The 52,029-nt window shown below is 41.7% G+C and overlaps 2 protein-coding genes across 2 annotated transcripts in view; both read right to left on the reverse strand.

Moving 5' to 3' along the window:
* LOC139664305 (vacuolar protein sorting-associated protein 26B-like) overlaps positions 1-4,646 on the reverse strand; it is a 7,629-nt gene extending 2,983 nt beyond the window's left edge. The window contains exons 1-5 of the mRNA XM_071543094.1: positions 4,280-4,646; positions 2,669-2,825; positions 1,594-1,758; positions 1,301-1,476; positions 960-1,102 (exon numbers count right to left, since the gene is read on the reverse strand). Of these exons, the coding sequence (XP_071399195.1) occupies positions 960-1,102; positions 1,301-1,476; positions 1,594-1,758; positions 2,669-2,825; positions 4,280-4,502 (864 nt within the window). The 5' untranslated portion in view covers positions 4,503-4,646. The remainder of the gene's footprint in view (positions 1-959; positions 1,103-1,300; positions 1,477-1,593; positions 1,759-2,668; positions 2,826-4,279) is intronic.
* A 4,979-nt stretch (positions 4,647-9,625) lies between these two features.
* LOC139664306 (junctional adhesion molecule 3B-like) lies at positions 9,626-45,728 on the reverse strand. Its single transcript, XM_071543095.1, has 9 exons — positions 45,631-45,728; positions 17,392-17,460; positions 17,081-17,194; positions 16,811-16,963; positions 16,051-16,253; positions 14,528-14,627; positions 14,153-14,282; positions 13,970-14,024; positions 9,626-13,318 (listed from the first exon to the last, which is right to left on the reverse strand). Exons 1-9 carry the CDS (start codon positions 45,677-45,679, stop codon positions 13,283-13,285), a joined length of 909 nt encoding a protein of 302 aa, XP_071399196.1. The 5' UTR covers positions 45,680-45,728; the 3' UTR covers positions 9,626-13,282.
* Positions 45,729-52,029: the final 6,301 nt, after the last annotated feature.

Genomic DNA, 52,029 nt, shown 5'->3' on the forward strand with positions numbered 1-52,029 from the left:
TCTACTTCCTGGTGTAAGTGACACTACGTTCACCCATATTTGAATGAAATGACCTAATTGGTCGACAGTATGCATAGTTAATAAGGTGCAGTAGTCTGCCAGCTGCTTACTGAACTAGCCAAAAGCACCATGCCCCCAGAATAAATTGTTGATGGGTGCTGAGGTTCCAGCGCTGGATATTATTTTGTTCCCCAAAGATAAAAGTATTGCTCTGCAGCGGATGGCACAATTAGAGGGAAGGAGGAGGCTCTCACTCTGTCCTGCAAGCTTTTGTCTGCACTGCCCAATTTCAGGAGGAGGACTGCCATTTTGATAATTAGACTTATGTGACGTTCAGGCAGCGGAGCGGTGCGTGTGGACCGTGTGAAAGAGAAAGAAGAGAAAGGCAGACAGAATGCCTTGGTGGTTGGCAACAGCAGTGTAGGCTGGTGTAAAATGACAATAATACAGCTATTTGCAGTTTCACACTTCTCTCCTTGAACACGCATATTTTTTACCAGACAAATAAAGAAAAGTGTGAGGGACAGAGAGAGAGAGAGAGAGAGAGAGAGAGACAGAGACAGAGACAGAGGGAGACAGACACAGACAGAGACAGAGAGAGAGAGAGAGAGCCCTGTGTTGACAACCCTTGGCTTGTAGTTTCTACTTGGCATGGAATTTGCATGTGGCATTGAAAATATTTCCTGATTTTCATAGTAGGCATTTTTTCCCCCCAAAAAGAATTTACTTAGGAACCGGTTGTACCATGAATGTTTAAATGCCTCCACATCAGATATGATGGCCAACAAGAACCGGGTGATGCTGAGCGTGTGGGTGAGGCCCAGCCACCTCAGCCTGCTGAGAATTGACTGCGCGTCTAAAGAGCAAAGCACTTTGGATGAACCACCAAAAGCTGAAATCCACAGGAATGTGACTGGGTGACCGAAAGCTAATTTTTGTGTGTGCGTGTGTGTGTGTACCTGCTGTTTGAAATAGCGCCTTTCCTCCTCGTCTATGAGCACCAGGTTGAGGTAGTAGCGCACCGAGAACTTCTTGTTAATGTCCCTCATGGTGGGCGTCATCTCATAGCCTGCCAGAAACAGCCTGATGGGGATGGACTCTCCTGCAGCATACACACACACACAAAAAAACCCCACAGCTTATCAAAGGAGGAAGGGAACCAGGGAAGCATGGGTCCAGCAAAAATAAGTTGGTCTGCTACAAGTGTAAAAACCAACTACTACAGGAATAGAGAGCAAGGGTCAGAATAAGGGTCACAGTCCGATACCCCGCAACGTCAAATAAAAACCACTATCATCACCTCTGACTGGTGCTCCGTCCATGATCTCGTACTTGGCTATGGTGTCGTTCTCGTGGTAGATGTTGGGCCCCGTGCCCGTCGTCTCCCGCTTGATAATGTCGATCTCCATGTGCCTGATCTTGATCCTCACCAGCAGAAAGTAAATCTTCCCTACGATCACGTCTTTCAGGTGATACCTGCAAGCAAATGGCGCGGTTTGGCAAAACTAAATACTCTTTGCTTTTGGTCAGTAAAAAGCAAGCGTTCATAAATTCTGATTCATTGTAGCGGATCGTGTGTAATCGATGTCATACTTTGACTTGTTGTACTCAAACTCTATGTGCAGACAGTCCTCGATCCCCACTTCCATCTTGATGGAGGAGTTGAGCTCGGGGTAGGTACTGAGCGTGTGCACCACGATGTCCAGCTCTTTGCTGACGTCGTTCAGTCGCCGGCTCACCGTCGCCCTCAGGAAGTAGCTGGAATCATACGGAAAACCAGGTTATACGCTTATAGTGTATATATGGCTGTGAATACATGAAGGGACAATCCAGAAAACTCTTAACTGTGATGGGAGTCACATTCCTCTAATGAAAATAGCTGTGTAATGAGTACAAACCATGTGACAAACAAAATGTCTTATGATATGTGTAGGTCTATTATACTACACTCAAACAGATGGATAATAAGTTGGAGACTACAATGACATGTGCTTCAATTCAACAGTTTCTTTGTGTGTGTGTGTGTGTGTGTGTATGCAGGGTTTTTCTTAGCTTAAAGGTGCCTGCAATTTCAAGTTAAATCTAAGACTTTTTAAGACCTTTATTTATGACAATGTTAAACTGGACTTAGGTAATTAAGGTAATCTAATTCAAGTCATTCCAAGGCTTTCTCAGGACCTGAAAACATCCTAAATTTGTTGTCAAATGCTATGGGATTCAACATATGAACATGTTTACTGGTGGTCTGAGAAGTAGCTAGATTTGTCACTAGTCTCTTTTGAGCAATAAAGAAACAACAATAACAAAAAACCCTATATCTAGTGACAAAGCTGCCAAACAAGCAGCAAAGTGGCACAGCCAACGAGGAGATAGTGAATTACCAAGTTGTGTCACTGAACTGGCACACACACCATCCAGTGGTTTGGATGGTTGCACTGTGCCAAAAGTCACATGGTTCAAAATGACTTATTTTCAGGTTTTTTTCAGTTCCTTATTTTCTTTTCCCTTTGGCGCTAGCAGAAAAGGCTTTGGCTGCCACAAAAAATGTTGCTCTGCATGAAAAACCGTGTGTGTGTGTGTCTCTACAGAATTTCCTCCCAAATTTGGAGTGCAAATAATTCATGCACACCATGCACAAATTCTTCTCTTTTGCCGAAGTGGTGCTTACCGTAATTTGACGTTCTGACCGGTGTAAGACTCGTAGGGCTTCTCCACGTGCGTGAACTCAAAGTCAAACGTTTGCGACTGCGTGAGCTCCCCAGGTCGAGCCAAGTCTTTCACAAGAGACACAAACTCGTGGTGGTTCCCTCTGTCGTAGTACAGCTCTGGAAACAGAACATAAATAGGATCAGACAACTGCAGTGGAGCGGTTTGGTGTATTCCGTAAACCATATCTGCACTGATGACAGCTGACAATACTCATGACTATTACTGATGACAGATGGCAACTATCTTTGCTTTGTCTTGAATGACATTCAAATCGCTGAGTCAAATCTCTTTGAATTGTTTACCTGTACCATTCAGATAATGATCTGTTATCTCCACAGCTCAGTGACTGGGTCCTCATAGTCAATCCAAACTGTAGCTTGAAAACAATCTGATCTAATGCAGCAGTTGTGTTAACGCAACACTGTATAATAATGTTTACTTTTTTGACACAGCCGCTTTTCATGCCGCCATTTTGGGTCACAGTTGCCCCCCTCTTGACTCTTAGGGGTGCCCCAACTCGAAATCAACAGTCCTCCATTCCTTCACTACCCCCTCCTCTCCTCCATGAGCCCAAAACCATGTTTATGCTGCTGTGCTGCTCGTCCAAAACGGGAAGAAAATGAAATAAGCTACTTAAAAGAGCTTCTGAAGCCTCCTTCTGTGAAGGAATCTCAAGTGTTACCTCTCCAACTGCATGTCAGTTGGCAGCTGCCCAGCATAGCCGATCAAATACCACAGGACTGGACAATTTAGGAAAAATGAAAGAGGGTAAAAACAACTAGAATGATGTAATATTGATGAAAAATATCTTAAAATCGAAAATAACTTTACCTTAACTGACTGGCAAGATGCTTTTAGATGACACCTAATGGCATGAGGTCATAACTTACTGTCTGATTTACGGAAAGCAGCGTTAATGAAAAGTTTCAAGATGCATTCAAGGTACAAGTCAGTGGCTGGCAAGGAGCAAGTAAGAGGAACCTGCTCCCACTGCTGCAACACTTGTGTTTTAACCAAATTTGCATTTGAATAAACTGTGATATGATGGAAAAGTTATATAGCCGTAATATAGTAGTAATATAGCCGTATCGAATCAGGTGCTATCATGAGTTACCAAGTGAGCCCTTAGCTTTTTAATTTAGCCTACTTAGACTGTGAAAATTTTGACTTTTAGTTCTGGAACTAGTCGACGGTATGAAAATCATTGTAAAACTATGCGAACCTAACAGCACCTCTCAAAGGTCAACAGTTAGAAAAGATAAACTAATGGGTGAAGACTTCCTGCCCCCCCCCTTCCTCCCCTAATGTGTCAGACTTGCATGGACGTCTGTCACGAGACCTGACACTTCAAACTGACACTTTGTTACGACAATGCAGTCGGTTGTTATGAACCAGTGTAAAGTTAACATAGATGATAAGTCAATTATTAACTTAACATAGTTATTGTGGGTCGTTAGCAGTAGAGTCAGCGCTTCTAGCTAGCTCTCCAAACTGTCATGTTATACTTCAGCGGTGGTTACTTCTTCTCACAGCGGGCTGAGTCAGTGTGAAACGCAGGCCTGCTACTCACCTATCTGGCCGATAAACTCGATTTTGATGCCGTTGTGCTCCAGCCTCTTGCCCGGGTTCTTCAGCGTAACGTTGACTTTCCCCGACACCGTTTCCCCGTCGTAGAACAGAAAATACTTCTCTTTCCTTCCATCTTCGCTTTTATGCTCCGCTTTCTTTCTCGTTTCGGCGTCATTCAAAACTATATCGATGTCCGCACTTTGACCAAAACCGAAGAAGCTCATCGCTGCTCGTCAGCCAAGCTCTGTCGCTGGATCCTGCTGAGAAAAGCACCTCCTGTACTGTAAGGCAATATTACTGTAGCCTGAGTAACAAGTAATTTCTTATCGGTTTGCAGTGTGATGTCCAATGCAAACCGACTGCCAGATTATTGAATATTTCGAGTTACAACTGTCGCCGATTTACTGCGCATGCGTTGGCGGTCATGTGCAAGTGAAAACCGTATTTATTAGATTAAGTTATTTTTGTTACTTTTGATATGATTTGACTCTCAAGGCTAAACTGTGATACAGTTACTTTTACGTGACAATCTAAAATATCACCATCGCTAACAGTGCAGTTATCGTGTCGTGTTATAATCATTCTGCGCTTTTTTGGCGCAGTATCAACAGGCGTGAGCAAGCGACAGACCGCGCACCTGCTTGCTCGGGCAAAGATTGTCTATTTAGCAGATAAATCACTCATCAGTGAAAAGGCGGCCCATGTTCCGGTTTACAAAAGAGGGCGTAAACCCTTGCGCATGCGGTCTCCTCCTCCTACTTAGCCTCAGGTACACAAAACATAAGCGCAGATGTTACCAGCGACGTGAAACAAAGTTGTTTTTCACAAAAACGTATTTTTTTTTTTAGCTCTGGATGTTAACAATATGTTAGTGTGTAATGTGGTCCAAATAAGATGTGTTTGTGTTTCTCACAGCGATGACATTTGCGGTACCCGGAAATCATGGCAGAGTGAGACCTCTTTCCTTCCTCCTCCTCTCTGGAACCACCTAAAAGTTTTCACTACTGCCCTTTTCCTGCCAAGAAGCTAGATCTCTGACTAGAGAGTGTTTGGTCATTTTGTCAGCTTGGTGTCCGCGAATGAGTTTCCTACTGGGGTGCTCATAAATATTCAAGTTGGTGAAGGGGATAGCGGCATGATGGCCATAAATATGAATGATGGAGCATGGGGGGGATTCTCAAGTCAAATGAAGGATCAACTTGACCATAAATAGGCCGAGGCTACATAGGCTATATGAAGGTGTTTTCTAGAGACATTTTCCAAATGCAAGTCCCTTCACCAAGAGAGAATCGTTTCTGTTGGCTGTGGTGGATCCAATTAACTCCGACGCGGCTCTGAAATAAATGAGTGAAAAGAAATCAAATTAATTTCCGCCATTTCTTATTTATCAGGGCCATTATTCAGTGCCCACAGCCCGGCATGAAAAGAAGTCGTGCCACTCTGCCCCGTGCCTCTGATAAGAGCATTCAGTTCAAAAGTCTGACTAATATCCCTCTGGAAGACGAGCTTGTCCAGCCTGAGTGCTTTCTGCATCTCCCGACTGATACGATCCATCACTCTGACCTCTGCAGCGTGGCTTTTGCATTGAAAAATGTGACCCAGCATGGAAAAACATGCACATTGTTTTGTCTCTCATAGATTATTATTTGCATTCAGAGCTTTAAAATAGTATATTAGCCTACACAATACAGGTCAATATATTGCTTTGTTTGGATGATTCATTATTGAATCAAAAATACTTTTTAACCAAACCTTTTCTGATGTAAAAAGGGTCTCCTTAATGATAACTTTACAGATTACCATATTGTTGTTGTATTTACTTATTTACTTACGTATTTATTTACTTATTTATTTGTTTACTTATTTGTTTGTTTTGAAGCTGCTGACATTATACATCATCAGCACATGACCTGCTCTTAAATGATACACCAGTAGTAAATTTGGCTACTGATAATGTTTCATACTAGCCTGCAAGCTGTTCACCAGTATGAACCAACAACAAACTCTACCATAAACTGATCAGTATAAAGCTAAATCATAATCTTATGTTTTATCATTTAAAAAAAATCAGATTAAAGCAGCATGAAGCTAAATTAAAGTTAGATTCAGTCAGATTAAAGTCATGAAACAGGCAACAATAGATGTAAATTCACTTTTACTCAGCAAATACATTCTGGCTGACATTCTCTAATTTGAGCAAAAATAGTTGTTCACCTGATTGATTGGAAAATGCTGAATATACTAACACATGTGTGATGCCAGTGTTTCACCACTAGAGGGCAGAGTTTAATCACATGAGTGCACTGACTCATCTCTGTTCCCTCTAGTTAACAACTTCTTAGTTAAAGAGCAAATCGACACTAAATCACATAAGGCAAAATCACATAAGAGCTGTTGTTGTTGAAACTTTAAAGCGTGTTTCACTCGTGGCCACGCCCCAATCTGTGATGTCAAAGCAGCTATTTTGCCTTCGACAGCTGATGGAAAACACCTGCTTTGGCATCACTGATTGGCCAGAAGCTCAGCATGCTTGAAAGTTTCAATCCATACAGAGCAGTGCAATAACACGTCTCTGCCCTATGTGATTGAGTGTTGATTTGCCCTTACCATACTGATATTTTTGGATTTTGGATTTTGTGCCAATAGTATTCAGTGTTTCAGTGTATTTATTCTTGTCAGGGTGTTAAAGCTTCTCAAACAACATTTAGACCACGGGACACTAAAACTCCCCATTGAAACCCAGGATAAAAACAAAACATATGACTGTATACTTGTGTGAGATGAAAGGGCCTTCCATAGACAAGCAGTGTAGTATTACTCAATTATACAATTAATAAAAAAATCTGCATAATTTCCATTGTATGAGGGATGAACCACACCAACTGGCTAATATCTGATTTTGAATGAAAAGCCAGAATCAGCCAAATATACTGGTATAGAGCAAGAAACTTTGATTACAAATGGTGTATGTGTTTACTAGAACCTGTGTGTGTGTGTGTGTGTGTGTGTTACTTCAGCTCATTAGGAGGCTCCCTTGGGATCAGATTCTCTTAACTGCTTCATTAGTTCTGGTGACGTATAAGAGAATGATTCTAATGTTCCTCCTTTAGTTTTATGATCAAACTAGATAACAGGCTGAATGACGCTCCTGGGGCTTTTATTTTGGAGAACCGTGACGTAACAAAGCTCTTTCATATCATCGACTCATTTTGGAGGGAAAAAAAAAGAATCAAAATGTCCCACAACAGTGTATTGGGACATCTGAAAGTGTCATGTGGTTTAATAGAAAGACTCGATCTCCTATTAAAACAAATAATTTAAACTCGACTTGGTAAAAGTTTTTTGTCCGGCAGATTGTCCTGAAATGGCTGAAGCCAATTTTCTGTGTACATCTGTGTACAGTGCATTAGGTGCAGCTGTAACCCCATTCTGTTACACACAAGCACACCATTCTCTGTGAAAGACGACTCTCAATATTATTTTGTCTTCAGACTATCTGCCAACATGTCAGTGCATCACATCATGCTGTGATATTTTTTAAATGGGCTACATCCTTGTGTCAAGTAGGATTTCCTCCCGTCTCTGTCCCGGCCCGTTCTGTCCCGGCCTGTTCAGAGCGCCCTGTAGGAAAACTGCAATATATAGGTTACAACTTCTGAGTGGAAACTGGGCAGTATAGAGGGAGAGTTTGAATGAAAATAGCAAAATGTGCACTCTTTAGAGCATGTGGCGTTTTCAATACATCCGTGTGTCTGTTTGGTCAGTCGGTGTCTTCCTGACCACAGCTACGTGAAAAATTAAATTTTATTTTCTTTGCACATTGTGTTTATTCATTTTAATTCTTCAATTTTCCTGCTAACCCTAACAAAAAAAATTGATTAGTGTGAGTTTCAATGGAGAGATTTGTCCTACATGATTTTGTTTCAGAGGCTTATCCAACCTGACAAGAATGAAACTGTGGGAAACACTGAATCATTCTAAACTTTTGGATTTTTTGGGGGCGTGAAAATGGTCTAATTTGCAATATCAGCACAAAATATCAGCTATCGGCAGCTTTAATGCAAAAATATTCAGTAGGAATCAGTATCGGTATCAAATCATATCGGTCAAACCATATTTGATACAACACATTTAAAAGTGACACCAGTGTGTCGTCCCAAAGCAGACACACACGTGATGAAAATGACACACCCCTGACAAGATTGTATATATAGTGAACTAAATATAAATGATGACTTGCTTTCATCAAATATAATCTCCATATGTCTTTTAAAGGTATATGTGCTGCTACACATAAATAGCTCCATGCTCCTTCAGTCTCATTAGTGGCTCTGTTGAATATCTCCTTATTAGTCTGTAATTGTGTCTGTCACTGGTTTAGGCTAGAAGACAAATATATTGATGTGCCCCAAGAGTGTCTTTAAGTGTTGTTATTCTAGAAAATCATTATTGAGGCTCTTTGGTATCAAACTTAGGTCACATATCGCTGTTGTCATGTGACAACCTTGTAACTGACTGATGGTTTTCATGTTTTCACATCAGTTGAAGAATCACATGGTTCCTCTATGGGCCTATGAAACCTTTTAAAATTCCATAGGATAAACACAAAAAAATGCATTGTCATCAAGCTACAAACAAGGCTGTTTTTCTTAGGTGCTGAAAAGTTGACATTTTGGCAATATAAGTTTTTCACCCAACATGGATGATATATTACTTAACTTACAGATAGGGACTGTGCAGCTTTATCTGCCTGCAAAGCCTTGAGGTCAGAGCAGCCAGGCTGATGTCAACACCTGAACGTCCAACAGTCTTCTTACTCTTAATGGTAATGAGACTGAGTCGGGTCAAAAGTGTTGAGTCATGCTTAGCAAAATCCCAAACGTAAGGCCTTTTTTTTTACATCATGATGAACCGACTGCGTTATCCATGCTTTTATTGATTTCTCTATGTATTAAATAAAAGTTCACAACAGTTCCGCTGCCAACTATATTATCCCCGCTGAGCTCATTGATTGTAATGCTTCTTACCCAGAAAACTTGCTGCCAGTTGGCAAACTTGCTGCCAGAAAGGAACAAGAAAGCTGTTTCACTGTAGAAAGTGGAAACAGCTTAATTCTCAATAATGGATTATAGCTTTGGATTGACAAAGATGCCTGTCAGTGAGACATTCGATGGACTTTCAGACTGAATAGGATTTCTGTGAGCGGCAAAGAGACTCTGAAGTCGACGTGGGTCTGAAGTAGCAGAGAGATGATGAAATGAACAAAAAAATCTCCATAACACTAGTAGTTCATATGTCCCCCTCTCTCCCCCACATGAAAAACAGCAAACACACATTTCTCCAGTAATATTAGAAGTGAGTTTTATTAACCACAAACAGAATGGTTCAAAAATTAACAAAAAGAAAACCCCAGCAGGCCCTAGATGGACATTCTACTGTGTGAGTTTGGTTCAGAAAATCAGGTTCTCCAGACTGTGTGAAGCTCTTACACGATTACAAACCGGTCAACCGATCAAAGACAGATTACCGATGCTAGCTCAATGGAACTTTGCCATCCTTGAGTTGGAAGACATCGCTGTGTTTGGCAGTTATCATTTGGCTTAGCTTGCCCCCCCAACACAGAACACACACTGGAAACAATCTCTCGCACTGCTTATCTGTGTTTACACTGCAGGTTTAAAAGGTGGCCTGGCCTCTTCAGGACTGTCTGTGGGGTGAGTGCAGGCCTAGCTACTGTACATGACGTCCTGTTTGTCAGTTTTCTTAGTCTGTTAACAAACATGGCGGCAAACACTTTGCATGAACTCCGGTTTATAACACATTCATAACACCTGAACACCCTGAATACTGACTCAATCCTTATGTCAGCCTCTATATGGTGTCCATGTGATGCTTATGAGCTCAGAGGAGCAGTGTGTCGGGTTGTTGGGGCAAACTTTTCAAAATAAAAGTCCCCTTGGCAAACAGAAAATGTGTTATAAACGTGTCATGTAAAGTGTTGCCGCTTTGGGTATATATCTCTTCTTTTGCCTAATAGTGCTATGTGTCTTTACCAAAAATAATTCCCACTATATTTAGGCACTAATATATTTCTATGTCTACTTCAACATATCTACGCCTTCAAATCTATGAAAAAAAACAAAACAAAAAGCTATTTACAAATTTGCAGATATGTAAAGAAGGGAAATCGTACAATACTCTTGGCTTTACAATTTGCGGTGTCATCATTCCTCTCAAACGCCATGCTTGTAGTTTTACTGGATGCAAAATATGAAGCCAATAACTTGGGTTTCATCTCCTCCAAGATTAACACAGAAATGTACAAGTGTGAAGTTAGTGTGGTTGTAGAGAAGCGGATCTCTTTTAATGGCAGAAGGCACTTAAGAGGAATGAAATTTGAACAAATGGAAACCGTTAATACCTGTTTGGTGGGAATATTTATGGCTGCATCTGTGTGCTGCGTGATTTGTATCTCTTCAGACCTCGTACCTGTGAAATTTGTGTACTTGTGTTAATAATACACTTTACATTTTTAGAATACTTCTCTTGGCTCCTTAACGCACCGTGTTAACTTGGGGGAAAAAGACTGAGCAGTGTCGACAACTTCCTACGTGCAAACATTGGGCAGATCGTCTCTACCATTACCTTCAGTAACACTTCACACCGCCTCCAGATTCTAACGCGTTCGTAACACCTGAACAAGAGATTCACAGCAGCTGCACGGCACACTCATATACTGATTTGATCCCAACGTCAGGCTTCATTGGGTGATTATCTGTGACAGTGTGGTGGAGCAGAGTGTCGTTTTACTGAGTGAAACAATGTTACACGAGCACCTGATGAAAGCTGACACGAGGGCTGAATCAGTATTTCTGAATTTCCCACGAGGCTACAAAGAAACTCTTCTTCAAGTGTTTCAGATGCATAATAAAATGGAGCGCATGTTAAGTGTTACCTGATCTTTTCAGTCTTACAAATGGAAAGAGTTTCATATTGCCTCAAATAGGAAGTTTGACATTTTTCACCACTTTACATAATATTGAGAGAAAAAAACAAAACAATTTTCTATATACAATCAGTACACTTGTTAACCCTCTAGACCCCGTAGCAGCTGTGTTTTACCGTATCGCTCTCATGTGGTGGCACTTTCTGTAGGTCCTTCAAAATAAAAAGACACAAAAATAATGTCCACTTAAACATGAGATTCTCTGTGAGACTGCACTAATTTAACTGCATGTTGCCCTTTTTGAAGTTTTAGGTTTAACTAAATGAAAACAAGACAACAGCGCAACAAATCAAATCATTTTTTCCCCAATCAAAACATTTAGTCAATTATACCTGAAAGTTAGCGATGTTAGATGGAATCTACTCTCGTAACTAAATAGCATAATATTTGCCAAAAAATATTTCTAAATGCACTGGACATCAGCAAATATTAACCAGAATTCACGCCAAAGATAGCTGTAAATTGTGAATAATGTATTCTCCCTTTTAGTGGATGAGTAAATTCAATAATACATGTACAGTATGTATATCCAGAGGAGGTGGGGAATTTTCACTGATATAATAAAATTGGATGCTAACCAGCTATAAAGCTGTCACTGAAGTGCTGCCAGGTTGGGTTGCTGAGTAACAAATTTGTCTCACTTAGAAGTTATGGCTTGAAAACAGGTGAATCGATAAAGTAAAAACAGCCAATTCCTTCTAAAGGGCTTTTACTGTCATCATCAGCAGCAAATAGGTCTATGTGTTCTGTATGACGTTATCCAATTTGCCTGTGTTTATAATTCAAATAGAGGCTTGGTCTTATTTCAAGCCTTTACATAGGGGAAACTGATAAACAGGATGAAGTGCGGTATCTAGTTTTTCAAAGTATTAAAACCTGTAACAGACACTTTCCTAGAGTTTTCTTCATATCTCCATTGGAATAAAAATAAATGTATGAGAAAAGCAAAAATTCCAGTAAGCTGCGTTCGGGTCTAGAGGGTTAACTAACAAACCCTGTATTATTATAGTGTAATATTGAACGTACTTATGACAGCAAAAAACCCCATCCTGGACAGTATATTCAATATATACAAGATTAACAGCAAGCATAGAAGGACACTTAAAATCAAGAAAACGCAGCACTGATTGTGTACAGTGTTTCACAGCATTTGACTGGCACTCTTCAAAGCCTCTCACTGTCTAAGACTATCTACAAACATTAACATGGAAGTCTCTCGCAACGTGAACTGGGCAATCCCAGCCGAAAATTAAATATGTAAGACCGCTGATCAAGAACCAGATCTTGATATGCTAATACATGTCATTTATCATTTGTCAAAACTCCTTCTTTCTTTCATTTGCAAAGGTGTAAATGCTTACAGCTTGATGCGAAGTGGTTAAAGTGTTAAATATTTTTTTTTATCCACAACCAAATAAAAAAAAAACGAAAAAAAAAAACACATGTTAGTATTTTACAAATATTTAAAAAAGTAAACCTTTATCTATAGGCATTTTAAAATATATTCCATCAAAAATAGTCTGACAAATTTCAACAGTAGAAAAGAAATGTTATACAAATGACAAAAGGTTTGAAGCAAAATGTTTACAGTAGAAATGTGTCATGATAGATTGACTTGGGAGCAGAAAGACTCCTCCTTTTGTACCTGGCGGAACGTCTGGCGTAAATGTTGGTTTTCCTGTTATCTCAATTAGTGTTTGACTTTTAAAACCATGCAATAACTGTAAAGTAAGAACTCCGAAATTTAGCAAAGTAAGTCAGTTGGTGGTGATAAGGTCAACAAATGAATTCCAGTCCCTATCTGTGTCATCTATTTTTTACATACTGTTGTCCTGTGAAAACTTGTCACCTTTGGCAAACTTGAATTGTTTGATTTCAGTCATGCCGAGAGCTCAAGGCACGAACTGTGGCAGCTCCCTGGTCAAACAGCGCGGAGTGCAGTCCTAATGTCATGCCTCTGACTCCTGAGCACCTCGCTCCTCATCCTCCTCTTCCTCCTCAGATCACAAATGAGGATTTGTGTCGGAAATCACCCTGCGAAGAACAAAGAGACTACATGAGCAAAACCTGAAGAAAACATCAGATTGCATTCATATTTCAAATGTAACTACATGCTAACATGCTACTTTTTCCCAGTTGAAAGTCGGTAAGGAAAGGCATCGCTATTACAGATGTCTCAAACTCCTGAGATTAACGTGCATATACATGATCATTTTGTATTTTTGCAGAAATTCAGAGATAGTTGCTCCCTCTAGTGGTTCAAATCTCCCTTATGTTTGCTCCACGCTTTAAAGGGGAATCCCACCCTATTTAAGAATTCATATTATTCCTATGGTCTAAGCCAATCCAAACAATATTCATCGAAATGTAAAATCTGGAACAGCTCCATTTGAGCAAATTGGTAAAGCTGGTAAAAGTGACTGTTTTTTCTGTGAACAAGGATACGTTTACAGTTTAGAAACATCCTGCCATTCATTTTCTATGGAGCAGCTGTAGCTTTTACAGCTTGATTATATCACAGGGTTGAAATGTAATTCTCTGGTTTCTTTCTTCAGAGGAGAGCCGTTCCTGTTCACAAATATTGATCGGACCGTCCTTCACCGTGAGTTTTTAAATTGAGCTGTATTCCCCTTTAATACTATCACTTACAGACTCTTTTTACAGATTCCACTATTGTCTACTGACCTCATCCTCCGTCCTGACGTAGTCCACTCCGTCTCCTTTAGCCGGAACTTTGTAACTGAAAGACGCAGAGCACATGATTAAGGTTTTTCGGATGCTAGGTCCAGTTAGTGCCGGTTAGGAATGGATAATGAATGCAAGTATTTGTTGATCGTTTTTGCGTAGGCACATTTCGAGAAGTCTTACTTGTTCCCCGTTTGCTTTTGACTGGCGAAGTAGCCTCGCTTGTATGCGCAGCAGATCCCCACTGTTATACATAAGAGCACCACCACCACCACCAGCACTCCCAGTATGATCCCCGCAATGTTAATGTCATCTGTGGAGTGACGAGACGAAGAAGTCAAAACTGGATTAGTCGCATTGGAATTTGGCGAATCTGATCTTAAAAGACAGGCTGAAATAGTGATTTAAAGTATTTGATGGTTAATTGAATGACACAATATCAAAGATACCATTGGTACAAATTGGCCCTTTCTATCATTTACATTTAGCAGCTGTTGTATACAGATGATCATTTTGCTTGTGCCTTAGCAGTATATCTTCACTGACTGACACACTTACAGACTTCCATCATTTGGGGTCCACACTCTGAGTGTCCTGCGTCGTTCTTCGCTCGGCAGTAGTACTCCCCTGCATCCTCTTTTCTGACGGCGCTGAACTTCTGCATGGGAGAAAACACACACCAGCTCTGATTAATACGAAACCCTGCCCTGTAACTGATATTGTTAATACGCACTGGAGCGTTTCCAGACAAATGTGATGTTTTGTATCGTCTCATCTTTTCTTTTTGTGATCATTTTTTTTTCATTTTACTGTTCATTATAACAGATGCAGTCGGTGTGCAGCCACAGAGGCGAGACGTGGGTGGAGTCAGCGTGGGGGAAAACAAACCGTGTCTGACAGTCACTGTCCAAAAGGGAAAGAACGCTACCCCGGACCAAATTTGCATAATTTCTGATCACGACAGACAAATAAAAAAGACATTAAATTACACCGAGTGTTTGCTCCCAACCGACAGGCGACGTCAAAGAGAAAAATGAGAACTGGACTTGACTGCTGTCCATATTTAATGACAGAGCGGAGGAACAATCCGACTCAGTGGCCAGAGGTGTCATTTCTTCTGTCATCTGACTGAATCCCCTGGTATGGAGGCACTCCATACCATAGCTTGTTGTCAGGCTATAAGGCAACATACCAAATAGGCTTGTGGTGTTGAATTAGATTTGCCTTTTAAAAACAACATAAATCATAAAATAGTGTGATCAAAAGTCTCTCCAATGACTCACAGCTCACTCACCATTAGGTTTTCACAGGGATGTACATAAAGGAAAACATGAAAAACTCCCTGGAGCTAGTCTCTGGAGGCACACTATCAATTCTCCAGTGGTTGTGCAGGGGCGGTTTTCCACCATGAAATGATCTAGTCGGCATCTTTTCCTTCCAAAACAAATCCAAGCTAGTATAAAACGCTAAAATGTTTTACAAATTGCAGTCGTTTTATATATCAAACTATGGTCGCCTAGGATTGTTTTCCCCAATGAAGGGAGCAGATATGATACTTTTGTGTGCATTCCCTGTCTTGTAAATGTTATCAAACTGTATAACTGTGTTTCTTTTATAAACAATATACACATAACAGAGCAAAAAAGCTGAAACGTCCTCTCATCTTCTTTCTTTTACAGCTATGAGTGCAAACTGTCTAGACATATTACTCCGTAGGTGGGAATCTGCGGTGGCTGAACTTGCACTAGAGCTTCATGTGACAGCGGACACTGTAGTATGTCGTAATGGTGTGACTGCCTGGCCAACGTCTTAAGAGGCCAGCATGCAGGCTGACAGAAGAGCCCAGTGGCCCTCGAGTCGATCTGGCCGCGCTGGGAAGCGAGGGAGAATTGAGGAATGTGCAAACGAGGACAGCAGATTCCCCTCGTGGCTCAAGCCCTCTCGCACCATCAACTGTCTCCCCAAAATATCTGCCCCCATCTGCCCCCCACCCCTGGGCGTCAGGCCACCATCCCCGCCGCCCCGCCCTTCAAACATGTCCTTGTCCAAACACACGCACACACACACGCACACATACTAACCAGAGTTCCTGTTTCGGAGTTGAGCATGTACGAGGAGTTGAAGAACTTGGGGCTGGTCTTTGGGTCGTCGGGGATCTCCTCCCGGTTCCTGAACCACTGGTACTGAGACTTGGGGAAGCCCTCTTCCTCCACGCAGCGAAGCTCAGCTGACTTCCCAAAAGGCACCGATTTCGGGACGCTGCATTTTGGCACCACCGGCTTTACTGCGGTGACACGAAACATATGAGCGTAGTCACTATACTGAATCCTCACGGGGAGCTTTATGCTCCGGAACTGTGTCCAGCAAGCATCTCGGTGTCAGAAAGCGATACCGCGCTCACGATGCTGCTCTGGCTGACTTTGAAAAGGAAAAACAAGTGTTAAAAAACAATGTCGCTCTGGCTTCTGCACTGATAAATGTTGACATGACCTAGACGGGTACATGATTTTTGGCCCGTGCCAAACGCTGCCATCAAAACACGCAGCGCTTGCTTTCTTTAGCACTGCAATTTAGAGCAGATGCAGTTTCAGAGGTTTCCCCTTATAGCCCAGAACACGCCTTTGCAGCTGGGCAGGTCTGGTCACAACGCATCCTCGAATGTATGCCAAAGGGTTGGCGCGACCTACAACGCGGTTTCAGCTTACAGCATCCACAGCGTGAATCACCGAGCGAGCTTTCTCTTTTAAGGACACAATGATGGCTTGGAATTTTGTATTTTGCATTCGAAGCAAAGGGAAATTACAATCAAAGACTTCTTCGGGGATATTAGAGCAGGGGTACCTCTTACGACGAGGCTGATCAAAATCTCGTCGAAGGACTTCTGGTCGTCGGGGGCGGTGACTTCACAACGATATTTTGCTGTATCTGATCTTGTGGCATTAGTTATCACTAATGTTGCAGGCTCTCTGATCCTTGCTCTATTCTCCAAATCACCTGCAGGAGGAAAAGCATGTTCAGAAATGCCATTAATACAAGTACAAGAGCATGTGATTTCATTTCATTCAAAAAACAACTTTGAAATTGGAGTGGTTTGCGTATTTTATACATTACCCGAGACTTTCTTGTCAAAGAACACATAACTAGGTCCCCCATCCTGTATCTTCTTCCATTCAATTCTGGGGTTGGTAGTGGAGATGGACTCAATCAAACACGATAATTCAATTGCTGCGAGAGAGAGAGAGAGAGAGAGAGAGAGAGAGAGAGAGAGGGAGAGAGAGGGAGGGAGGAAGTGATATCATGGCAGGAAATTAATTCCGGATGGATGTGAGAGACACAGGCCGGTTCTCAAGGCTGTCACGGCTGTGCTAAGAAAGTCTAAATGTTGCGTGTGTTAGCGGGGACGTTTGCCCGTCGGCTCTTACATTCAAACTCGTTGGTCCATGGTGAGTCGTCGTTTGTTTTCAGCACCACCGCTAACACGGTGAAGTAGCCTGCAAAACGAGAGAGGAGAAGAGGCGACGGGAACATGAGACTCTCTAGAGCATGAATTTTCACGATACAGCGATGATCTCATGCTACACGCGCAGTACCAGCTGACATCGGCTGAGACGGCCTCCTTCGGCGATGTTTCTGACCCGCTCGCTCGTCCACAAACTCAATTAAAAAGAACTTTAACTTCACTTTTAACGTCAAACCCATTCACTGTCTCCCCATCTCACATCAGTGTAATTATCACTCTTTGCATCCCGGCATACTTTGGCCTTGTTCTGCTACCTTCCATTTTTAGTCTTGTTGGTCAAACTAGTGTGTGTGTGTGTGTGTGTGTGTGTGTGATAAGGGGTGGGGGTGCTGTTTCTATGCACAGTGGATAATTGTGCAGGGAGGCATGTGCCCTTTTCAGGGCAAGCTCACCATGCCAGTGGCTCAGCCGCCTGCCTAGCCCTTTTCTCTCTCTCTCTCTCTCACTCTCTCTCTCTCTCTCCCTCTCTCTCTCTGGGCCTGATGCCGCTGCCCATGTGGGACTAATGGCGCGAGAGCACCCTGGAATGATCCGTGTTGGTCCGTGGTAGAGGGATAGGGCCTTGGGAGGGGGGGCACTGCTGAATCATCCTGACAGCCTGTGGTCCACACACGAACCCACTCAAAGTCACACAAACATGAATGTAAACCAAGCGACGCGCTCATGAACAGTTTCTGAGACACAAATGATGCTCTGGCTCTTGGATGCAGGGTCACTTCTCCAGATTGTAATGTCACTATAAATCTGCGGAGTGCCTCATCTCCATTTGTGCAGCCTGTCCTGCTGCCAACTCCTAACTCAGATGTTCCTCTCTGTTGGATTTTCTACTCTTGCTGTTACTCTTGTCTCATCGATATCTGAAGTCTGGTTTTAAGTGGTGCATGTGGGTGTAGCCTACTAATTAGTAGTAGTGGTAGTAGTGGGCCCCTCATTCATACCCTGCTAAATGAAGGTTAGCTTTGGCCTCCACCAACTGTCATCTCTACATACAGCAGTGTCTAGGGTCACCTGCTAAAGCAGACAGGCTAAGCTGATTAGCCCACGGTCTTTCTTCAGATCATTCTTAAGACGACAGCTTGTTTTTACCCGGTGTTGACGGTAGTAATGCCGCATGTAGGTCAAAAGTAGGTCATACGTTGGTTTGACAATAAAAGACCTGCCTTCAAGAAGCTTATTGGAAAAGTTGAACATTTTACACAGACATTTTGGTTTAGAACCTCCAACTCATTCTTTAGGCCTTGTCTGTTCCTGTATCTGCACACATATAAACAAATTCAACATGATTTGCACAGGCTTTGCTCACATCTACAGTGTTTAATTTTACATGAAAGCAGAGATGCCGAGGTTTCTGATGACAACAAACATGTTTATGACAAGGGATAAGTAGGAAGGCCGACCTTCAACTGGAAGAGCCGGGTTCAAGCCCCTGTGTCAACAAGCATCCTCCCTGCTTAAGTGTCTTTGAGCAAAACACTGAATCCCTATCAGCTCCAAGGCTGCTGCTCTATAACTGAGCCTGACCTCTGACCTCTCTGTGGATGAAGGGAGAAAATAGGATTTCCCTACAGGGCCAGAAGAATTGCATTATCACATTATTGTTATTAGTAGAACTAGTAGTAGTAGTAGTAGTAGTTGTTGTTGTTGTAGAAGTATTAAAGAAAGGTGGATAATAAGAGGCTTAAGACAACTCAAGTCTTGATAGGGATATAATGGCACTGCATAGCAAAATACAGTATGTGCAAAATACAGAACAATACAATACAATACAGTGCACAATACACTGTTTTTTTATATTTGAAGCTACTTCAGGGGAAATGTAGTTCAACAATACACCGGTTGAGGACAAGTTTTTAAGGACACTGAAACTAATAAATAAATAAAAAAATAAATACTTGATAACGCATATTGGGCTTTGCCTCTCCAGATGTGATTCATTTTTTTTTACTGTGCTGCCACAACAAAGACAACAAACTTAGGCCCCAAGTGGAATAAGTTTTACTGCACCGAATGAAAAAAGTCCTAGTCAAACTAAAGAGAAGCAGTCTAACACACGACTGAAGCGGTGGAGAGAAGTTTTTCCAGAGAAATAAGGACGGGGATCAGCACTTCTTTTCAGCAATGTGACAGTCAAAACACCTTCCACCCAGTCAAAGCCCGCTACCTATTCAGATATCGCTCCACGCTATCATGCAGAAGAGCAGACGGGGCTCCGGCAGAATTAATAGCTCTGTGGAGCGGAAACACCGCTCGTCAACTCATTCATGTCTCTGACAGCGCCTCGTCGCCGCGTCGGTGAGACGAGAGTTTCTTGTTCAAATGTAAACCCGCTTTTGATGACGAATGACTGAAAAGTAATCTTCATGTTACGCTGAAACGTAGGGGCGGGAAGGAATACATGTTCACACAATGGTGGAGAAACACACTAGTCAACAATGAAATTACTTGTCAGTTATACTTAAATCATCTGTTTGCTTGCACAGCTCTGATATTTGTGCTATTTTTGACAAAAGCTTGGCGTGTGTTTGGTGTTTGTGAGCCACGTCAAAGCTTTCCTTCTAGGTTTTAGTTATGAATGCGCTGCAAGTACTGTGTAAGTTAATACCGAATCTATGTAGGCCAAGTATGCTATGGGTCCAAAATATCAGAACGTGCCATGTTGTAATAGAATCCAAAGTTGACAATAAATTACGCCTAGAGATTAATTTAGCAGTACGGCTACCCATTAAAACCAGCATTTAATTTCATCTTTGGTCTGAAACGGCTAATGGAGTGATTTATCCCCTGTCCCTGTCCTCCTCCTTAATTCGGAGGGTATTAGTGCAGATTAGGTGCCTAAGTGAGCTTGACGTAGAGATAAAAAGCTTGAGAGGTCGGCCCTGGAAACAGCTGTCCAGGAAAGCACATAAAACCCCCACTCAAAAAGATTGGTCACTAAAGTTCATCTACATCCAGACCTGCACTATCTAAAGCCAGTAAACAGGAAAACTAGACTAGTAATGACTCAAAGTCTGGCTGAAATAACATTTTCATGGCCAATATTCTTGTGTAGAACATATACACAAGTTAGTAACGCATGCACTTTATCATTAGCAAATTAATTATAGAAAATGTTTTATTCATTTTTCTATTTATTCCAGAAGGCCTTTAATTTGAAAAGCAGCATTCACTTCATGCATGAATATTTTTTTATCAATGAGGAATAATAGTGGTTTGAGCTACTATGCACTATCACTGGTGACAGTTGATTGGCTGAATTTATATGATGCTGCATAATGTTACATCAATGACATTCTGTACATGGATATGCTTTCCACAAAAACAGGGGACACACTTTGTTTTCCTACAGGCTTTAAGTGATATAGATGAATTGAGCATTACACAGAATTTTGTCAAGATGCCTTTTAACGAAACCATGCTTGCTTTGACTTCTGTCTTCACTTAAAGATGAGGAAGGCACAGTGAAAGAGGAGGCTTTTTAAATGACACTGAATAATCCAGTAGAAACCATACAGTCCATAACTAGCACACAGCCTTAAGTAATTTGCACACTAAAAAGTCTCCCAGGCAGGAGGGCTGAATTCCTAATCATTTCCTAGGGATGGCAGAGTACATGGGTGAACAAATCAGGAGACGGTGCCTCAAATGCTAAATGTACATCCTCTAAAGGGATAGATCAGTTTTTTTTTAAAGACCAGACTCATCTTGAACTTCTAATCCTTTCAATCCATCCAAAAACCATTTAGCGTTTTTGTTGGTTGAGATGCCAAAACACAGGTGCAATTGCTTTTGGGATGGACCGAAAACACTGCCCAGTTCATGATAAATCCGATAGGCTCCTAAATATCTGACCAATCCATTTATCATCTTCATCCTTCTGGGCCTTCCCGCAGCCAGAGACACAGCTTTCCTGACTGGGCGACAGAAAGAAACAGCTGTAACGGCCAGTAAAGGGTTTGGGCCTGATGGAAGCTCAGGAAGTGCTGAGTGTGTGCTTTGAGAGCGGAGTTTCCCCCGTCACTCCTCCAGTCTGTCTGACACATCCTTCCCTGATCATGTTATACCTATCCTGTCTCTTTTGTCCTCTCTTCTGACCCCTTGGATAGTGTCTAAGGTCTTGCCCTCATCTCTGGCGCCAGTGACGCCGAAGACAACTGTGTTTCCACGGATGAAGACCGATACATTCCGCCTATTGTGGAAATGTGGCGCATCTCTCGCCCTTCAACACTCGCAAACCAGCCGCTGCATGGCCGGGTCTGTGTGTAATGTGTGTGATGTAGTTTATTAGCTCTCAAACCGTGCAGGTGTTCAGTGACCTACATATGCCACGAATTTCTTTTCTCTGTTTGCCTTCTCTCTTTTCGCCTTCTTGGCAGGACACAGCTGTGTGAGATCTGGCAATCTGGAAATCTGCATCAATTTTTTTTTTTTTTTAATCTTCCTTGGCCTCCTCATGATGGGCGCTGGGTTTTCTCGGTAATCTTAGTGTAATGCCCTGATAAACCCCCCCCAGGTTTTACATCGCTGAATAATACAATAGGCGCACAAGAGTGGGATATTTCTTGATGCCTGCACTATGTAATGATTCCCCTGTTTTTTTCTGTTGTTCCTCTTGGGAAATTCAACTCGCTTTCCCGTGCTGGCGCTCTGTGAATCCGGAGAGGTGATGCCGGTATCATAAATAGAAAGGTTCAATTAACCAACCTGGTGATATTCCCCATGGAGCATCTCCGCCTCGTGCCTATGCAGGATATTCCCACGCCCCTTTGGAAGCTACAGACATCAAAGTACACGCACCCAGTTTTGCTAACTATCTACCAGTTGCTGTTTTGAAACTCTTTTCCGGCACAGACTCTTCCAGCCATCACAAAGGAAGCATGGCTCTCCGCCAGCGAACGAAAAACACACTGTTCATTCGGCCGCCCGGGAAGCTGTTAATATTCTTCATTCTTTTTGAACTGCTGCATTGATTTGATTCCCCGAGGAAGGGGGCTATCCGTTCGCTGACCAAGTGGTGCCAATGGAGCAATTAATTTTCCTCCGCTGTTCAGCAGCTATGATTGGATGGGGAAGTCTAAATGTGCTCTGCAGCTCCCACCTTGTGTTGACAGTGTCAGACTGGACTCAGTCCCAGTCATTCCAGTAAAACACTTGCTGCAGCTCAAGTGCTCTTGCTCCCTGACAACCCGGGCGTATCAACCATCGACGACTCCAAGGTCGCGTCCTCGGAATGATATATCTTTTCATAGCTTATAAAAATGACAACACTGCAGAATATCTGTCAGATTTTCTATGCTGTATTAAAGATGCGCAGGAGCAGCAGTGGCTTACACACCTTTCCATAAGCGAGGCAGCAACACGGAGCGAGCATGTGCATCCAAACACACGTGCAAGAGTGAGGACTTATACATATTCACCGCGTGTAGCTAATGTTACATGAAGAACATGGCCTAGATAGCAGTAATATTCATCCAGCTTACATCCCATCGTCATGTTCCCACTTTAAACATAGCTTAACAAACAAACCAAGAAAGCAGGCAACACTATGGCTGGTGAGGAGTAAAACATATTTGTGAAATCGTGGTCTGGCACTGTAGCCATGATAGCAAGAAAGTGAAAAATGTAATTCTAGCAAGCCAACAATTAATGTTTGACACTGAATGAGCTTCCGATCCAAATGGGCTGCCAATGTAAATTCTACCTAGACTTAATTGAGCGCACTGGTTCATCATTTTCCAATTAGCCTACAAGCATAAATGCATCACTCTCTACTGTTCACTCTCAGTCCGTCCAAAGACCAGACCTGGTTGGGTCAGATTTTATTCAATATAGGATCCACTTGTCCCATTCAAATGGGTGTCTTGAGTCTCCCTGACTGAACTACCACACTAGCAAAAAACTAAAATCAAAAGCTTGTTCATCATCACATCAAACGCTACCAAAGTCAACAAGAAAACACCGCCAAACAAACAAACAGGGTAATTTGCAATGTAAATCTATGCGTTCTAGTGTCTTATGAGATATGAACACCTAATCAAATTAAAAGTATTCACAAAACAGCAAGTCCATAACAAGGTCAACCTCAGCATCAAAAGTGAACCTGCATTTTTCCAAATAGAAGCAATATGGTCTCAAATATAGTTTCAAATATATACCCTATTTTAACCATTTCATTCACAAAGTATATATTTTTTCAAAATGTATAAAATTTGGGGTTTAAGGACACCAAGGGACTTTTTTGAAGTCCTTTCTTATGACTTGTCCCACATAATTATCAGTCTTACATCTTTTTAAATAAAGCCTATTTCGTATTAGTTTTAGATTTCCATAAATTGAACTGAATTCCACAGCCATCCAGAAAAACAAGATGGATTGTGCTGTGAAATTTCACATTCATAACATTTTTAATGATTTTTTTTTTAAAAACACATCTATAATGCTGGAATTGCCCAGAATAATCTGTAGCTAACAAATAAGCCTATTTAATAATTTTAGATTATTAGATTAGATTACGCATCCACCCCTCCTCCAAGGCCCCTAAGAAAGACTAAATGACGTCAGTCCTTTAGAAAGACCTCAATACGGTTCTGCCCATTTCAAAGGCCTGCTGCCCCTTGCAATTCATGCTGTTAAGTGGCTGCCAAGCCTCCTGCGGGGTTTCACTTGTACATCCCTTTAAGGAGTTTCTGCTGGAGTTTCTCTGCTGAAAGCACCCAGAACATCTTTTAAGGCGTGTAAATGTTTATCTTCTCAAGTAAACTAGGTTACAGTTTTTGGCACTGCACACTTGACCGCCAAGTTTCTGGTCACAATGCACAAAGTTCAGTGTGAGCCCCGAGCGGAATATGACCAACGCTAGGAAAGTGTGTAAGCGTGTTTCAAGGGAAAAGTGTTTAAGAAAGGGGAAAAAACAACAAAACTAGAGACAGCCTTGCCCAATTTAAACAGTTATTGAGAGTTTTTGAGAATGACGTCAGAATGATATCACCCAGAGGACACTTGTAAATTGAAATTATGTAAAAAAAAAAAAAAAAATGATGGAAAATAAGCATGGCCCAAAGCCTCAGTGATAGTTTGAAAAATATTATTTCCCAGACAAGACGTGAAAAGTAAAAATGCTTTTATAGTACTTCAAATCAAAACAAATGTATTACAAGCAAGTATCTAGTGAAGATAGGGCCACATCTAAAATCTTTAGGGAGGGAATCACATTACAGCCAAGTTATGAGCAAAATTCTATTACTGTGAACTATCAGTGGAATGGCCCTTTTAATTTAGATATTTAAACCATGCGTTGCAACAATTGGGCACAGACCGGAGGCAAGCAGAAATAGACAAGAAGCTGCACAGCGTATTTCTTGCTGAAGCACTCTCATGTCTTGCATGCTTTACCCTGAGGAGATGCTAATTTCCATTTGATAAAAGTCTATGATGTCAGTTGGGACACAAAGCCTGACAAATTAATTCATAAGAGCATCCCATATTACCATAAGCTTCTTTCTGAGAGACGATTACAGCTAGATCCTAGACAAAGCATGCTCTGGTGCTCCAGTTCCCATAGCAATAATATTTCCATAGTAACTGGATTCTCCTACTGTCTTACTTGCTGTTTCCCTGCCCCCCCCCCCTCCGGTGACCGCAACTAGATGGGATCCCACCTGTTTTCCTAGCTGTGGGAGAAAGTGGCCAAACAGACCTTCTTCCATGAAAATAGTAACCCCACAACATGGTGACAATGAGGGAGCGGTTTTAGGGCCGAGTTGGCAGGGAGAGTGACCCCAGGTTGTATTGTCACAGCTGTGGTCATCCAACAGTGTCGGACTCCCTCCTGTCCCTTGCTGTACGATACTCTCCGCCGGTCAACTTTCTTATCCCCGCTCACCTCTATTTTTACCTCTCTGGAGTTGTACTTTGTGGGTGAATGTATGGTGGCGAGGGCTCTTTCAGATTACCGCTGTGGGACCATTCCCGATATAAAACCATATTAAGATTTCTGGTCGAGTAATCTCTTTGTTTGATCGACTGGGGAAATCACCTTCCACTGGCTTGAGAAAAGCAATTTTTTTTTTTTTTCATTACATACTGACCCTTTCAATCATAGACTTTTTTGTTTTCCTAAGCTTGAGTTGTACTGAAAAAACACAAGTTGTAAGGCACAAACAAAACCTAAGGTGAAAGAATGAAAGGAGTACGAAAAAGGAAGTCTAATAAGCAATTCATGGCAATTGAACATATTTGGGTTTGTAAAGTGTGATATTGCTTTACACATTTCACTATTTACATTTTTGATCTTCCACATTTTCTCCATTTTCCTATTCTCCTCTCGTCATGTTAATGGATACCACAGTGGTACACATGTCAACATTTAACAGATTTATCTATTATATGATTTATCTATTATATGACTAAAGAAGCCTCTGGGTGGATTGTCAATCTGTGTGTGAAACATGAAGCAGATCTGAAAGCCCAAATCAAAAAGACCACGTTTTGGAGAATCCACAGGAGCACCTTTATAGTCCATCCTGCTGGTATGACTATATATAGAGCGGTTAAAGTAAAGATAAGGCAAGCTGCACAAAGTAAATACCTCAGACACTCCCTCAGCTGCTAAGCAAATGTCACCACATTTGATCTCAGAAATGGACGGAGCCAGAGTAGCTTGTGACCGTGCAGGAGCAGCAAACTTCAAGCGTATGTAGAACACGCAGCTATATTAAACCTACATATAAACGCATCACATACTGTACAGTACTGCCACTGTATATATACTACGGGTGGAGTGGATCACAAAAGTCAGGGTTCAGTACGTGTGTCACTATTTGGGTCATAGTTTGGTATGTTTTCTGTAAAGCATTTGTCTTTTAATGTGTTTGCACGTTTTTGAACGTTAACGAACCAACCATGTTAAGAAGCACGTACAGTAACCAATTCATTATTTTTTACATTTAAATTAGAGAGAAGATGTTGTGAAATCATGGTTTCCATTATGGAGAAAATAAATTATGGATGTAACAAAACCTCATGCTATAAATCTCATCATCTGAAAAACTTACAGGTAATTTTGTGAATGCTACCTTGGATGCAATTATTCAAATGAGAAGAAAGTTCATAGCAAGATACCAGTAATCTTCTTCCTCTTTACACCAGTAGCCCACTCAATAGGAGGTTAGCAAATGTTACTGCTTGTTCTTTTCTCATTGTGGGCAGTAATTATCCTATGAAAGAACAATTAATCTTTTGATACAACTGCTAGTTTAACTAAAAGCGTAACTTCCACCAAGGTGGATGCACTGACTCAGGGAACCTACTTCATGTGGCTGAGTAGCAGACAACCTGCAAAATCATAATCTTCAGATATGATGTGGTTAGGCTCACATTGTGATCAGAATGCTAAGTAGTCTGGACACAATCCAGCCATAATATGCACATGAGTAATGTAAAGAGATGGAGAGGAAGAGCAGGACGAAGTAAAGTGGACAGATTTAATTTAAATACAGCCGTGGAGATGCTGCATAATGGAAGTTTTCAGACCAAGTGTGGAGGCAAAGTGATCTGAACTCATAAAAATCCAATCTTTACGATCAGATCTCAAAAACCGCACTCAAATTAAGTGTTAAACTGCTACTAGGAGCTACTCAGATCACTAGCCACAATTACACCAGAAGTCATCCTGTTCACATGTGTGTCCTGAACTGAAGGTGATGTCCCGGAAAGGCTGCTTGTTTTTTACACCTACCATTCCACCCCTGGTGCATACTCTAATTCTGCCTGACTAGAAGTTGTGGCTTGGTATCAGGAATTAGTTCATTTGCATCCTGACTTCTCCAGGTGTACTCAAACACAGTTCAGCGTTCCCCGGAAGGGCTCCTTGCGTATTCATTTATTCTGCATTTCCATATGAGGCTGCTGCGGGCCTTGATCCGTGAGCCCGGCAAGGCCAGGCCAAACCCATGTGCCTTACTGCTGGTGAGCCCTCTGATCTAGCAGGGTCAAAGACTAGGCCCGGTCTGAGCCAATGAGAGGCTGAGGGGGGTAGGGGAGGAGCCGATGGTGTCACCGAATGCCTGGGAACCTGTCACTTTGCGTCAGCGTTAGTGTCTACATCTGGCCCGCTCTCACTTTGTCCTCAAGCGAAGTACAACTAGCTCACAGGACTGGACCACAGAGTAGGAAATGCAACTTTCACTCTTCCACCTTACACACACTGTGCCTTTATCCTGCCACACTGCCAGGCACTGCGTTGGACCATCAGTTCAGATCTGGGGCCTCGTGTACTCTACTCTGAGCAGTTTCCACACAAAATTTTGTACAAATGAGGAAATCTGCATATGTTTAAAAATGTTCTGATGTCTGAAAACTTGCGCACAAATCACCCTTAATAAATCCCAATCAACTTCGAAATTGTATGCACAAGCCTCACATCTCATCTCATTAATTCCTACATCTAGCCATAAATTGCTGCTGAAACTATTTTGAAACTATTTTAGTTCACATTTATGCCATTTATTCCTGATAAAACAGGCAAAATAAATAATAAATAAAAGCAGGCATTAACAAACACATATTTGTTACCAGCAAATATAGCAAAACGTGTGTCCTGATAGCATTAATACTATGCTGTGCTGCTGCTTGTGTACTGTTTTGTTGAAATGATGTTTATTTTTACATAATGTATAAACCCTGCAAGCACGTTAATTTCAGATGGTAATAAAACAACTGGATGAGAGTTGTCCAGCTCTACTGTATGGTAGAGACTGACTGCTATACTGTATGGTAAATGAAGTTAATGGACACCTTTCAGCCTCAGAATGGAGTATTTTCCCTTGCCGTGGCAGTAAGTGTAAATCCCTCACGGTAAATATAAACCTTTTGGTGCACTGTACCACTTTTATTGCATTCCATGTTGCTATATAATCAGTCATTATTATATCACGTGCCACAACATCACTGACATCATACTATGCGTACAGCCTGCCTGGTGATATTGTTGATTGTTTGTAAACTTTCATGCCACTAAAGCAAATTGAATTGAATTGAATTGATAGAAACACATTCTAAATTAAATTTGTACTTTTCCAAATCCCAAATTCCATGTGGAAAGTGGCACCTGCAAACTGTTTGTGTGTGATCACCCGTTAAACATGAGGCCCCTGTTCTTTTATGCTCTCTGCTCATCAGTTAGGCATAGTCAAAGTTAGGCATAGTCAGACTCTCGAGCTGCCAAAAGTTGTTCTTGACAATCAAGCATTTAGAAAACACTGATATTCTCTGAATGATCTTTAAAGAGAATATTACTCATTCACAAAGTCATGTGAAACATCTTGGCACTGAGATAATCAGATCCTGGTCACTGGATAAAAATAGTACTGTTGTTTGGCGTCACACTGCCTCTTCACATGGTCCTAACAGTCAATGCATGCCAATGGAGACCTTTGTTGTGTGACACAGTTTCAGGCTGTAGGAGTGAATGAATGCTTAATTAAACAGAACAATGGTTGATGGTCATTGTGTCTCAGGAATAAAGACATTCCACATACAGAGCGGGAATGCAGACCTAAATCTAACGGATACAAAACAGGCAAGAGGTCTTCATGGAAAACATGACGGGCCAAAGAGATAGGTTTATACATTTGAGACAAAGACCAGGTCTGTCATTCCAGTACAGCACCAAACATTACTCCTGCCTCTGTTTACACAGTGATTTACTGGAAATGTGTCACCCTTGCCATGGTATTTCATATTTTCTGTTTGTTAAAGTATAAAATTAATAATCAAAATACCGTTGGATACCCTTTTATGCAGGATGTACCTCCTGTGTCAGTTTAGAGGGTTTTTATCGTTTAACTTAAAAAATGTTACATATTGTGTGAGTCAATGTCAATGGCAACAGGAAATTTAAAACGAGTGTGAGACGTGATAATATTAACAAACCTTTGATGGGTGAAATAATAACAGATGAATAATAGGAGTTCATGGCCTGTATCTAAACATTTATTTAACAATGTCCAATAGCCTGTGCAGCTATTGGGCATACAGCTAAGTAGGTGAGGGTGTCCAGGTTTTGACGTCAGTGAAGTTTAGTGATGGTGTAGCGGACAATCGCAGGTATGACATCCATGACTTATTCCTCACTAGGGTGAGAACAGGTTAGCATCCAAAAAGCCCGGACACTATTTATAGTGGCTGTCAGCACCGGCCTGAGCCCCCGCAGCCTGCTAATTGGGAACCCTCCCAGGTAAGAAGTGTAAGCAGCGGTAGCTCTCCCTGCCTTTCACAGCCATCCAGGGGAACCTTGACCATCGTCCATGATGAAATAATTGCTGGCTCATTTTTCTTGCCCAGGTCAGCCTCTTGAGAGAAACACTGAGAACGCCTTGTCAAAACAGATCGAGGCATAAAGCCAAGAGGGTGAGCAGGCCTCCCCTGGCGCAGCATCTCTGATATGCGAACAATCTGACATGCCACACATGTTGGACGTCCAAATGAATTGGGGAGCTCCATGGCGTCAGCTTAAAGGAGATCTAACGTGGGAGGGGGCGGGGGCTAATTCAACTCATTGCAACCGTTTTTTTGGCCGTGGTCAAAGTCAAATCCCATGCTTCAGTTGGAGCTGCTACCATGGAAATCTGTGTTAAATCGCGCCACACTCAGTGCCAGAATTAGCTCCTCACCACGCTCTGCACAGATGGCATCAGCCGCGCTCATTGCAAATGCCTCACATTCTAGTCCAGGCGGGCTGACCCCTTCCTTAATCCTAATTAGGAATGCAATTCCCACCCTAGCCTTTTCCAAGTCTGATGAAAATAAATGTTTGTACGGCTATGGCATTGGCTTATGGGAAACATCATCTAGTGACTGAGTCCACTGATTGTGAGGGCATTTTAAACTGATCACTAGAGCTGGGGTTTATAAATGACTATTGCTAGTGTCTACTAACCTATATCCCCCCCTGCAAGTCAACAATGAACTGGTCAGATAATAATACATGGTGGTAAATCCCCGGATAACAACATTCCACTGCCTGTCCCCTCTTCCACAGTAAAACCTCCCCCACCCAGTGCATTCACCCACCCAGATGGACCCACCCATCCACCCACACCCAGCAACACACTCCTTATCCTTCACAGGAATATTAACTCTTTCCTAAAGCTTTCCATGAGCACGCCACAAACGATAATAAATAATTCCTCTACAACATAAAGACATGGGAACAGTCACATCTCCAGATGTCAGGCTGATCTGGATGTCGGGATATTAACATGGGCCTTTTTTGACCAGCCAGCGGTTCCTTTACCTAATAATGCCCTATTTGGCCGGCGCACTGACAGAGACATAGGGGGAGGCTGAACCACACTGGCATAGCCTGGAGAGATAAGCGGTCATTGTTGAGTATGTGGACGGTGAGTGTAGCCGACTACGATGAGCTAACGCTCGTCTGACAGCTGAACAATAACGCAACACCGCAGAGCAGAGACATGTTGACTTAGCAGGTCCAAAAGGTTTAATCTGCCTCACTTCCTGCATGCTCCAAGGATGCCGCTGTGGGCTGAAAAGAGCTGAGCTGAAAGGGTGCTTTTTGTGATGCAGCCTTTAGGGACACACAAACTGTTTCACTTTTTATTCAACTTGGCTGACTTTTTAAAAAAATACTGTTTTCACAAGTTTTGCTTTACCCCAACAACCTGGATATCCGCAGCATAAGCAGGAGTTTAGTTTTATCAAGCGGCTGCACTTGGAGTCATCTCATCTCAGCTCAGTGTGACCAAATGACGCTAACCAACTAAGTGTGAACGCCAACAGACAAATGTAGCACTGCCTTAAACACACACAAGAGTGGAGCCAGATACAGTCACGTCTTCAACTGTGTAGCCGCACAATTGTGGCACTCAGGAGCACAATGTGCGAGACGGCAGCAGGAAGCTCATAAACTCTTCATAATAGGGCCTCCCAGCAGCATTCAGCTCAGTCATCGAGATGCTATCGGCCCTGAAACAGCAGGCCCAGGACAAACCCCAGTGTTTCTAAAGTCTACTCTTCCAGCAGTGGCTCCCCATAGCACAACTCATTAATTGGCCCTTGTTTGCACCCTTGAACAAAAGCCATCTTGTGTAGTGAGGCAGGAACGCTGCAAACCGTGGCAGTTAGGCCAGTTGAATGTATAAATGTCCTCCCCTTTTGAACTCTCTGTTGTGTGGACAATATAACCCCAATGGGCTAGTTCCATTTTTCCTTCTGTACACTTTCTGACTGGTGAAATAGTTGACATGATGAATGTCTAATTACAGATTGAGACACTGATTTCAGAAAAGTTTTCTTTCCCATGTCTACTAGCGAAAAGAAAAATATGCAGACTTGGATCTTCAATATATTTCGAAACACTTGGGCTGATTTTGTGTATGGTTTTCATTACCAGTGCCCACAATAGCTGACTCATATCTGTACCCTTAACAACCTGTTTATTCCTAAGAACCCATCCACATGCCATTCCATTTAATTGTTTTGCATGCAGGCATGCAAACCCAAGGCAGTATAGAAATGAATAACATCCACCAGCCTATGTGCTTTCACTGTGGTTCACAAGCATTGATGTATGACTATAGGGTTAGGCCTCTAAATCAAGCCTGTCAATCCCCATAACTTAGAATAGGCCCCAGAAAATGCAACCCTTAATTCAGGAAATATAATGTAAAAGAGAAGTTTTGGGAGATGTACACTCAGGATGTGCTTGTTGCTTCCATTTCATATCTTACATAACCAGAAAGAAAAGAGTGACTGCAGACTGTGTGAGCATAGGAAAGCTGCACTCAATCACTACTGTCAAGCAGAGAGTCAGGGGTCAAACAAGTTACTGCTGCTCAAGATTTACACTTTTACAAAAGATTTCCTTTAAACCAGCCCCTCACAAACTATGGCAACTGGCCTGCGTTTTGTATAATGCTGTGGGAGGCAATTCTGGCTGTTTCATTGTTCCTTAGTAAGCATTAGTGTGGAGTACATGAAGAGGAGTGTAGAATGTGAGGTCACCCAAAGTGTGTGACTGCGTGGGGACGACTGGTCACAGGTGAAATGAGCTTTGACAGGCGTGGTTGAGGGGACTGGGTCGCTTTCACATGCCCCCACATTTTTAACACAAGGAGACTTTGAATGGAGAAAGTAGCCCAAGGGCAAGATCATCTAAAAAGAGCTACAACTTTCTCCCCTCTGTATTTGTTCAGAAGCCCCTTAAAAAGTGGTTTCTGGTTGATGTGCAAACTTGTTGGAATATATTCATGATACGTAACAAGCACAGATTCAGTACAATCCAACAGCACATTTGTGGTGATGAGGTGTAGCTCTTTCTGAACGCAAGAAGACTGTGGGAGTTGTGTGAAAATTCAGCTAAGTTATGAACATTCATAGTTAAATTTACGCTACATTTTTATAATAATGCAACTACTTCCTTTAATTAATTAGGTGCTGCTCAATAAAGAACAGACATGATTTGTAGAAAATGATTTTCACAAGTGTTTTAACCATGATGAAGTTTGAATCTAATAGAGAATCTGATGGTTATAATTGTATTAGTTTATATATAGCTTATACCAACATTCATTAAAACTGCACTGCTTCACAAAATGCAGAGAATTGAAACGACATGGATTGTGTTATGATGTTTGTTTACGCCAGCCTGACAAAATAACTTATGGTTAGAAGGGCGGAGGCGCTCGCTCTCATAAGCCACATAATGAACTTGTGAGACTTGCAAATTCCAAATTGCAAAACACATAACTGGAAATAAATCATGACTATTTGTTAATCATTTCAAGAGGCAGCTAAATATGAACACAACGTACCTACTATGTCAAAAAACACAAAACAAACCAAAAAATAATATATTGAGACATCAAAGTGTGCAATTTCCGGGGCAAGCATTACCCAGTGAGCAGCCCCCTCAGACAACAAATGTGCACAAAGACATACTCTAGACTCAAATAGTTTGCATAGGCCGCCTGAGTTGTTGGACAGGGAATGTGGCTTGAACAACAGCTGGGGAGGGATGGGGAAACCATCTGAGGCTCCTGGTACTGCTGACCTCCCCGCTGGAGCCTCACTTCCATCACCTGCTCAGGGAGGAATCCTCCATGGGTTTCCGTGGGAAATGCCGGCCAAATGCGTCAGACGGGCCGAACGACCGAGCGCTCTGTGCCACCCGTTCTGTTTCCAGGCTGTAACGTGAGCTATACCACCGTGCTCATACAGCCACACAGGAAGTAAAGGTGTGCTGTACAAAGTTACAGCGCAACCTATTGGTCCGGGAAACAATGGCCAAGTTCCAAAGTGCTTTCATGGTAAGAATAGAGGACAGCTGGTGACCTTAGTCACCTGCTGTCTTTGCTTGCGTCAAATATAAGTGCTCTGTGGCATTCTGTCTGGTATGGCTGAGTAGGGGAAAACCGCCATACATCTGCTCTTCTTGTCAATATTTTCTCCTTTTTACAACAATTATGTCCTCAGGGTGAAAATCAATATTCAAAATCAGATGCCAACACAATGACATAGTGTGATAGACCGTTCTTAAATGTAATCTTTTCTTTCACTATAGCTAAGAATACAGGAATGTGTTACTAAGCAGATTATAATGCACTTGTCTGGTGTTTACATGCCGATAGGAAAGCAGAGACCTGCCCGCATCTGGACCTTGATCCAGCAAGGAAATCCAAACCCCATGGATTTTATTTCAGCGCTCCCTTTCAACTGTCTAAATGGTACAGATTTGACTACAGTACATTAGTACAAGCAATGTAACTGCGGAATGACTCAGCTGCGTGTAGGAAAAAATAACCCGTTAATAGGCGGTGATTACAACTGAACATTAGTCACAGTGAGCAGAATATTCCATCAATTAGAGACTAGAGTCACTAGTCTGCCTGTTGCCCTCGGTAAGGAAGATCCAGACTGTACTGAAATCTCTGGAGCTGCGCTCTGCAAGCCCGGCCCTGATAAGCGATGACTACCACTGATTGGCAAAAGGCCAGGCTCGATCTGCTTAAATGCATCCCACTCAACACTGAAGGGAAAACAGTATAATGGAGCAGACGTAAGTGGTTTAGTCCCATACATAATCGCTGTTTTATTCACATGTGGGACCTTTAGGTTGGATACCAGCGCTTCATGGCAGGCCTTCTGAGCCCCCTCCTTCTCAGCAGAACTGCGTGTCTCGCTGATAGCCACACACTAACGCTTGCCCTGAAGGAGGCCGCCCACAGACGTGAGCAGTGATGATCTTGAGTGTTGATGATCTGAGATAAAACTGTACGGTCGGTCAGTTCTGCATGAATGACCCGCGCGGAGGGAAGGGCGGGGAGGGGGGGGAGAGCGGGGGATTCATTACACCGGGCATCGGCTGGACGGAGGCCGTTTAGAGACAACTCGTCAGCCCAGAGATACAGATTCCCTCTGAAAGTGTGTGTGGAAAGCTCATGAAACCATAAGATCATTGTGCTAGCTCAAACCAGATCAAGCCAGAATGGATGGCTCTGGGGGAGTTCTGGGTTCAACTTTGGCGTGGAGTCGGGTGGGTGGGTGGTTGTTTTCCCTCGTGTTCTCCACCCACAACAGGCGCACACATTTTCTGAGGCCTTGTGCGAGCGCCGTAAACTTTACCCTTGCTGACTAAATGGCTTTTGTTCTTGTGTTTCCTACTGTTCTCCTGTATTTTCTCAATAAATTATTTGTTGGCTCTTTGCTTTTGTATGTTGAATATTTTAGGAGCCACACATCTGTGCTCTCTGTATTCTTGGGTTCCAGAGAATAACTATGAGACGTGGCTTTGTTTTAAGGTAAGAGCTAAGCAAGCATATCCGACACTAGTCGAGCACCTTACAAACAGCGTGCAGTTTCACTCCTACAGCTATCACCTTTGTGTTTTAACTATCTAAGCGTAAAAAATCTCCTGTTGCTGCTCCCTGGCAAGATTGCTCCACCGGGGTCATTCCAAGTTTATGCAATTCTAGAGGTTATACTTTATGTGGCCAAAGTAAGCATGATTACTAACAGAAAGACACAAATCCCTATTACGGCGTGACTTGCTGTGTTTGTTCTTGTTTGAGCTGAAAATACAGTTGTTGACTCCTGACCGTTGAACATCTTTAACTGCATTAACGGCTTGACTTTTTTTCCCTTTGTTGTGGTATCTTTCAACGTTATGACAATCCTTTTCAAGTCTTACAAAATCCCTGGTAATAATGCTCCGTGATTATTGAGGCTGTGTGCGGAATCTGCATGTTCCTGATGGGTCCATTTAAGGTCATCTTGTAAGCTCTGATAAAAACCATTGTATAAATATGTTAATCTGACTTTGGAAGTGGGACAGTCTTGAGAAAGGAAATGGCAGAGGAGATAAAGTGGTCAATTTGGGGATGTCTCTGCTGTATTACATGGCAGGATATGAGGCTTAATGTTGAGAAGCTGACAATTTAGTTTAATTATAACCTTTACGGGCATAAACGTCAGGAAATCCCTTAGCACAGATGGGATGTGGAACATTCACTGGCTGATCCTCCATTTCTGCTTCATTTCTTCTCCATCTCTTTAGTTTTCCAGCACTGAGCCCAGGCTAATATAGAGTACAGTAGCTGAAAATGCATTTAAAAGACTATGCTCCTCCAAGCGCTGCTCGTTTCTGGACAGTCCTGTTGATCTCACCAGTCCCCCACTAGGCTCTGTAGCTTAAATTATAAGGCAGTCTCATCTTAACGCTTTAGTCTCTCATCAGCTTTGAGGCTGCAGCCTGGCCATTTTGAGTGACCTGTTACAAGGATGACAAATGCCTGACAAACCACTGAGTCATGATGAAAATCACCCAAATTGCTTTCTTCTCTCTTTCCCACTCTCTCACTCGACCGCTTGCCACGACACAAAAACCAAGGAGAACCACAGGCAACGCTCCGTCTATTGGAGCTCAGATGAGGGCCACCATGTTCCAAACTCGCCACCTATGTCTGGCATCCTGACAAATATCTGAGGCACTTACTTACCGAAAGTATGTCCTCACACACATGTGGCAACTGGACTGTGCAGGCCGTCCCTGAGCTTCTGCCGTTCACAGCAAAGCCGATTCACAGCAAAGCCTAAAAAGCATGGAGCGCCCCGGTACCCGTGATCTTTTCTGACAGAATCAGGAAATTCCATTAATGCTCCTAGATATCAACCGTTTCAACTCTCTTTAACTATTTATTCATGTTCCGTCCAACAACACTTTCAACAAGCACAGTTTTTCACACGGCTGATGATGACGTTTTAATGGATGTAGACGAAGAGCACTCAGCTGAATGTCTTCATGATCATCTTGTTGTCTGGACTTTTAACTTTTCTTTTTTTTTATCATTTGACCTAAAAGCCAGCCATTTGTTTCGCAGACCAATACCATTTGGATCAATATCATTTGGTTTATTTTCTAGCAAGATATTTTCTGCCAAGTTCTAAAATAGCATAACAGTGCTATCAATTCCAGTTAAATCTCAACATCTTTACCACTAAGTAACCCAGAAGGGATAGCCCTAACACCATATGGCCAGATGGTCTGGTTACAATCTGCCAACACTATCTGGCCAGTCAGCTGAATGCACATTGCGTTTCTGATGGCACTGGTGGGGTTTCCACAGCAGAGGAGCTATTGATCGAAGACCCCTTTTGTTTGATTTGCATGAAAAAAAAAACAACAACATTTCTTGTACATCTGTCTGTTCTCATTTGTTAGTATAACATAAAGACACAGTATGTCTTTTGGGTCAAGGAGAAAGAACTTGCTGTGCTCTGAAGTGTAATGCCTTGCAACCTGTCACAAGTACATAGTCAAAGTGACATCTGAATTCCATTAGGTTGGAAGCACTGTATCAAACTCCAGGGGAGGCGAAGGCAGTTGCAGCAAATGCCAGTGACAAACTTTGATGGCCATAAAACTTATCTGAACCAAAATCTAATTTGCCATTGCGTAGCAGTCAGCAGTGAACTGTGTTTTCTATGCTAAGCTTGAGACGGTCTTAAGAATGATTGAGGATGATTTGATGCTGAGCTTTTGCCTCATCGTAATTCATTAGTGGTGAATGTCTCACTGAACTAAAGCATCAATGCCAAATACTTTGTATAGGACCAACAAGAAACATTTTACTCAGAAATCCAGAGCATCACCCCTATTACCCTCACACACACACACACACACACACGCACCAGTTATTCATTGCTACTAACTCCCTTTGGATGGCCACCAAGATTTCTGTGTCATGTCTTACCACAAGCACTCTGAAATCCCCCTCTGCAGACTGTCCTGTCAAGTACGGAGATATTGAGTATCTCTTTCAAGAGATACTACATGAAGATTATGCCTCAACATGGATTTGTTACCATCAAGAAAATAATTAGTTAATCCATTTTAATTAAGGGGCTGTTCTAAGATCTCAGCAATATGTTATTTGTTGATACGCTAAATCTAGTGGACTGTGGACTGTTGGAGGTGGAGGTTGTCAAGTTTATAATAAATAATTCCTTTTTTTTTTTTTTTTTTTTAATGTTGAGAACATCAAGGTCCAGGTTTCCCCCCGCTGACCAGGCCCTATCTATCATTTCTGAGAATATTGCTGAGCTGAGCTAAGCTGTTTTGAAGCCATTTTGCACTTGGTCCCAGAGGATGCCAGGATCTCACCTGAAGTCCTCTATCTGTCATTTAGTGTCCCTACTAAACTGGCTGGCTTTGCCCTAAACCATTTGCACTATCTACCCAAATGGCTTTGACTGTCAAACAGCCTCGCTTCAGTCGTGGATATCATAGCATTTGGTATGTGCCTGATGACTGGCTGGTAAAGCTAGATGCTGTTTGTTGCCATAGCTACATATCTGGTGGCCTACAGATCTGGTGCTGCCCCCACAGTATGACAGTACCATGCAGAGCTGACGTGGGACTGGAGGTCAGTGGACATAGGTGTGGATGCTCCCTCAGTATTTACAGACTACTAAATGTTGGATATAGAGGGAAATGGAGGACCATTTTCAATCTTTGGCAACTCCTTCCGAGGTCTGTACAGGTCTAGGTAGTAGGCCTACTTCAGTGATCATTATTATTATTATTATTTTAGTGTCTGTGAAATTCATGTCAAATAAAGAAACATTAGGCTGCTGACGTACAGTCTCTCTGAGTATCAAGACTAAACAAATGGACTGTTGAGGTGTTTGTCATTAACATTTTTTTCATATTTTTTTCAGTTTAAGAAATAATTACTACATCTGAAAACACTTAAGACTTCACTAACAGCTAGTTAACTTGGCAAACTTTTGTCTTGATTTTAGCATTACTGTTGTAGATCATTACTGAGGTCAAAACTCGCAGGGTTTAGGGACTACTTTGTTGTAAAAAAAATCATAATGTTGACACAAGGAATTCTGGTAATATGCTGGAATAATTTAGAGCAAAGAGCAGAAAATTTCGAAGAGCGTTAACCTATTAGAGGCTGTGCTATCTATGAGCACCTCTTCAGTGGTTGCTCAACCTTACCTGTGATATAATTTTCTTACACCGCAGCCTGTCTGTTATCACTTCAAGAACCCATGAAGTGAAATATGACTATTTTTAAACGCTAAGCCAAGGAGATGATTCAGGCCAAGAAATCCACAAGAAATGTGCACTCAAGGCAGCCAAAGGTAATATTTCTCCATCCTCCCTGCAAACACGGTGTAGGGCAGCTTGCTCAACCTGCACTCAGGGGCGGGACGTTATGATTGACATCTCTTTCGGAGCTTTAGGTGAACAGCTGGGGTCTTGTTTCCAAGGTAACGCATATACAAAGTTGTGTTTGTCTTTACTGGAGAGCTCCTACCCTTTTTATCATAACCATGCGTCATCAGTTGCGTGGAATTCCATTTCATGGGGTCTTTAATATAATCCAGAGAATGAGATTTAGAAAAAGAAGTGCTTGGGGTGATTTTTTTTTTTTGTTAATCCAGATCTCAGTTCAGATGAACAGGTCAAAAGGATTGTTCAGACATATTTCCTCCTGCCAAGAAATGTCTTTACAGCAAGTCTTTCTTTTATCCCATGACAACCTGAAGAAAGTCCCCCTGCTTTATTTCTTCTCATTTAGATTACTGTAACTCTCTCAACTCTTAAAAAACTTAAAAGCCTCTCTCCTGTCTGACAACTCATCCAAAATGCTGCAGCAAAGCTTTTAGCCAGAGTTGGGAGTCATCACCCCTATTTCATCTTCCCTGCATTGGCTACCTTTGAGTTTTAGAGTTCATTTTAATATTTTACTGATTAATTTTAGGGCTCGCCTGGGTCTGGCTCGTGGCTCGTGGCTTTATTACAGAACTTGAAATCCCACATGAGCTGATATGTGACCTGAGATCATTGGACTGGGCCCTTAGTTAAGCCAGATCCTAAACTGAAAAATGGATGATGGAGGCTTTTCCATCATGGCCTGTAGACTTTGGAATTACATACCTGCAGAGATCAGGCTGACCAAATCAGTATTTTTGTTTAAACCCATTTTAAAAACTTTCAATTATAGATTAGCCTTTTCTCAATAACCTTTTGAAGTTGCTTCTACCCAAATTTAATGTCTTTTATTTACATTTCAGTATGTATCACTGTCTGCTTATTCTGTTTTAATGATTGTGTTTATGTTTTTATTTATTTGAAAGTACTGTGCAACATAGATTTTATACGTTTAGATGAAAAGTTTCTTGGTCATGTACAGTAACTGGAAAAACACCAAACTCAAAAAATGCTTTAGATATTGCTAGTCTATATATGTTTTGTCCTGAATCATATTTTCAGTAGGTTCTGACTATGGGCCCAATGGTTTGGAATGAACTGTGATCAAACACCTGAGGTTTGTCATATGACTCTGCCTTTTGGCTATTTTTAGACGGTAATTGCCTTTTGTTACAGCCTGGTAAACAGAGGATGAATTCGGAGCGATTATCTGGTTATGACTCTCAGCATGGAGCCCAGCCCCGAGCTTTTTCCTTTCAGAGAGACGGCCGCTCAGCCACATGTAGTTCACTGCCTCTGCCATGTCATTAATGAAACCCCTAATTATTTCACTAAGCTGACAGCATCCCAATGTTTGATCGATGGTGGTCTCTTTTGACCTATTGATACACTCCGTCAGTATCCAGTGAGCACACCAGGAGGGAAACTGCTCCGGCGCTTCCTCCCCCTAGGGACCATGTGACCACAGATAAAGATCGTCAAACAGGAAACCACCCTAACGCTGCCCTAAACTTAGACAGCAAGTGGAGAGGCATCTCAGAGATTATCCTAGTTGATAGCCCAAACATCCAATAATAATGTCTTGGCAAAATAAACAAACACTTTAGCCTGCTATTGAGGAAGGGCCATAATTCCCAGAAGCTCATTATCCTAGACAGGACGACAATTATGTCTCTTTCTCGTAGATCTCCTTCTTGTGTGCACCTCTGATTGTAAATCTGGCCAGTTTTATAGAGAAATGCTTACTCTAAATATGTTCCTTTTTCCATGAGTCAGGCCAAGGCCGTTATATTTTCATATGGAGTTATTGGCCGGTATGTTCTGCCTGGAGGCTGGGTTCTAGTTTTTGACCAGTGGTTCTTTCACATGGTAGTCTTATTGACATTTGAAGCATGCACATGCTTGCCATTTCTGGAACGTGAGCATGTTAGTGTTTGCCTTTCAACCTCAGCATCTGCTACAGCTTACAGAGAGAGGAAAAATGATAAAAGCAGGATAGGGGGCTGAATTCTTCTCTGTGTCAAGTTTCAACGGATTTCTGTCTCGGGAGAGGTATCGTCAAATCCAGCTTGCTTTCTAAACTCCTTCCACCAGCAACACTGTTGAGCTTTCTTTACAACACTCTCTTCTGCTTTGACCTCAGCCAACTCATCAACAGGGGTCCCTTTTATCTCTTAGGAAAACAGGTGGTTATGATTGTTAGTCAGAGCACATACGATATGAAGGTTTTGCCTCCATGTGTTTTCTATTTGGAATGCTGCATTTGCTAACACACACACACACACTCAGGTTTGGGAGGGACACCGCAGATATTTCTGGTCACGTCCGCGATGCTGACCAAAACACCTCCACCCACTCCTGCTCAGCTGTTTCGGATCATTCCACAGTAAGGGCCATGTGCTACTTTGACTTTATCCCACGGAAAGACTGCTGTTACGCAGACATTCACATGGACGACTGCAGCGCTTTTTTCACTTAGAATGACGCCAAAGTTTTGGGGTTTTGAGAAAATAATTACACAAAATATCAAACAAGCATAGAGAGCAGCCTTTCAGGTCCTTCATAACTGGAAATACAGACACACTTCTCTGCTGTTCCACTTGAGCTGAAAGCAAATTGACAACACTAGTTGCAGGATAGGGTGTTACGTATGATAAATGTATAATGCCACCCGTCTCTCACTCAGGTACTTTCTAGCGAGAATAACTCCTACATTGTAACAAACAAGGGCTGAGCAGGAAGGGACTCCTCTCTGTTTATCTGTTGTCCCTGTTTTACTCTGCCATTTACTGTCTCTGCAGTAAAATGTCAGACTGTATGTGACTTGCCCACAGGGGCCCAACATGCCATTCAGAGAGTGCTCCAAACATTTGCTCACAAGCTTTGGGTAGGGTAGGGAAACATCTGACAACATGCACCTCCTGGGGGAGGCACTATCAGCACTTATCCTGGGGCGTACCGACTCCTGCCACACCAGCCAGCTATGCCGCACATGCTAAACAATGAGAAAACTGCTGTCGCTTGGCTCTCATTTAGACAAATGTTTGAAGAGTGTGCTGGGAAGCTGGGAAGCGTCACCCGGTGAGCAGCACCCCAGTTATATGCAGGGTAGTGGGTGTTCAAAGCTCTCTGCATGATGCAACGACTTATCAGGAGAAAACACAGGGGAGTCAGAACAACAATCTAGCGGACAGCTTTCTCCTTTATCTTATCTATTCTGATAACGAGACTTCGTCTTGGACACAAAGGGCTCAAACTGAATTAGTCTGAGAGTCATGAGGTGAAAATAATGACAATGTCAAGTCATAAAAATGTCAGTTGTCCATGCTTTTGACAGTAAAAGCAACACACAATTTCGACACTAGAATGATAAGTAGTAAAAGCCGATTAATCAAGTCTCATTTGCCTCATCTGAGTCTCATTTATTCATTTAAAAAGTTTATGATCTCTCTTTGTCTCTAACAAAATTTGCTGAAGGTGATCCAAGTATTATCAAAAATACAGCAATAAGGTCTCAAGTGTATAGATCTCCACAGGTGTTTCTTATAAGAGTCAAAGCAGTGATCTCAAAGTTTATATTAGCTCAGTACTAATCCACTTTGAGCATCATCCAAGCTCCCAAATATCTTGGCTATGCTCTTGGCAGGAGAGTCCTGGCAGATGTCCTCCTAAGTGCGTACCACTTTCTTTGGAATTTTTTAAAGTAAAATGGTTCAGGTAAAGCCAACAATGGAAAATGTCAATGCATTCCATTAGGTCAGATTGGAAAGTCTGCAGTAAGCACGCGTACTTAAAACAACAATCACTCTAGTCTTTTGCTCGGTTGAAAGAGGAGTGAGCTGATATTTACAGCTATGTTCTGTCTTGCTGGGCGTAGCCGAGGCTTGGTATGGCTGGGGTTGGATGGTCATTAAGGAGCCAGATAGCCAAAGAATACCATGAATTGAAAATAACTAGCACATCTCACAGACACAGAAATAACAGATAGTTATGAGCTATTGAGCAAGAAGCAAAACAATATATTCTCCTCCCATTTGCTCACTTGTGTGAAACATCAAAACCTGAATTTGAAGCTAAGCTTTTCTATGAGAAACAAGAAGCATTCTATTTACAATCAGTCTCTATTAATCAGCACCAATTAGTAATTCATAACATGGCTTCTGGCCAGCTTTGGTCAGTTGCAGTCTAGCCAGATTTGGCCTGGTTCTAAAGACAGTGGAGATGCTGGCTGTGAGCCAGCTGACAACATGGCTAAACCCTGTCCAGGCAAGACAAAAGAAATTCTTAAATCTTAGCCAGCTCATTCCCCCCCTGAAAATGTCAATTGTGCTGACACCATGCCCTCTCGCAGATTTACTTAGGGTACAGACCATTAACAGTACTGACTTTGAAATGTATCACTCGGAAAAAAAATGCTTTGTACAGCCTTAAGGTATGTCAAGACAGTGTTCAGACTCCAGCAACAGATTTGAAACAAGCTCCACTGCTATCCCTCATTAAATCACAGAGAATAAGCCAATCCACACACTTGAAAGATCACAGGAGCTGTAGGCAGGTTCTGACATCTGTGCTTCCCTTTGTTCTGTCTGTCTGTCTTCTCAGACCTGCTTAATATACTTAAAGGGGAAATGCTGATATATGCTATGCTGTTATAGCCAAATTCTTACTGTAGTACAGTTATTCATGCATGAATAGCATTAAAGTACCAATGCCAATTAATGTATAATTTTGTAAATGCCTTCCAAGTAACACCTCAAGTAAAGTGTGATAATTTTTTTTATTGCAGTTAAAATCAAACGACTTTTCTTACTCTTAAATTTCAAAAGCAAAGCCAAACAATCAGCGCGCTATGCCCTAATTATAAAGATCTAAATCCATTTTCAGAATGATTTCATAAAATCAGATAGGATTTCATACTCAGAGATTCCCCTTCCCCTTTAACATAATGGACACTGCTAGTTACACGTGAGCCACGCATTGTCTCATTCAGGGATGCAGTGGAGGGTAAATCCCCTAAACTCAGTTTACCCACTTTATTTGCGTGATATAGTTTACCCACCTTTATAGCCTGAAATAAATCTATATGACATTACTTCATAGTAAGTAGTATCAAGCTGTGTAAGTTATTTTAGCACTAAGCCACGAGAAGCAGTGCTTTATACAGAGGTTTTAGAGCAGCTAAGAGGCGTTGTTAGGCATGACGCATCTTGACTGCTGCAAAGCACAGCAACAAGTGGTTTATCCTTTTTTTATAAAGCAGTGGTAACACACCGTTTTATTAAAACATGTCTAATAAATCTTTAATTATTAATCGGCAATAGTAATAATAATTAGCGTTACGTGATGTTCTTGCGACAAAAAACTTAACTGTAGCTAAACAACTTGGCTTCTAAGCGACACAAAAACTGGTATGTGCAGTGATTTTCGGTTAGCGCATTAATACTTTGATTAACTGCTACGCTGTCACAGGTGTGACTTTATCGAGTATGTTAAAACAGCTTTGATTTATCCGTTTAATAAACCGAAGTTATGAGTATTTAAGGGGGAAAAAGCATAAGTGAATTGATTCCCGTTGATATTGCTGGCTGTTTTTGTTTACCGCTACATCTCTGGTCTGGTTTGAAAGAGTTCAGAGGGAGGAGGGGGCAGGCTGGCTGGTCGACACTGGTCTGGCTCCTCCCGCGGACAGCCTGCTTTATTCCCCCGCAGGAAAAACCGTTATCTCGCATCACTACTTTCAGCATTACTACCATCACCACTGCCCAAACACAATGTCAAACAGTTAACGGTACAAGGCACGAAACAGACCTAATTCATATTTAATTCCCATACATAAACTCGCTCTCCGAACTTGAGTGGTTCAAACTTTTTCAAAGTGAAGACAAAAAACGTGGAGGCTCAACCAGACTCCGAAATGTGCCGCTAATTGAACTAATGCAAGAGCTCAAAATAGCGCTCAGATACTAGCATCGTCCTGTGCCCACATGTATGTAGATATTTAACCATTTTACATATTTTAATAGTTATCCGAATCTGAATAAAACAGTGAGGCAGACTACGCGATGGATTACAACAGGGCTTGCGGACTAAAACGAGGGCTTGACCCGCACATTGGCCAGTCATGCGGACAGTACGCCGAAAACAGCGAGTACATTTATCATTTTGTTCCGAAAATAAATGAGTACATTTACTTCCAGTCTGGATGACTGGTCTCGCTGTCCGTCTGGCTTGAGTTTAACGTTAGTTGGGTCCACAGAGGGTTACTTCTGAAGCAGAATGTATTTCGCTGCTATAAAACCTCGACCAGAAAGATGGAGAGTTGAATATGATTTGAAGGACATACTCCCCGAAGACAGAGGGGGAAATAAATGCCATTTTGCATGATTTTATTTTACTTACAGTGAGTTGAGAGCAGAGTCAGGAGGCAAGCCAGCCGTGTTATCGCCATCTTGGAGTCGATGCAATGCTCGGTTTAGCTGGCCGTACATGCGCAAAGTAGCCTGGTGTGGATGGAGAGAGAGAGAGACAGAGACAGACAGAGAGGGAGAGAGAGAGAGAGGGAGGGGGAGAGAGGCAGAGAGAGAGAGAGAGAGAGAGAGAGGGAGGGGGTATCTATTATATTAGGTTTCCATGGCTACCGAAAGCATCACTCACACCGACAAGAATTTATAGTTGACAAGATGTGGGAGGCTTTTACTACTGTGGCCTTAGGTAGGCAGGCAGCAGCTGCAGGCTCAGATAGGACACCACCAGCTTCCAGCCCTTTATGTGCTGTAAGATAGAAGTGAGATTAACCAAGTAAATAAATAATTACATAAAACACTAACCGATTTACTTCCAATTTTCCTCATCAATAAGGATGACAGCCATCCTCAAATAAAATTTATAGAAAATATCAGTTAAACTAGCCTACTATCCCTGTAGAGGAATCTTATACTATAGGAGATAAAATATTAAGTCTGATAACTTACTACTGAGTACCACAGACACACTATAAGTCCCTATAGGAATACTGCAGGAATAGTATAGGGGTTTTTCTTAAGGGGTTTTCTCCAAGAACATAAAAATTGCCTGTAATTACTATCCTTTTAAGTGATCGATATTAGTTTATTTGATATTCCACAGAAAGGTAAGACACACGTTAGAAGTTGAGCTTGGCAGCCAGTCACTATAATGACCCATGGCATAAGACAGAGTTTCCATAAAATATTCACTTACCATTTTTCCCCAGCTGTAAATCACACGCCTGTCAAGTACTGTAGGCCAGCTCATATCTCTGAACCCAGTGACAGGCACTCCAGCCTTGTGACAAAGCTCTCTTACCTTATTCACATGGCTACTATTGATACAGCAACCCCAATCTTGTTAACTCATGTTTTCGTCAGAGTAGATATTTGGTTTCGTCTGTATGCCTGTTCCAATAACATGCATTGTCTATATCAAGTCATTTCCCCTACTGAGCCCTGTTATAAGTCTGTGATGGCAGCTGACTATACATCAAACAATTTCATTTCAAGCAATAAAGGAATGTAACACACAAGGCAAATATTGTGTATAGAAAGTGGAGATTTCACTATGTATCACAGATATACCCAATATGCACAAGTATTTATATCAACAATCAATATCTATCAATACTGCTCCTAATACTGCATTCATAAAAGTGTGAAGTGATCAAGGCCACAATACTCACTGTGTACTTCATTACTGATGTAATTAAACCTAAATATAGCACTATGTCTAATTATGCCAGCATGCGTATGCACTGTATTACATAAGAGATGTAAATCTGTAATTCAAGCGAGACTCTAACATGAATCAGGTGTAGTTGTTTTAACCACGTTGTTGCCCTCAGGCTCTGCAGTCTAGGTTTGTGTTATAACACAGTATGTTGCATCAGTGTTGTAATAATGAAAGTCTCTTTATGATCTTGAAAAAAGGGACTATATAAACAGAATTAAGTGCAGCTATTATTATGTTAATCAAGTATAAGCACATTTTCTTAAATGTATTAAAATCAGGCTATTTACTTCTGAAATCATAGAATTTAGATCAAGTGGGTTGTTCTGGAAATATTAAATGTATTACAAGTTATTTCACCTATAGTAATCCAAGTCAGTATAAACAAATCAATAAAACACTATGATTAGGTGTAATATGAGACATGGTGTAGTGCCCACCAGTCACAATTGTTGTGATCATCAAGATATCTCCCATTTTCATGAGAAGACTATATTTACTGAGGCAAATATGAAATAATATGTGTAAACTACCTTTCCAACACCATGTTTACAAAGAAAAATGAATTTAGACTTCAAAGAAAGTGTAATTAGTTGCTGAATCTAGAGAACCGATGTTTCCTTCAGGGTGTAACTCTCTTGAAAACATCTCACTTTTGGTAATTTAATTGGAGAATTTTGTGAAACTTCTGGAAATTACTCTCGACATCCTAGTAATTGATTCTGTATCACACACTGATGAAAACATACAAATGTGTGTCTGTAGAAACCCTGACAAATATAAATCTGAAACACAATGACAGGTAGAGAAGTGTTATTCAGTCATTATAGTTTACTGGTGGATTAAACGCATGTAATTAAATGCCTGTAATTGTGTCTTGAGAACACAAATTATTTGTAGGATAAAGCAGGGTTTAGCCTATAGACTGCAGCAATCGCAATACTTTCTTGGCATGCTTAAGCTTAAACCTGTCACTTGTAAAACAAAACTCCATCCTGATAAAGAATTCATTTCCATTATTCCTACAATATTACTTTTCAGCTGCAATTTGTAAACAGCTTAAGCATATGGCACGCTCACACACCAACACTGTTTTAAAATTCATATACGTGTGCTTACGTGGCATTATGCAGTATTCTTTCCCACTTGGAGGTTGGAAACTTCCTGGTGCCAAGTTGTTATAAAGGCAAAGAAAACTGAATCTCATAAGTCCTTTAGCGTACTGATTGATACGTACTGATTGTAGCGTACTGCCTTTCATTTATGTCAGGCTTTTCTTTTGTTGTTCAAGAGAGACTGGCTGCCACCGCTTTCAAGCCCGCACTTTATTAAAGCAATGTTTTATATTCACATCCCTCCTCCCATTGTCCTCATGACTTAGGCATTGTGTATCATGAGGTTTATTACTGACAGTGACCCCCATTATCTTTGTTGTTATATATCTAGAAAAAATCTTGTGAAAAATATTGTCTGTGGTCATGGAATTGTTTTTGCTCTCTGTCTCCTAGATCCAAACTGAATTAGGCCAAAGGGCTTTCATGTACTCTGCTCCCTCTGCTTAGGGCTCATGGGAAAATGATTTAAAACTGAAAGAGCTAGTCTCTCTTTGTGAGTTTAAAATGATTATGAAGGATCTGAAGGCAGACTTGATGAGGGGCTGTTTGTGCTTTGTTTAACCAGAATCTATTTAGGCTTGGTCCCGGCTCCTGCTGATGCACTATTGAACTGCTGCTCTTTGAGTGCTCACATAATGACTTCGGACTTAGCATTTACCTTTTTGTGATTTTGATTGTATTTTGGCTCATGAATATTGTTGCACGTTGTTTGTGCACAGCTTTCATGCTTGTCATGATGCTGCTTTCTTGGCCAGGTCTCTGTTGAAAAGAGGGAAAGCAGTAAGGAGAGTTTTTAATCCCAATAAAACTTCCTGGTTAAACAAAGGGTAAATTCAAAAAAAGTTACAAATAAATGCATTCCTATTTTTTTTCCACCTCCTCTAATTTCCAAACTGTTCATTCCTGGCTTGGCTTACATTTTGGAAGGTTACCATGCTATTTTGGCACTCTTATTTCACCTGTCTGGCTATAAGAAGCCAGACACTTTGTAGGCCATAGTTCCTGCTTGGTTGGTGTATCTCCTCATACAAAGAAAGTCATTCATGGATCAAGCAGTCAGATGGTGATATATGATGGTAACCTCATGCACCTCAAATTTCAGCCTTAATCCTTCATTGCTGTGGTGCCAAGTTAATTCTGCACTATGCCTCCAAATTAGAATACTGTGTGCAATGAGTTTATCTTATAGTGTTGGCAGAAAAATACATACAAATTGTGCCTGTGCTGGCCATACAGATGTAAATCTTTTTTTTCTTGCATATAATACTGACTTGTTGATGAGGCCACGCTAATTATAGGTAGTGTCCTATTTACTAACACCTCACAACATGAACTCCCTCAATTATTGTGGTGGAAATTAGATCTTTTGAAAGATGGCTAAAAGTCAAGAGACTTTGTGCAGCTATTCAAGATGCTGCTATCATTGCTGCCAGATGCAGGCATCATTGCCACCAAGTCAGGCAATTAATGAGGAGAGTGTGCCCTCTATGAATGTTCCTCTTCCGATAGATGATGGTGGAAACTGTTTTAGTAAGAAAAAAAACCTATAGCAGACCTTTCTCTATGACAGACCTTGTTTCATACACGCATTACGCATTAGACGACCATGCAGCAAAATAATTAAAACAGAATTAAACTTATAGGTGAGCATAAAGTGACAATAATATGTACTGCAAGTTATGCTTCAATCAAAAATAAAAAAGAGAATAAAAAAATCTAAAATGAGACTTATTATCCAGGACCCAATATGAAGCAACAGCACCCAAGGGGGACTGTCATTCACATGTATTTTTTGGACTTGAGACCCGTTTAGGTTTGATCTTTAAGTACAGTGGCTTTGAAAAGTGTTGACACCTTGACTTTTTGCGGATTCCTGTGTAACACAACAGCATTTCTTCACATATATTATTGTGATGGGAATGAGAGACAGAGGTGAAACAGTGGGCCTGGAGGCTTAGTTTATTAGCGATCACACAAACAGGCAAGTATTTGGGAGCCTGGGATCAGGGGGCCACCAGCAGGTTAGTGTCTTCATCCCTCCATGGTTTCACGTAGTAGAGGAGGCCATTCTTGATTTTGAAGAACTGGGAAGGGAGGCGGCCCTCTATCTGGCAGTTCCCTTGCACCTCCAGGACCTGGTTCCAGCAGTGCTTCAGCCTGTTGTCTTGCAGCTGCTCTTTGCCAGAGGCGTTTTGGTGGGAAACCTGGTGGAACAAATTGGACCGAGGGTTAGCCTGTCGGCCTCCTCACCCTCCTCGGCCAGGGCAGGTGTCGTTTGCTGGTCCTTGGGACCGCCTCCTGGAGCTACGCACCTGGCCGGCCCTCTGTGCTTCTAGGGCGGCCTTATACATGGCCCGAAACCAGGGCCAGTCCCGCCCAAGGATAAGGGGCAGCTTGTCAGACAGCCACAACCAGGACATTTGCATGGGGGCCCAGTTATCTTCACCTGGACCACTGGCACCAGGCGGATGCACATGGTCGGGTTAGTCCAGACAGACAGACCGTTGTTGCTGCGTCTGAAAACATAAAATGTCTCCTTCCTGTGTGCCAGAGGATTTTTCCCAATGTATCCCCTAAAGAAATGTGTTTCCCTGGCAATGTGTCCTCATTTTGTCCTCAGAGTGGTTTGTTTGTGTACAGTTCCTGTACCAGGAAGTTGTCATGGGGGATAAATGACAAATAGATTAATGTATAGCCTGAAATGATGCAATTTTCTCCCCAAACGTGAAATCGAGGCAAAGACACACCGCCAGGGGAAACACTGTTTTTTTAGGGGAAACAAATTTTGGCGCAACACTGGGAAAGACCTACTTGAAACCAGGTGTTATGAACAGCAAATTTAAAAGCTTTCATGAACTGGCTATAGATTGGATCACTATTGTATTATATCAATCGGTGATAGAGAGTAGCAAAATGTCTTTAATTTCCATTCTACTTTGATCGAAAGGAGTACGCAGTGCACAGAAAAGAGTGTGCGGTGTGCAAAAATCCCAGGTAAATATATTTTGAACTCATTTTGTGGCAAAAGAAAATGTTCCAAAAGTTTAGGGAAGAGTATACTTTTTACAGGCAGCGTATTCAGGAGAACAGGTAGACCAGAAAACCTCTACTCAGCAAGCAACACAACTGCACATGTACTGCCATTTCCATAGAACAATGATGTCATGTCCCGCAGAGTGAAGGGAGATACAGCACAGTTAAATTATGCACCAAATGCATCAAGCTTTCCAGTGCGATGTAGACGGGAAGAAAGTAGAACCCTGAAACACACACACACACACACGAATGCGCGGACGTACACACTACGTTGCCTCTTTTGTTTTCATTGTGTTCCGTGAGTCTTTTGAATAATAGAAGTGGCTAGAGACATTGAATTCTCAGATTTACTTCCAGCACTTAGAACAACACTCCCCCTTTCTCCATTCACTCAAAATTGAAGCTGCTGGCACCAAGCCAGCATTGTATTCACAAATCTTTTTTTCTATCTTTCTTATCCAAGCTTACTCTTTTAATGCACTCAAAGAGAATTGGACAGACAGAGGAAGCAAGCAATGAAGAGCGCAGCATTACCCTGTGATTGAATAAAACAGCAGTCAGGGTATCTGAAGATCATCTCTTGCATCCTTATGACTGACATTCACTATTACACTGTTCATTTATAGGCTCTGTGAACATCTTGCAATGAGGACAGTCTACTTTTTAAGTATTATTACTATTTTTTTTTTAAATATAAAATATGCAACATGTCCTTCATCACTCCTAGTGCTTTATCTTCACTTTCCTTTATACTGATTTTTCTTACTTTTGTGCAATTGTCTCAAAATGGTTCGATGAGTACCATGAGGAGCAAAATGTGCTAAAATGATAATGACAGAAATATTATGCATACCACTGACTGATTTTGCAACAAGTGATTTGTAATTGCAGAGTGATATAAAATATA

This window comes from Centroberyx affinis, unplaced genomic scaffold (genome assembly GCF_046629955.1).
Source record: "Centroberyx affinis isolate AG114_WGS23_722 - 3 ecotype Tasmania unplaced genomic scaffold, CSIRO-AGI_Caff_v1 ptg004219l_1, whole genome shotgun sequence".
In the NCBI taxonomy this organism is placed as follows: Eukaryota; Metazoa; Chordata; class Actinopteri; order Beryciformes; family Berycidae; genus Centroberyx; species Centroberyx affinis.

What these genes read in the sequence shown, in the direction of transcription:
- LOC139664306 (XM_071543095.1), bottom strand. Translation starts at nt 45,679, where the DNA reads ATGGCGATAACACGGCTGGCTTGCCTCCTGACTCTGCTCTCAACTCAC. An exon ending in ATGGACCAACGAGTTTGAAT is followed by an intron (nt 17,195 to 17,391) that starts GTAAGAGCCGAC and finishes TCTCTCTCGCAG; the next exon opens with CAATTGAATTATCGTGTTTG. An exon ending in GATCAGCCTCGTCGTAAGAG is followed by an intron (nt 16,254 to 16,810) that starts GTACCCCTGCTC and finishes GTGTCACCGCAG; the next exon opens with TAAAGCCGGTGGTGCCAAAA.